This window comes from Protopterus annectens, chromosome 7.part0 (genome assembly GCF_019279795.1).
Source record: "Protopterus annectens isolate FY-2018-M chromosome 7.part0, PAN1.0, whole genome shotgun sequence".
Lineage (NCBI taxonomy): Eukaryota > Metazoa > Chordata > Ceratodontiformes > Protopteridae > Protopterus > Protopterus annectens.
In genome coordinates, this window is record NC_056739.1 from 938,255,518 (window position 1) to 938,327,606 (window position 72,089).

Here is a 72,089-nt window from a genome sequence, read left to right on the forward strand (position 1 = left end):
ATGCATAAACATAATAGCAAAGCCCTCAACCACCAACAACCACAGCACCAATCCTCACCTCATACTGTCTCAAACAAAGCATAAAGTATTATGGAGACCATCTAAGCAGGCAAATCTCATAACTGCTTTTATGCATTACCGTCTGTTCCCTCTTCCAGTGTTCTCAGTATCTAGTTGCAAAATCAGTCGGACTGTTACCAAGACACAACTATAATCACAGTCAGTACACAGGGTATTCAAATGAATCATCAGACACCCAAACACAGTAAACAATGGTACAGGGTTGCATCTCTAAGCCACAATAAACGTATGCCTACCAGGAAGCTATTGAAACATAACGTGAGGTAAAGCGGTAACGGCAAAGTAATGTATTGCAATTTTAACTATACAAGTCAGCTGGAATAAGCAAAACAAGCCAGTCAGAACTAACACATTTCAATATCATAAGGGATGCAGTAACTAAGGCCAGATAAAATGAAGAACATTTTTCTTTTTATCAGACCAGATTATTTAACTGCAGTGGTGGTGCTGCAGTAGCATTGTCACCTCACAGTAAGATGTTGTCCTGTTTGATTCTCAGCTAAAGTGTCTTCTGTGTGGTGCCATGCATGAATGGGTGTACCTTCATTGAAGGTTGTGCGTCAGGGCTGGCAACTCGGTACGTAAAAATTTACTGCCAGTCATTAGCTGATCAGAGTTCCACTGTGGCGACCCCTAACTGGGAAAAGCTGAAAGATACAACATCAGACCAGATTATTTAAGTGAATTTCATAAGCAGAAACAAAAAGCAATCTAGAAGTAAAGATAAACACATATCAAAGTAAAAATATTTTTTATATTTGTGTTCTATAAAGTTTATGGTAAGTAGAACACAAGAATTTATTCACTAATAAAGTGAATTAGGTTATGCTGAATATACCTGTACCTTTGTAGTAACAATTAGAATCCACAATTATCCAAAGTTTAAATATCAAATCTTGTAGTTTGATTACTTAACTTTTTGTTTTAAGCATAAATGAGAGATTAGATTTTCATTTTAATTAGTTCTGATGACAGTTCAAGTCATAGTTATTTATTTATTTTTTTTGGAAGTTAAAGTAAACAAGCAATTATTTTTTTACAACAGATGTTTTGGGCTCAGTCTTTTTTTTTCCTGACATCAGTCAAAGCACTTGTTTCTTTTATTATTTTGAGAGATGGGGATATCCATTCCATATCTTGTGGTATAGAGATCACATTATTATTATTTTTGATAAATGGTGAAGCTTCTTCTAGATCATTAAAAGTTTTCATCTCATTGGCATATATAATTATCTTAGCTGGAAAGGCAAGTTGAGCTTTGATATTGTTTTGCTTTAGTAGTTTTATCACTGGCCTTACTCTTTTTCTTTATTCAGTTACTCTGGTGGAGTGATCATTATCAAATCTTATCAAGTTTTGGTTATGCTTTAAAGGTGCTTTCCTCCAGGCAGATCTTAAAATTAATTCTTTGTCAAAATATGAGAGAAATTTTATAAAAATTGATCTGGGAGGGGCATTTGCTAATGAGGAAGCTGGTTTCCCCACAGCTCTGTGGGCTCTCTCAATACCAAAGGAAAAACCTTCTTTTAAGTCTAGGAAATCCGGAAGCCAAGTAGTTAAAATGAAATGATATCCTCTTCTTCTGTGTTTTCTGGTAACCTGAAAATTCTAATATTGTTTCTCCTCTCTCTATTTTCTAAGTCGTCTATTTTGTTTAGCAGCCAAGTATTTTGTTTCAGAAGATATTCTTTTTGTGTTTCTTCTTCTTTGAGTCTCATTTCAATGTCATTTAGAGAGGTTTCAATATTTACTATTTTTTATTGATGCTGTTGTAACAGTTCCTTAAAAGTATCAGTCTGTTTCTGGAAGTTTGTTTTAAGATTCTGTAAGTTTTCTTTAAAGTCATCCATCTTCAAGGATAGCTCCTGCAGAGTGGTTGTCATCATTTGAGTTTCCTTTCTTAAGGCTGCATCAGGATGTAAGTTCCTTGCGTTGCTCATTTTCAGAGACTGAGATTTTCTCCAAGTTCTTCTGACAGGAAAATTTTAATGAAATTCACCACAATTACTATTTATTTAGTTAAACTGTTTATAAGTTTTTGTTAGTTTATCTCTAAAAAACAAATTTTCCTTGTTTAATTTAACTGATTTATGGAGCTCTAAAGTTCTGCTGCTTTCAGTGTGCCATTTCGGCTCCTCCCCTATATATTCAATCTCAAAAATTCTTGACTGCAAATTGCATACTCCTCCTTGCACTTGTTCTCAAATCATATGGATTTCTATATATTTGTATGACATCTCTGTATATGTCAACAATTATGCTGTATTTTTTCTACACTTAGTTATATAATTAATACTCGAATATGTGTTATTCTGTAAAGAATTGCTGTTGGAGCTTTTCTCCTTGGGTCTCCACTGAAAATGGGCTTGTGCTCAGTTGGGCCAACCTGGTTAATAAATGTGAAATAAATAAATAAATAAGTTCATGAAATTAGTATTGTTTCAGTCTTTAATGTTAGGCAGAAGTGCTCTTTGCAGCAATTGCTGGTTTGCTATATGTCCTTACCTATGCCTACATAGTCTTCTAGTCATTTAACCAGTAGAACCACAATGCTGTGTTGCATATGAACTTCCAGCTTGAATCATCTGAAAGATCTGTGAGCCCCTATATAGACAGTCAGCAGAGTGATGGTGAATACTTAGATGATGAATGCAGGAGCAGAATAATTGGAATGCTAAAGTCAACCATCAGAGCTTAACAGTACCTTCTTTCTTATGCTGCAGTCACTGAAGAGAGTATGATCTTAACTCGCATCAAATGTTCTGCTTGTCATATAGTACCTTAATGATCCTATGACCCAATCTGTAATCATTCAAACTCTCTTAGTTGTGAAATATCTGGCCTCAGTTTTATTCATCATTCTGCTGAGATAGCAGACTTGGATGTCCCTCACATTTTAACTTTAGGATGAGCACTGTCCACAAACTAAACAATGAGGTATCTGTGTATAATGTGAATGGTTCAGAAAAGTAAGGGAACACTGGGAACATTAGGTCTGGTCCAGCACAAAGCCTTTGTTTGGACCTTTTAAATAATTCATTGGTCTCTGGTCTCGTCCAGCACAAAGCCTTTGTTTGAACCTTTTAAATAATTCATTGGTCTCTGGTGTCTAACTAACTCATGCTAATATTCCAACAAATGGATAAAAAGTGCCAAAACTGACTTCAACAAAACAAATATGAACAACACTAGGAGGAAGAAAACAGGATGTGCAAAACCAAGTAACTACAAACCAGTTTATTCAAACAAAAATAATAAAGCCATTCTAATATCTTTCCATTTTGTCAGTTTCATCAAGAGACATGCTGTGAAGCAAATAGGAGAACAGATTTTCTTTAGTACATCGTGCATGACCTAAGAATGCCCTTATCTGAATTTCTATTTGATGAACTATCCTTTACTTCAAATCCTTTTTTCTCTCACTCTGGGTTAATTTACCTTCTCCCAGTTACATATACAAGATACTTTTTCTCAATAATTTGGAACACAGATATTAAGCCTGGTATGCCTTTTTGAAGTCAATACAGCTTGAATATAAGAAAGGTTAGAACCATATTGTTCCGAGTGGATGACCACATCGTCCAATTAAGCCTCAGTGTAAGACTGATGGGGCCACATTCCTCATTCCCTGGAATTTGAACAGGGTAGCATGGAGACTGAAGGGGAAAACAGGATACTGAATAGAATACTGTAGTAGAAGAGAGTCACTTACAATGTCTGTATTGGGTTAAGGGACTCTGGAAGTAAGATTTCTATCCTTACATAGCCACTCCACCAGTTCGCTCAACCAAAGGATAGGCTAGCTGTAGAGATGCCGCTGAGTTTTCCAAAGTTCATACAAAACTGGATTATACTATCTGGTCTTGAAATTAGTATAAAATGACTACTTCATGCAGCAGTTGACTCCTTGATTATTCCTAATTTTAATATATATTTTTTAAATCCTCTTAGTATAGCTACTTTTGGGGTATCTGATATTCTATAGAGTTTTATGTGACACTCTTTCCAATTAATTACTTCAGTGTGGTGTCTAGTATGGGGAGTATGCTACCCAGTAATTTTGATAAAATATATAAATATATATATATATATATATATATATATATATATATATATATATATATATATAAAATACTAGCTTACTGAGAGTCCCTGACTGTGCCTATCCATAATGGCTCTGTAAAACAACAAATTAGCAGTAGAAAAAGAGTGTAAATAAATTACATTATGAAATATCTTAATTTATTCTACATATTTAGTGATAATTGATATATCATTAAATATAATTGTATGATTGTCATTTTAGTATTCAGAGTTTGAATGTAGGTTTTACCTTCATTAATATTTCAATTTGCTGAATATTAAAAGACTAGAATACCTAGTATATAACAGACAAGAGATAGAAACATGTAAGAGAGTAAAAATGTAACTAGGTTTTCACATACTATCAATCCCTTTATATTCTATTTAATTTCACAAATTCCTTAATAAATAACAAGAGACTAGAGATATAGCTGTGGTGGCATGTGTGCATGAAGGTCTTTCATTAAGAGGCATAGCAAACAAATTTAGTTATAATTCTCCTTACTTGATAAGGGCTGGGTATATAACGGAATGCATAAAATGTGTGCATGTGAATGGAAGATTAATATAAAACATACACATTTAGCATATAAGCATGCATAACTGTATCAAACTCAAGAAAGGTGCATATTTTATAGATGCAGAAATAAGTATTTAAAATAGAAAGAGTTGAGAGTATAGGAATGCACTGTAGACTTTAAGAGAAAACGTTTTTAATTACATTTAAAATTCTTAATATAAATTAAGTATGTCAAAACAAAGGAAGCATAATAACCCTATCTCCGTCCAAAAAAAGAAAATCTGAGTTTATTATCACTTGATTCCAAACAGACAAAATTATTTTTTCTTAATAATCTTTAATTAAACACACACACACACACACACACACACACACACACACACACACACACACACACACACACTAATAAGTATGTTTTAGGAAAGGAATATCATTATATTTTTAATATCCATCTTAAATAGCAACAATGAATAGAGTAGGGCATAATCAAATAAAATATGTTCTTCCCACCATTCCTTAATAAATGGACATGACCATGATGTATGTTTCCAGGTTACCACAATACCGCTGCTTTGGCAGCATAATTTGTGAGAATCAACCCAGACCATCCATGCAGGGAAAAATAAGCCCTTGAGAGGATCTTCTTCTGGAAAATTTGTGTTGCATCTTATTGCAACTTTCTGTTGCTTCCAAAGTGCTTGAAAATTATCTTAGTTCATAAAATCATTTATTTCATTATTTCACTTTTTTAATCATTTTTTAATAGCAGCAGAAGTAAAAGACAACCTTGATGAACCCAATTATTTTGTTCAAGTATTTTGGAAAATAAAATATGTACATTTATATTTTAGTATGAGAAAAAATAATTTCAATAAAGTGGAAGGAATAACTAATTTTATCAGAATGAGAAATAAATTAAACCTTTTTATAGCTTCATTGTTAAGAAATATGCTAGCTGCTCTTGTGGGGGATTTTAAGCCTATGCAATTTCCCTTTTTGTGCTCAAAATAACCTGTCCTATCTGGTTATAGATTGACATTACCCATCCCATTGTTGGTAATTATACATTAGCTGGGATTACACCATAAATAATTTGAGGGGACAAATGCACTGAATAAAGCATTCAGGATCTGCTTTTATGCCAAGACTGCCCTCACACTTCTAGTAAACAAATTTTCTACATCCCATCCATAGATCTAAGTTGTGCTTGAATATGGACAGTGATGAATTTTTGTGTTGATGGGGAGTCTGTTACACAGCAGTGATATCTTTGGTTTGATATACCCATCCTTTCTGTGAGATATACTCATCCATCCAAACAGTTCTGTTGATGTTGCAGAAAAGGGGTTTACAACTAAGACAAGTATTTCTGAAGCCATTTGACTTGCTAACATGCAGTATATCCATAAGTAATTGGTTGCAGAATGCTTTGTATGCCAGACACAAGTCACATATTAGCAGTCTGTAGGCTACAGACTATAGTGCTAGGGCTTTGAGTCCAATTGTGACTGGACAGATACATGCCAAAGAGGACAGTGAATTCAATGATTTGCCTAATGAGGACTGAGTAAAGGGGGGCAATGATATCCCTAGATATGGACACAATCCCTTTGTTTAGAAGCTGTGAAATATGGAAGGACTTTCTTACTACAGTAGACACATGCTGTTCAAAAGTTAAATTAGTTCCCAAATCCCAAAAAAACTAGGTCAACTCATGGGGCATATTGTCAATGTGGTAGTCCCCTATGGAAGGTGACTTCCTGTAGGATACAATAATGCATTTGTTTGTATTTAGTTTCAGTCCATAATTTTGGCACCAGTTATTTACTTGGGACAAGCATACCTGCGGTATGGCTAAGTCATTTGGAGATTCATTGACTGCTCCTAACTTGCAGTTATCTGCAAACCACGTCAGACAGAGCCCTTTGATGATGTCTTTTTCTTCACAAAAGTATATTCCAAACAGGAGAGGTCCCATCACAGAACTCTGGGGGACTTCATTGGTGACTGGTCTATTTGTGGAGGTAACTTCCCCTATTTTTATTATCTCTGTCCTATCTGTGAGTCAATTGGCAATCCAACATTTGACATAGGTCTTTATTCACAATTTATTTAGACATCCTATTTTGAAATAATAGAAGTAGACCAAGTAGGAATTTAATTTTCATTCTTAGTATGTATATTTCTTGGTCTACTTCTATTATTTCAAACTAGGATGACTTAAACACTGATGTTCACTTCTGGTTTAGATTAAAAGACATTTCCATAATTAAAAATCATTAAAATCAACAAAAAGAAGAAACTGCTACATTTGTAGCAATCAGATACATCTTGAATCAGAACTGTTTATCCTTTCTAGCAGATATTACCTTTTGATATCTGAAAATAAAAATGTTTTAAATGCTATGGGTGCTTCTAAACAGAAAATACTGGATTTGGAAATGCAAGCCCAATGTCATAGCTTGCATTTTATTGGAATGCAGGAGCATTTAGATAAAACACAATCATGAATTGAGTTAATTCAGATGAGTCTATCTACTTTGTCAAAAACCTCAAAACAAGACACTATCTGCTTCATTAAATCTGACTTGGCCAATTTAGTGAGTTTGCCAAAATTCAGAATTAACAAAATAATGATAGATTTACTTCTCAAGCTGAATGGAATTGAGATTGTTTTTTCAGTGGCCGAAGCTTATATTTTAAGTAATTTCAGTTCATATCTCCTAAGTTTTCCCTCTAAATCTTGCATAAAAGAGGAACATTTTTGCAAGAATTAGAAAACAACTGTGGCAGGAAGTAATACCTACTAAATTCTAATTCCCAGCTGCCCTGCTACTTATTTACAAGGACATTCTTTGTTTTCTTGCATCTGTAGAAGAAGCTCAGATAGACATTTCTGCTATTAATCTTTTGCCTTGAACTATTTTGAAGGGTGATGCTCTGGAAGAATCATTTAGCATCTTGCTGTCTGGGATATTATTGTCAAACTACACTACATGGATATATATATATATATATATATATATATATATATATATATATATATATATATATATATATTAAATATTATATATTAAAACGGGGGTTATTGAGGAAGATGAAATAAAAAAATCTCAAAATTCACTAGAGAATTTGAATTGAAAAGTAGTTTGAAGTAAGAATGGCAAAAAGGCTTGAAACTGCTCACAAAGCAGAAAGAGCCACTTGGGTGTCAAAAGTGTTACCTGTTAATGGGTAGACTGCAGAATTTCCATTAAGCCTTTGGGTTAAAACTGAGTTATTTAATTCTTTGGACTATTCAGGGGCCAAGTTTAAGTTGCTGTATGATTCAGATGCCTATTCTCCAGTTTCCAAAAATGAGATTAATATTGCTTATCATAGAATAGATTCTATGCTGGAAGAATATCTTGCTGAGCAGAGAAAACATTGAAAGTCGAAAATCCAGTGGTCTCTACATTTTTCAGATTCCTAAAGTGCATAAAAATATCAGAGACCCCCCTCCCACCTTAGAACTATTGTGACAGCTAATGGCTCCAAAACCTATGCATTTTCAGTATTTATTGATAGGTGGCTCAAACTGGTTTATAGACAGGTATCCCATCTCCTGGTTCATTCTTGGGATTTTTAGGGAGATTAAAGTAGAATATTTGGTCTAAAGATTTAATCTTCCTCACTATTGATATAAAGGATCTTTTTATGTCCATACCCAATGGAATATTTTAGGAACAGTTTATACAAATACACACATTTTACAGGGGAGGAGATCAGACTTTTGGAGGAAATGATGGCCTTAGCACTGGATAATAATTTTATTTTTTAAAGGGGAAGTATTTAAGCAGAGGAGAGGGGGTGGCAATGGTAGCTTCTTGTGTCCCTATATATGCTAATTTGGACTGGGAAAATCAAGTGATATTTAGTTCTACATTTGTTTGCCAAGTAGCCCTCTGTGTTCAGTTTTTGGATAATATTTTATTTTATGAAAGGGTTCAGAAGAGAAAATCCACAAATTCATAGAATTCTTAAATAATTCATCAGAATTTTTAGAATTTACATATAATTTTGATAGAATGTGGGTTAATTATTTGGACACTTTTATAGAACACACTACTAAAGGGTTTAAATCTAACATTTATAGGAAAAGGACATTTAGCAATCTGTATATGAATTTTAACAGTTTTCGTCCATTAAGTCATAAGAAGAGCCTTGTCAAAGGCCAGTGTATTAGAATAGCAAGAATGACCTTCAAGAAAATAAACCTAGATAGGGAATTAGACATGGCTGCTCAAATGTTTTTGGATAGAAGATACCCCCTTGTTAATTATTTATATTAAGGAATATGTTATATCTGAATGGGGGGAAGAAATTCATGCCTCTATTAGTGATTGGTCTTGGAGGAACTGTAAATAGAAGAGATGGGGTTAAGAATAATAACAAGAACTTTGAGAGAGCTATGGTTTTGTAATATAGTAAACAAGTGGATTTGGTTAGAAATATATTTAAAATCAATTGGAGTATTTCTGAAACCAATCCACATATTTTACAAATGGTGGGGAATAAGCTAATGTTTAAATATAAAACTAGAAGGAATTTTATAGATTTTTTGATAAAAGTAATTCTACAAATTCAAGAGGGTTTTATGGAGCACAACATACCACAAAAAGTCTCCTAAATATGTGAAAACCAATTTGTACTTTTAAATAATAGTGCAAGGTCTAAGGTGTTCTTTACTAAAGGGAATTGTTCTTGTAAATGGGTGATTTATATGGCAGTATGTGTAGCGTATTCTTGGTTTTATACCGATAAAACCAAGATGGCTCTATGGAGCTGCATTTATGAGCATGTATATGATATTAAAAATCAAAAAGAAAATAATGCTCTGCTTAAACACTCCAGGGTAATTCCTGCATTCCCCAAGTTTATTTTTGGCAGTATTGATTATGTTGTTCACCATCTAGGGGTGGTGATATTCAGGTTTTGATGGGAAATAAGGAACTAAAATGCCAGTTAAAACTGTAAGCCACTTCTTACCCTGGTTTGAATGAATACACGTCTATCCAGTCTGAGCTAATTTTAGGGGTGCAAGATTTTAAGATTCTGTTTTTAATAATGTATTTATTTAATTAATCATGTGGCATTTAAGTGGCAGTTGTAGGCTTGTAATTGGATGGATAAATAATAAAAATATTCTTTTTATTGTACTTTCAATCCCACTGTTCTTAATATGTTTGACTAACTGAATGACTGTTTAATTAGAGTGGCTTGATTATAAAAAGGGTTTTTAGGTAGTTTATGGTGATTCTGATGAGGTCCTGTTTTGAGTAAGGATGAAAGAGATTAATCGGTTTCATTACTTGATGCCTGTCTGCAATAATAAACATCGTTATATTTTTTAGAATTTCAAGTGATTTTTTTGGATTTTGGCTTCTGGGTTTCTATTTAATTATTTTAAAACTGAGTCAGAAGTAATTGACAAAGCTGCTGTCATAGTCCAATGAAAGTGCTTTGCCATGGTTGATGACTAAGCATCCAAAGTAGTAGTATTTGATAAGTAGTTTATTGTTGATTTCCTTTGTTGTTAATTTAGTACTTTCATCTGATACAGCATCAAGCTTTGAACTTCATCAAAACTAATATAAAAAAGGGAAACTATGAAGAAATACTCACTCCCATTTAACACACAATATGAAACCTATAATTACGATTCAATTAAAGATAATAAAGAAATACTTGGGATTCCATGTTTTTGACTTTGGTTACCCTGCAGTGTTTTGGGAATTCTGCATCACTAGTGTGGATCTAAATTAGTTGTTATGTTGAACACTTGTTTCACTGTTTTTTTTTTTAAGTATTATTCAGATATAAAATAAAAAAATCTCTAATGAAGGAAGGAAAAATAACTAGAAAAACAAATTTGTGATATGAGCACTTTCTGTTTTTATTTATCGAACTTCATCAGAAATCTTTCAGTATTCAAATATGAGTGAGTGAAAATTCAAAAGTTAACAGCCTAAAATACAAAAGAGAAAGCTATGCCCACAATGTGGATGTCATGACCTATCTATTCCATTTGAGTAAACATTTTATGTTTAAATTACCATTCAGTCCAGGGGCATGTCATCATGCAGTTTGACATGTCGCTGTAGTTCCTTAACCTCAAGCAAGTTATTACTGTCACCAAAAGGCATAACATCTTTCTCAAGAAAAGAAAATTTAAAACATGAAAACTGGGAACAAACAGAGCTATGCCTGGCTAAAGCATTTTTAAAGTCAGAGATTCTAATAGCTCTGCAATATTTCTATATTCACTAAGCTTATGAATAGTCTTAGACCAATGTAGAATGATTCACAGTGTGAGCAAATCACAATGTAAACAATACAAGCAGAAGCACAATTGAATACTTCTTTAAACTTTAGGGTATAACTCCATGCGGACATAAAGAGCTGATATCCCACTAAAATGTATTTACAGCAAATAAAATTACCACATGAACACATACCTGCATTATTAGGAATTGACAGATTGTCACATTTTTTTTTCTCAGATTCAAATAAAGATTTAAAGACATACCCCAGGATTTCATCAAATCTGTGGTGGCACTGTGTAGAGCCTACACAGAATATATCCATGTAGATGGCCACAGTTCCCCATCGGCAGCACCATGATGGTGAGCTGCTAAGGGAGAGCATAGGAACAGGGTTATTGAATCCATGTAGGGAGAAGCCTGGTCAGATGTTATGTACAGAGTGAGGCTCCCTGTTATGCTCCCCACTACTGTTGAAATGTTGTGACTTGTTTTAAATGTGAAATATTTTCTTTTTATGAATTTCTTTTTTTCCTCTCTTTATGTTTGCGCAGTGCAGAGCACAGCAGTGCCAAGCTATGCTCACGTATAGACAACTGACACCTGTTACACATCTAAAAATAGAAACCAGATGTAATTAATTATGCCTAGGTTTGTTTAAGCCTGTTTCCATGGGACAGCACAGTGCCCAGCAATGCTCACAGGTACGTTAGTAGTGTATGTGAAGGGTTACTAGTTATCATGGTATCCAAGTAGCTAAATAGATAGAGTTATAGCCTAAAATGTCATAGATCTTGTGTTCGAGTCCATATCCATAGCAGTTATAACATGCCTGTAATGTAATTTACTTTTTTTTAAATTTGATAAAACATTTGTGAAATATGGCAGTGCTGTATTGTGTGAAGTACTGCTTAAACATGCTAACAGCTACTTTAGTTTACGGAGTGTTAATCTTTGGAAAAACCTTGGCTGCGGAAGTTTTCACATTGCTTACCTCTGCTTAACTCATTTGTGCACAGCTAAGCAACATGGCACTTTTTGAATGTAGCTCAATGACATGTAAGAGTGGGAAAACAGCCAATATTAAGTGCAACAGGTGAGAATTATGCACCATTTCTTGGAGTATAATTGACTGTGGATATGGCAGGTGGTGCTGGTGAAGGTGCATGCTTTCAGGCACAGGGATGGGGTGTTCAGGAGTCTGGGATCTTTGTTGGGTTCCTGGTAAAAAATCATAAAACCAGGCTGCTGCAAAGCAGTTTCCTGGGCTTGGAGTGTAAGGTGGAGGTCTGTGACCAGTTGGTCAGGGAACTCACAAGTGTCATTGTCATTGAGAAGTGTCACCACCATTTTAATGACCTGAAGAGGAGAAAGAGGGGAATCTTGGACACCTGGGTCCAGAAAGCCAGAGCTGGGAATGCCCCACAAATATATAAGTATGTTTTCCAGTGTTTTACCAACATGTAAGCTGAGTGTCTGCAATAATGATATGCTTCTCTTCCAACAGCTGCAGCTGAGAGTGTCTGCAATAATGATATGCTTCTCTTCCAACAGCTGCAGCTGAGAGGGCTCGCAATGTTGAGTCCTATGCCAGGTGCTTGGCCAGGTTGTGCCGTAGGGTCTATTTTAGAACATCGAAGTTTCAGAACTTCGAATGTTCTAATATCAACCCCTATTCAGCGAAAGCTGAAAATAGCAAAGTGACAGAAAACCAAATTCTTTCCTAGGGAAAGAATTTGGTTGACCGTTCCTGTCGCTTTGCTATTTTCAGCACTGTGGTGGAAAGTTATGGGTCAGGTTCAGGTAAGTGTGCAATTTTGTGGACATGAGGGTTAGGGTGGGTTAGGTGAGTTAGGGTTAGGACTCGGGTCAGGTAAGTGTGTGAATGTGTGGACGTGAGGGTTAGGCGAGGTAGGTGAGTTAGGGTTAGGGTGCGGGTGAGGTGTGTGTGCGATAGTGACGGACCTTAGGGTTAGGATTTGGGTTAAGGTAAGTGGGTAGATAGTGGTGTATGTACAGTTTAGTGTAGGGTCTGATGTAAGATTTTAGGTGTATGTGTGTGGATTGCTGTTTGTTTGGTGTGCTTGTGTTGTGTGTATTTGTTTTGGAACAGCAAATTTTTTCCCTATGAAAAAAATTCGCTGTGCTGTATGTTCGATGTTTTCAGCATTCACTGAATAGGGGTCGATATTAGAACATTCGATGTTCTGAAACTTTGATGTTCTAATATAGACCCTGTGCCGTGAATGTGGTATGTATGGATTTATTATGCTAACTTTAGTGCAATAAGCAAGAAAATGTAAATTACTGCAATAAAGTATATACAATAAAAACTGCAGTACAATAAATGGGCAAGTAAAGCTGTAGTGCAACAAATGACTAATAAAAACTGTATAACAATAAACAAACAATACCAATAACAGTAAGCAAAATGGTGTACATCAGAACTGTGTTGTCATAGCCATTGCAGTAGAGCTGTATGCATTGCATGTATATGGTAAGCTTACTGCATTAAGTGTAACACTGTAATAGCTGTAGAATGCAAAACTAATGGTCTGCAAACTGTATTGTTTAACTCTGTCCAAGGCTGTCTCCAGGCCAATATCGGTCACATAATGCTCTCTGTTCCTCCTACTTCAGGTAATAAAGGTATATAGGTGAGGTAGCCCACTCTAAGGGCAGATATTGTGTGAACTTCACAGACATTTATCAGCAATGCCAATAAAGTGTTAACCAGCATTTTTAATTCCTAAATAAATCTGATGTAATATATTCAGTGCAGTTGTATTCAGTGTATGTGTTCTGCTGTCACTGCAGTCAATTATAACACTGTAATAGTTCTAGAATGCAAAACGAATGTCCTGTAACATATATTGTTTAACTAATACTATGGTACAAGGTTGTCTCCAGGCCATTATTAGTCACATAGTAATGTCTTTCGGCTTTTCCCGGTTAGGGGTCACCACAGTGGAACTCCAGTCTGCTAATGATTGGCAGTGGATTTTTATGGTGCCAAGTTGCCAGCCCAATGCCCAACATTCAAAGTAGGCACACCCATTCATGCACACACTTACCTGCATGTCTTTAAATGTCACTTGACCGTGGGGAGGACATAATGCTCTCAATTTCCCCCACCCCAGGAATGTAAGGTATATGGGTGCGGTTGCCCATGTTATGAGCAGATTAGATTTCACAGACACTTATCAGCAATACCAATAAAGTGTTAATCAGCATTGTTGATTCCTAAATACATCTGTGTTACAATTTCCAGCACAGCTGTGTTCGTTGCATGTCTGTACTAAGTCAATTATTACAGTAGTTGCAGATGTCCCCTACAGTCACAGCTACTGGGTTCTATTCCCATTCCTACCAGCTGAGGCATGATGGCTGTCCAGTTTATATACTGTACACAAACATGTCTCTCAAGAGTCACGATTTCTCGCAATGTCATTAAAACTGTCTAATTCATCTGTCACAGGATTACCAGAAAAATGATTACCTGGAAAGCAATGTATTTCCAAATCTGCTTACAGAACACCTTGGTAGTTATATAAGTCCACTTTATGTGAAACTGTTCTGTGTAGTTGTGCACCTGCATTTGTTATTGCTTAGCCCATACTAACCCATGCTAACAACTTGAGAGGTATGTATGTGCTACATCAGCTATAGGAGAAATGAAGTTTGGCAACAAACCAAGTTTTCTTGGGACATCTTCATGAGGGGTTAGACTGATACTGGTGGGTGTTAAGTGGGTTGGGGAGATGAAAGGGTTAAGTGGAGGCAGGGAGGAATGGTAGGAAATGAGATAAGGGTAGGGAGGGGCTTAAGAGGTTTAGACAAGTGTAGCAGGGTAAGCAATCACATTATGGGGTGAACTTGCTACAGCAGGCTTTTGTCCGTGATGACCTGAAGGTATTGGTGGCCAGGCAGGCCTTGGAAATGTGGGGTATGGAGGAGGTGAGTGAGGCTTGATTGCAGGGGTTGGTAGTGATTGTGTTCAGTCCAGTCATAGGAGGGTGGGGTTTTCTGTGTCTCTGATTTTTCACTGCTTGGTGCTTCTCCGTGAGGCTTAATACAGGGGTCCCTAGAGGTGATGGTTTATTCGGGAAGGTGGTGATTATATTCAGTCCGGTCATGGGAGGGTTTGCATTTGCATGTTTGTGGGCTTTGAGTTGTCCATGAGTGAGGACTGCTGACATTGAGCACGTTGAGCTGCTTTTTGTCTGCCTCATTGTGGTGGCTCTCTTGGTTGTTTTGAGGTGCAGAGAGGAGTCGCTGGTGTGATTGCAGCTGAATATTAAAAAAAAAGGATAAATAAATAGGTGGGTGCGCCTTCTGCTTCTTCAGTCATGGTTTGGGAGCAGGAGGAAGCTGCGATGGCTGTTTTCATGAAGGAAGAAGGTTGCATGCATGGTATAATGTTTTTTTTTTTAAAAAAAAGATTGCATGTATGAATGTAGTACTTGCAAGTTGTAACATAAAACAGCTTAGCGTTTTCAAGGCTAGGATGACAGAAGACTCTTTTTCCTTGCCCCTTTATGCTAGAAGTCTCCGTCATTGAATTGGGCCCACTCACAAGCCTCTAAGTGATGTGTGTTTGTTTGGGGGGTCCCGGGACAGCTTGGGAGGCACTTGCTTTTTCTCCCTGTTTGGCACTGTCTGGATGAAACTTCTGATGGGAACAGTGGAGCAGCAGCTCTTTGGCTTTTGCACTGAGAGACTACATTGTATGCTGGAGAGGGATCCTTGTGACTGCATCCTCATTGGTGTGGCTGCTGTTGCATTTGCGCATTTGGTTGGCCTGTTGCTGTTGGACTTGCAGGTGGAGTGTGGGCTGCTACAGTGGTTTTTAAGGAAAAATGCAGATGGTAATGTGGATTCGTGCTCGAGCATGCCATCAGCAATTTCGGTGGACCTTAGGCATGACATTTTGGTGACTGAGAGGATGGACACATTTTCCAAGGCTTCTGGCAGGAGAGCTTGGCTTGTAATATGCTTTTTTTTTTTTTGGTTCGGTCACTGTAGCAGGGCTGTGATGGCATTTCTGGAATGAGCCGAGATATAATTTTGGAATGTTGATGGCAAGCGGTGCTTATTTGGGTTCGGTTTGGGAATATCTAGATTGTGATTGGAAAGACCTAGGGATTCTTATGTGCAGTTGATGCTGTAATGCAGGATGGGGTATATTTCCACCGTTGTTCTTTGCTTTTCTGGCTGGTTTCAGAGAGTGGTGTGCTTCATTGCATCCCTATCTATGCGTGATCCTCAATGGCATGTTGTGGCACTGCTTGATCTTTGTTTGGGTGTTCTGTGCTTGGAGTTTGGTGGCTTGTTTGAAGGATGTGGTTCACATCGGCGGGTTTGGTTGTGGTCTTGCTGGTGGTGAGGATTGGTGCCGGTTTGTTGGGATGCACAGTACTCTTTTGACTCATAATGAAGAGGGAAGAAAGAAGATATGTTTGTTTTCTCCTTCTCATTCAGTGGTGGCGGTGTGTGGGGGAGTGGAGGAGTTTTCCCGGAGCTATGGTTGCTTGAAGAGATTGAGTGGCCATTTCACGGGTTGCAAGTTTCCCACGAAGAAGGGTTATCACCCCCCTTTTCAGTTGTACTAACACAGCAGGTGGCATATTTGTCTGTCGATACTACAGTGCATCAGGAGAGGTGCCAGCATCTACTGCAGGTTACAGAGGCAGGCCTTTTCTTTAACTTTGGCTTCACAGTTAATAAAAAAAAAAAAACTACTAACAATGCAATGCCACTAGTAATGGGATGGGCAGGCTGTACTCTTTATGTATGTGCAGGATGGATTTAACCATGATGGGGGGAGTCCTTTGTTGACCTGCATTTGTGCTCAAGTTTCTATCCTGTGAAAATGTAGAGGGTTGCATGCCATTTCACAGCTTGATGTTTCATTTAAATTATCAAGAGCAGATCACTTTGGCCACATCAAGGATTATGCAACTGAGCTGGTAGATCGAAAGGGAATGCCCCTTTGATTGTTATGTTAAGTGTAGTTTAAGCTAATCTACATTAAGCAATATTCGATTCTGTCCTATCTTTTCAGCCTTTATCCACTCCGGGTTGGCAGGATACACCTTTTTTCAGGTTGGCAGGCTGTTGGGTTGTCTTTTATCTGGATTCTTGTCCAAGATTTGTTCCACATTATGTTAGTTAGTGTGTCTCATTTGGAGATGGAAGGTTAAGAGCTAGGCAGATGGTTTTTCAGTATAAATTAGCTTGGCTTATACAGTGCACTAACTGATGTGGTATGGAATCACAAGGATACCCGGGTTGTGGATATTGATAGGTCCCTTCATGTGCGGGGTTTAGTTTTAACATACTCCAGTGGTAGTTAAATTTATATATGGTATTTGATAGGGTCATTGGAAGCATAGCTTCAGTTATGGCTGCTTTGTTATAGATGGGTGTGGTGGTGCTACATTCCTTCCCAGGTTGGCAAGATAGGTTGTCTTTGAAGATGTCTTGGAATGTACATTATGTATTTTAGATGATTTACATGTCTTTTTCTTTCTTGCAGATGGAGGTTTTGGAGCACTGCTGCTATAATTTGGAATAGGTGGGTATAAGGTGGAGCCTTCTCTTTATATATTAGAGGATTTACTTTTGTCCTTTTCTTTGTAGATGATGGTGTGCTGAGTACCAGTTGTGGCAATACAGAGTGAATTCGCAGATGATGGAAGTAGTGGCGAGCGAGGAGATTACACATGGGGCGCACAAGTGGGCAACAGTTACTGACTAAAGTAAGTGGATTTCAGAGTTGTTCAGTTTTGGTAGAGGATTTATACTGCTAGGCAGAGAAGGACAGGCATTTTGAATTTGTGATCTCAGGGTTAATTAGTTGTACAATCTGTTCTATTAACCATGCAGTATGTTAGATCAATGTTTGAAAGTTGTCCCTGCTTTTGGGCGTTTGCATTCAATAGTAAAAAGGAGCAGCAGCCATTGGCCATAGTTAAGAGTTTGGGTTCCTGCAGTGGGCTTGATGAGGTTACAGGTAATGCATTTTATTTAGTGCTCATTAAGGCACGTCAATGTGGATGGGGTTCAAGTAGGTAGAGTGGAGTCACAGCACTCTTATTATCATAGGAAGTTATTAGGCTACTGGCTCAGGGGTGATTACATGCTAGTCAGGTTCGGCTCTTATTTCGGTGGGTAGCTTATCACTCTTGTCAAAGGGGATATGAGTCATAGCATTAAAAAGAGGGGGCTGGTTCCATACTTTGGTGCAGAGTTTGGCAAACACTTGATGGGGATGGCAGGGGTCCTTGTCAGTTCCTCCAAGGTAAGTAATTATTGAATGTGTGCTCATAGAATTTATTGTTTTTTCTTTTCTTTGCAAATTGGTGAAGTGCAGAAGGCATCATGCGGTGGCTTGGAAAGGGGATTTGAAAGATGATGTTTGTGATAGGATGGATGTACTTGCCACTGGAATGGGACACAATGAGAGTCTGAGTAATCACCTTATTAAGACATGTTAGAGCTCTGTGTTCAATTAGTGGGAGCTGTTTATTGCATTGGTATAGGGGGCAAGTAAGGAAGAGGTAGGCAGTGGGGCCAGGGAAAATCTATTGGGACAATTTATGGGGGAGTGTGGGGATCCCATGGGATGAGTAGGGTCATGATATTCATAGGAGCACAGGAATTTATTAGGTTAAAGCCCTATGGTTCTTGCAAGCCAGTAAGTTCAACCCTTGCTTTCAGGAGCTTGGAACCTTGGGGTGGTTGTATTTACTCATCCAGTTGTTTGAACAGTATTTGTGGGAAGGGCTAATGAGGTGTTTGACAGGATGCTGGACTTTGTTCCTAATGAGTAGCATTTTTGGGGTGGCAAATTTGTCCCTTGAGTAGGTAGTGTTAATGTTACATACCAGGTTAAGGTTTTACAGAGTAGCACAAGGATAATTTTACTTGTGGTTTGGGTGAATTTTGTAGGTAGGGTTTTAGAAGCAGGGTAGGTAGGTAGCTGTGTTGTGGTAATTTTAGAAACTGGGTGCGTTGTTACAGGGGAGTTAGGAGGTTTAAAGGAAGCTTGGTTGCACGATATGGCAGCTGTAGGCCAGGTCTTAATTACTTACTAGTGGTATAGGTTACATAAGGGAAGAGAGCCTTTGAGGGGAAAGGCCAGGGACAAACAGGGGTTAAGGATGGTTAGTAGTTTGAGTGTTCTAGTTAGGATGGTTGCTAGGAGGTTCTGAGTGGGGAGGCCTGGGTTCTACTCCAGATTGTCATTTGGTAATGAGTGAATTTCTGGGCACGTAGAGTACTTCATTGCTGAGCATAGGGACTAGGTCAAGGGGTGCTGGTTTTCTGCCACTTTAGGTTAGGGCATTAAAGTTTTGGAGTTTGACTATTACCTACAGCAATTGGGTTACTGCATACTCAGAACTGGGTAGTTTGGTGGCTAAGGTGATATGCTACATTTGACAGGCTTGTGGCTGTAGGTTGTCATTCCATTCAGATTAAGCCATGACTAGCAGCTGGAAGGAAGCTGGCTAAAAATGAATTTATTCTCTTGGTATGGATGTTCCAGTGGTACAGTGGAGTCATGGGTAATCCTACTTTAGTTTCATTAGGGTGCATTTCATGGATGGTATGCAGGATTCTAAGGGCTTTACAGATGATGGGTGTGCCGAATGATGTTTGGCTTAACCCTTCCCATTATGGGATGTAGTAGCTGAACAATTTTGGGTAGAAGGGAGGGGGTACAGCCCAGTCAGGCTGGTTGGCAGAGAAGAGGGACAGACTTGCTCTCTTCTGTTCCTCCTCTGGTGTATGGATGTTCATTTCAAGGAGCTTGGGAAAGGAAAATGAGCAGCTGGAGGAAGCTTGCTGAATAGATAAGTAAGTTGAGGTAAGGATGCTGCTTATTTGGTGGAAGGTAATTCAATGAATGGTGTATGAAGTAAGATGGGACACTGCTTCATAAATAAAGTAAGTGAGCAGAGGTATGGACCCTCCTTACTGGGCAGGGTGAGTAGGTACGCTGCCCTGATTAGCATTACAAGAATGCCACTTCATAAGTAAGGTAAGCGAGTGGCGGTATGGATGCTGCTTATTGGGGCAGTGTGAGTAGGTATGCTGCCCTGTTTAACATTACAAGGATGTTATGTTGTTTTTAGAATCAACTATATTATGGTCAGTTGTGACTAATAAAGTTGTTGAACAAAACTATGTTATAGAAGTTTCAATAAAGGTTGTCAAATATCATTCAGTGTGATGTGTTTATTGAAAGGACCGGGACAATTGTAGCCACTGTACCCAAAACTGACACTACACACCTGTAGAGTATTTATTATCAGTGTTTTCAGGGATATAACCTGCAATGTCAGTAATGGAATGTTTTTCACTCTCTCCCCCCATCTTATCTTCATTTATTTATTATAGTTATTTATTATTATGATTTAATATTAACATATTTTGTTAAACTAACTATATTTTGGAAAAATGTGGTTTATTATTGTTTTATTATGGTTCGATATTAACATATTTTGTTAAACTAACTGTTTTGTTGGCCTTATGCTTTAATTCTTACTGGCATGTTGTTATAGTGATTGTTATGTTATTTACTGTTGTGTTATACGTAATATACATTAATACCTATTTGGATTAATTAAAATGATGTTCCTTTCTGTTAATACTGACAATGGTGTGGTTATTAATTACCTTCCTTTATTGCTATACCTCATTTACCACAGCACATCAAGGTAGGCCGGTTCCGGCTGATCCTCCTACCTTGCCTCAACCAGCTGTGGAAGCAGGTCCCAGTGCATCTGGATCCCAGACCAGAGGTGCCACATCTGCTGCCCCTGCACTACCTGTGGTGTCAAGTGATACCTCCCCACAGGATGGGGATGGGCCCCTTCTTGGAACAGTGGTGGAGGGTAGTCATCCATGCTGAGTTTCCAGTCTTGGTGGGCAGGATAGTCTACTGTGGGTTTCACCACCACCTACACCGGATTGCGGGCATGCTGGCTGACCAGTTGATACAGCCTCAACCTGGTGCCCAGCCTCCGGCACTGCCACCCCCGGGCAGTGAAGAAGCAGTGCTGACAGTCTCATGAGTGGAGATGTGAGTCATGCTGCTGCCTTGTGGAGGCTCATGGGACTTGGATTCCACAACATCCTCTCTATCCAAGGTGTTCACCCCCCTCATGTGTCACACACTGCCCTTGTCTACTGTCTTGTCCATCTTGTCTGTCTGCAAATGCATCCTCACTTACTCAGCTTACCTCCCCCATGTGTACTTACATCTCTTCCCCAACATTCCACTCTCACCTTAAAAACAAAATGGGCACCTGTCTCAAACAGAAAAAAAAAAAGTCATTCCATACATAGCTCTTCATTTCACACACGTGTCCACTGGACACATGTAATTTGGTCCAATTGGCTTGACAACACAGTTATGTTGTCCTCACCCCTCTCTCTCTCTTTCTGGGCTGAGAGATCAAAGTCATGTACAAATTCTGTCAAAGTGCACAGTTGTTGCTGTACAAGAAATGGATAGCTATGGTTCTTTACTACACCATTCTTGCACATCTCTACCTGCCTTTCACTATGTTTTTCCCCCTGCTTGCACCCCATTTCATCACTTTCCTATCTCCCTATTTTGCTTTTCTTTACATTTTTTTGCACATTGCTGCAAGATGTGCCATATCACACAGCTATGCTAAGCTCAGCTAAATAGAGCTATATTGACTATATGTATTTTTAAACTTGTAATACACGCTTATAAAATAAGCACCTGTCCCATGTTTCGAACCCAAGACCATTGCACCTGCAGAACACTATATTATCCTGCCATGCCACAAACAAATCATGGTAATTGCCAGTTACAAACATTAAGCATGTTTCAGCAGAGCTGTGTGCCACACCGCTCAAACTTGATTAAAAAGAAATGAAAAAAAAATGGGAGAGTACCTGGGACATTAGTGCAATAGTACACTACTAGAAATCCAAAGACATAATAATTGATGTAAGTGAGGCCTATGATAGCAGGTAAATGTGCCCTTTATCAGCAAAATGTAAAAAAAAAAAAAAAAAAAACAACTGCTAAGGCATTGATGGCAAAATACATGTTCAACTGGGAGCCTGGTTCAGACATACATCCATATAAAGCCAAGCACATAATGATGGATGTAGAAAATGTATGTCACAGCCTGTATGTTTGTGCAGGTATATCTTGCAAATACACCTGCTGTAGCAGTGATTTAGTAGCTCAGTCTGTTAATCTCCTTGAAAACAGTAAAGTTTGTCACAGACAGTCCTGGGCCCAAATCCAGTGATGTGTAGAAGTGAATTTACAGTATTTTGAAGGCAGCAATTAATGACTGAGTCATGTACTCTTTATCCTCACAATGCATTTCAAATGACATGCCTGCTTTTCCCTGACAGAAGTCTCAGGCCTACAGGTAGGAACACACTTCATATATCCATGTAGCAAAACTATATGTGCATAAGGTGTCACATCATGCATTAATATGCATTCACAATGTCAATGCAGGTACTGCAAATGAGGGCCACTAATATCAGAGTGCACCACACAATCCTTCTAAAGTCACTGTGTAGATCATCACAGCTGCACAGCTAACATACACTTTGGAAGACCCTGCTTGTAACAAGGCCTACCCTCATACACTCTGCAAATTACTACTAGACTGTAACACATGGACTGGCATTTGCTCAAATGGTGGACATATTCTTATATTCATACCCCATCTTACTCAAGGACACATCAAACATGTTACCTAGTACTCTGTTAGTGATACCACTGCCTAACAAACTTACCTTAAACACATGCCTTAATTGGACTGGAAAGGGTAGCCTCACTCTGGCTCTGCCTCTACAAAAAGGCTGAAGCAGCTCCCACAATTACTCCTACAGCTTGTTGTCCTCCAAAGTGTTCACACTCTCTGTCTATATCTATTACCTGCAGCAGCAATTGCAGCATGTAGTACACACATCTCTATGTGAAGGTTTCTACTACAGACCTACCATCTGCGATGATGTAGTCTCCTCACCCCAGTCCAGCACAATATATCAAAATGGGGCCCTAATCTACATGAAGGCCTTATATATTGTACAGTGGTTGCATGCCATTGGCTGATGATAGTACATATCAGGTGTATTGGCTGCAATTAGCATTTCAGACCCACAGACTGATTTAGAGGCAATCACCTGCTGATGAGAAGCATGTTTAAAAGGCAAGCAGTTGGCTATGGGGAACCATTCTTTATGAGAATTTCCTCACACAGAGCACGCCGTTGTGAAAACTTTACTATCACCACATATCAACAGAGGAGTACTGCACACCATCAGGTATATAACTGATTTTGTATACAACAGGATGCAGATGGGTGAATAGACTTGCAGGGAATATGGATTACAGCATTAAGCTGTCTTAGACCTGTGATAATAACATGTCATTGATCTCCTGCTGTCTTACACCTGCACAGGACGTACAGTACATAATGGGTGCATTGTCTTTTGCCATTGTAGCACACTAGTCTTGTTGGACTGTCCCTTTATAGTGGATGTAATAGCACACTGCTATTTGTGTGGCACTGTTCTTATGACATATTATCTGGGGGGGGGTTGCCCATAGGGGACACACCACAATAGACTTGAGTGTTGGGTGTATAATCATACAGCAGTATCTGTAATGGCACACACAGAGTACCTGACTATTGCTACTATCTCAGTTGCATCCACACACTTCGTATGTTTGCACACTGTGGAGTATGACATGTGTGAGCAAGCAGTGGATAGTGCTAGCCAGTTTGTCCTTGCTGTACCTCTACATAGTATACTTCCACGTATGTGATCCTGGAATGTGTTCCCCTTTTGTTGTCTTTAAGGAATCATGTAACCTAGATGCCATGCACCCTTTTTGGATGCGGAAAATGAAATTATACTGGAAGGACTAAGGAAACATCATCACATCCTACTGTCCAGGGAGTGGCAAAGCAGGGAACAGTGGGATGCATTGTGGGCAGACCTTGCCGTGATGTGAATGGCATTGGCCATCAGGACAGGACATATTATCAGGTTCGACAGCATGCAATGGACACGATCAATGCTGCACAACAAAGGGCAGATGATGTAGTCAGAGATTGTGCCACCACCAGTGGAGGGCCTAAAGTGGAACATCCACTTTCAGCCACTGAGGATTCTTGGTGAGCCTCGGCACACACAACAGCTATCAGGCATCCACCACCCCATACATCGTGGAGGTGGGTACCACAGTTTCCACAGCAGAGGAATGTGCAGGTAAGGTTACTGATATCACCATTGTAATACTGTAGCAGTCAGTGTGTCAGGCTGTACATACTTTTATGTGGGTGTCAGGTCTTTGTTCTTTGGGAGGGTTTAACCTCAGTTGTACTCTCATACTCGGAATATGATCAATACAACAAGTAACACAGTAGCTACTGTAAATGTGAGCTATATGGACATATTACCTTGTTGTGCTGCAAAATGTTTTGGTACTGACATTACTTCACCCTCAACTTTTCACAGGTCGGTCAGGTATTTGCCAAGGCCATGGTCCTGCTCCTGGTAAGTATGACACTATTTTGTTAAGGAACATTTATATTCTATTAAAGTTAACGGCTAGAATAATGCCCTACTTAAACATAATTTTGTGTATAAACAGAGTGGAATGTTTTTTATTTTCCATTCTGGAACAGGTACCTTATGATCTTAGAGAGGTAATCACAGGAGTGTAGTTGAAAAAAATAAACACTTTGGCAGTGACCGTTAAGATCAAATAAGTCTCTTAGTTTAAATGAGGCAATTATTCTAAAATGCCTTTTAAAAAACAAAAGGTTGAAAGGAAAATAAATTAGGTAATGAAACGTATATTTCAATATATTTGTTAAGGTGGGTGTACTGGGTTTTTATGTGTTGTTTTATCAAGTATAGTTTCATATTTATTAATTAAAAGGTCAATTTTACTGGTCAAGTTTAACTTGATTTACTTGCAGTGATTGTTATAAAGGTCTTGAGTTGAATGTGTATTTTGTTCTGAGGAAGTTATTTAGATGAAAGTGGAGAAAAACAAATGTTTGACTGGTAATCCAGTTGTGGGTCTTCATTCTTATGAGTATTGGTGGATTTTTCATACAAAATAGTGCAGGTATTAAACTAATACTTTTTTATTTCTTATCACAGGTGACTGGGGGGTGTTGGTATCTGTCCTCTACCACCCTAATGTCAGTGTCTCTTCAGACCCTGATGATGATGTTGCCTACAGTGAGGCACAGATGGGGTGTCTCAGAGGTAGACATCCTTCTGCCTCCAATGTCACTGCCCACAGTCAGTATGCCCACACATACCCAGTCCCTGGAGGCCAAAGATATTGGACAGTCAGAGGGTGGGGACATTGAATAGGAAAGTGCGGCAACTATGGCTGCAGTGAGTGTCAACACTGGCCATAGCCAGGGAGCTGGAGAGGTCCAACACAGGCAGATTGACAGAAGTGCTTGAAGGAGGCCTTGATCTCCATCCACCACCTGTTGCAGGTGTCACATCATGGGTTACTCGGTGCATGTTTTGGGGTGTCATGGAGGCACAAGCATGTTCTGAATGGAACACCAGACATATGCTTAAGGTTATGGATGCAGGATAGTCTGACATCTGTAACTGCTTCCACTGCACTGGGGAAACCCTGGATTGGATCAGGAATGCAGTGAACAGAAGGTGGGCTGAGATGGTGTCTGTCTTAGACCGGACAATGTCTGTGCTGGAACTTCTGGTTGGAGTTGATCGTCAGACCCGTGGATGTAGGTCAGCAATCCCATCTGCTGGCTGTGTGCAATCACGCTCCTGTAGTGGCAGTACATCCAGTACTACAGAAGGGAGCATGCTGTCCACACCACAATATGGCAGGCCATGGGCTCATTTCTCTGGGCAGTCCCATGGAGAACACGGTCCCAGAAGACAGAAGTCACCATCAGTACTAGCACCGCATCTGACCTTGGCCATAGAGGTGCAAGTGCAACTCCTGGCAGGGCAAGTTCCTGTGTTTGGGGCCAGAGACAGCAAACTGTCAACTTTATGATGTATGGTCCACAGCTGTCCGGCATACACACATGTAGGGATAGCACTGAGCTTGACTGTGTACACTCATACATTCACATACCACTGTCAAATAAAGGTCACCTATAGGCACACACAACACCGCTCCATGGTCCATCTTACATGCTTCCCATCCTGACTCACACATGTGCTGTCATCCACTTGGGCCAGCCTAGGACCCTGCACCCCCACACAACATCTTGTGCAAGTGATGATACCTGTGCCACATCCCTGTCATCCTCACCATTGATCCAGGGAAATGAAGCTATATGTCTGATGCACAGGGCGATTATATTAGTTAACATGTACTTGTGTAATGCAGTGTTGTTTTGCCATGCCACTTGTAGTGATTACTGACTGATACTGCATGGTGGCATTTGTCATGAGTACGCCACATACCGTTGTATACCTTATGTTGTATGATGTTGTACTGACTGTATAGTTACAGAATGACAGGCGTGTCATAGACCAGTTTCTGTTTCAGGAGTCTGTTTGGATAACCTATGGATACACAGTGGCAATAAAGCAGCACAGGATGACATGCCAGCACAGCAGAAATATGTCTTCAGCAAGGTATAAAACTATAAGTGCATGGCTCTATAGGTTCATATGTGTATAACAGGCTAACAAGGAAATGGTGGCTTTCAGCCTACTCATGCATCCCTAATCTATGAAAAGGTCTGATACCCTTGATAGGTGCCACCAGGGTTTTGAAAACTAACACGTCTACAAGCTGTGGTGATGGAGATGACCCATCTACAAATATCCTTTGTCCAGTACAGACAGTTGCCCGACACCAGTTATGATTGTCGTGTTCTGCATCCTATTGTGTAACCTGCACATGATGTGTGTCCCAGCAGATGTGTGCTTTACATGCATGGGGGGCCTGTTTCATGTAGGATGTACTGTCTGTGTTACATACCTGTCTCTCAAGAATGTACTATGTAAACCATGGTGATGTAGGTGTGTAGAACAGGTGACACATGTGTTAATCCTGTCATGGATATGCAGGAGGTAGACAGTGGATCCTAGCACCTCCCTGTAAAGAACCATACACATCACCTTCAAAGTTTTTAGGTGACAAACTACACATGTATGGTATTAACACAGACTATATAGGACATGTTATCTACACCATGTTTTGGTGTACCATGGAACCTGTGTGGCTGCTACAGTTATACAATATGCCTGTGTAGTGACATGGCAAGGATACCATTGCACAAAATGATAGGTGTGATAACTGCCACATTCAGCATAGCAGTAACAGTCTGAGATTTACATCTCAAACTTGTCGGTGTATGTTGTACGACAGTGAAAGCATACCCACATCTTATCGACCAGTAAAAGTTAAAGGTTACATTACTTTCTATGTCCATACCTTCATGTGTAATGGCTCAACTGTGTACGATGTGTGGACACTACAATAATTTGCAGGGGTGGATGATTTTACACAGGATAGTATTGTGCAGTCATTGGCATTTAGTCTTTTTCAATAGCTCAGACAATAACTGATTGTGTCTTAGGACATCTTGGATAACTGTTGTTCTGTGTGGGATTTCGTGATGGCTCCTAATATGCAATAACCTGCTAATGTAATCAGTCGAGGTCACTGACAGTGGTTGTGACTGTAGAGAGGGAATAGCTGGAAGAGGTATGCCAATAATGGAGAATGGTGAACTCCACTGGTGACTGGCATCATTGCAGTGTAGCTCTCCCAATTCTATGTTCCCAGAATATGACTCACAGACACTTGCTTATCTGCCAGCTGACATAACACTCTGTACATGATGTACACAGTTTCTAGCATGGCCTGCTGGCCTAATATTGTCATACACCCTGTCAGGCCATGTTTGGTGGAGTGAGTCTGATGTCCGACATCCATTGCATAGTGTAACAGTCAATGGGCTCCACTGGTCACAGGCGGTAGGCATGATCTGGCCTTATGCAAAAGTAACAGTGTTTGGTCCAGTGTCAATAGGTGTATGACAATGTTAGTGCTCATATCCATGCTAACCCCTATCATGGCATTTCAGGTGACATGACTCAGAGATCTGGGGGTATCACTTGGCACTACATGCTAGTTGTCCTCTGTGCAAGTAAGTATTGTAGTTACATCCAGCGTGTTACAACAAGAGAGTCATACAAGGTGCCTGTACAGAGCACAGACATACACATCAGGGAAGTGTAATATGTACATGCTGTGTTGCTTAGTCATGCTGTGCCTTACTTTACCAAAGGATGGTCAAGGTACTTACCTACCATGCTTTGCAGCAGTGCTGTGACATCCCCACAAGGGGAACCAAGCATTGCATCATGTGTCTACCAATATGTGTGACTTCTAAGGCCCCCCAGTGTGAGGTCCTCCCAAGTGGGATCTGGCCACAGGTCAGTCTTCTTAGAACAATCAGCACATACCCCCCTGCAGACAATACAGACATATATATGAAGAAAGCCATTTATCACCTCCTGTGAGATGGTTGACATAGAGTGACTGCCTCTCCCCTTCAAATGGGACAGGCAAGTATGCAGAGCTGTACACCCATGCATTATGTCAGCAGCATTACAACTGCATGAACTCGACTGTATGGGACAGTTGGGACACAGGCTCATCATGGCTCAGCAAACCTGACTGGTGGACAACTGCCATTAGCAGGCTGTACAATAACAGGTGGACAGTGCTTTGTGATAGTTGGGGTGAGGGTGCCTCCCCCAACATGGAGGCACCACCTCCTTATCTAACATAAGTACATAGTGTTGTTATGATGTTGTGTAGACACAGTAAGTGACAACATTAGCCACTCACACAAAGCAAAACCACAAGGCACAGTATAGTTACATGTGTGGCCTCAAAGGACAGTCCCAGATTGTTGCTGACATCATACATCATGATGCCACATATGGTGGGTCTGTAGTCCTACCTAACCTGTACTCCCACACTGTTTGTGTCAATTACACTCCCTTGTCTCCAACACATGATACATGACATTCCTACAACCTGTCTCATAATGTCCATATTTATAGAGTAATTTGTAACTAGCCTCTCAATGGAAGATACATATCATCTATTGTACAAAGTAACATACCAGGCTGTATCCTACATGTGATCTGACAAGGATTGCTCACACTATTGGGCATCCCTTGCAATCATGCTGACACCACTGGCTGCACACCAGCTGGATGAACAACGGCAACTGTTACACCCTTGCACAGAGGTGGTGCATACATGGAGCAACAAAGCTATACACCTATTTGTCTATGTATCCATATCTGTATGCCCATAGGGGCAATCATCATAGAGCTGATCATCACACATATATTTGATCTACATGCAGTTGTCTGTACACAGTTTGGATGTGTAACAGGGGGAGCATGACTGTTACACGTGGTGGACATGTCTGATGTCCGAAGCAGTCACCAATGATCTGTGTGAGGGTACATCAGGCTGTACAACCCCCAGACTGAGGCAAGCCATCTGACTATATTCCCCACTCAGGCAGCATTTACAAAGCACCCACTCAGGCATCCATGATACTGTCATTGTAGGGGTCACTAAGTGGCCTCATTGACGGCAACCATGCACAACATAGAGACATCCACCTCCAATAGCTGATCTATGAGCAGCAGTGCTCATCAGGGTGCAGTCCTGGGTCCTCTATTGCTTGGAATCCATTTAACCACAATACACACAACTACTGATTGACTGTGGCCAACAATCTTGGCCGATGCCTGCAAATTGTGAACACTTATAGAGTCTCTGTGATATGCCACTGTGCTGCAAAAGGGTATTGCGAACAAATACCTGTTGACATAGTAATGGCCATAATCTGCATGAAAATATATATGTAGTATAATTTTCATAAGTTAGATGTATATACCTGGAAGTAGCACATCAGTCACAACATGTGATATACATTCTCAGGGGTGAAGAGCTGAGAACACAGACCTGGCCACGTAGGTTTACCCCTAATGTTCCTGAGATCAACATGTCTCTACAGTGGTATGACAGGAATTATATGGCATAGCTGAGGCCACAGTCACCAGTATGTGACATACTCTTAACCTCCACATACTCTATCCTCAGCATGCCAATATCTGAGTGCAATGGTCATTTGTTGCCATACCTTTCCAAGTAGTGCTGGCAATTGCATACAACAGTATGGTCCCTCACAAGGACAATTCACGTCTTCATTATGTGTTCATTGGGGATCATCTGCAATGAGTGCCATTGTTGTCTGTGGCATATAGACTACACAGAGGTGATCTGTGCCTTGCATAAAGGGCAATGTGTGACCCTGCTTGATTGCATATGCTGCCTAACTGCAGGTGGCATAGTAGATGGATAACACGCTATAAGGACATTAACCTAGTATGTGATGTTAGTACTACATGCTTATGGGTGACATTTGTCTAGCAGACATAAACCCTTGACACAGAACCCTGCCTAATGGCACACAGAGCACCTCAGTGCACCTCAACACATGCCATCTGTATGACTGGCTGGGCGACCATCATCTCAACACAAGGCATCTGTCTCCCTCTATCAGTCTACAACATATTATGCTTGATGACATCAGGAGGCCTTGTTGTGGTCAGTCATTTTGGGGGACCACAACACCCACTATAAATAAAACACTGCAAAGCCTACCCATTCCTAAGTTACTTAGGGGTTCAGATTTATGTCATATAGATATACAAACACACACACCAACTAGCTGGGATTGATGTTAGAACCCCTACCTATTTAGGTCATATTCACTATAGATAACATTACTTATCACACCCAACACAGTCTAAGTCTGCTACTACACTCTCAGCTGGTAGTCTTAAGGTGGATGACATCATCAGGCCTTGTAGAAGAGGGCAGTTTGGAGGCCAATAGTAAGTTACAGGGCCAAAACATTCATAACCATTGCAGGTGGATAGCCCATGATGATGGATAACATCAGGCCTTGGAGAGGGGAACAGTTTGGAGGCCAGCAGCAAGTCACAGGGCCAGAAATGTCATAACCATTGCAGGTGGATAGCCCATGAGGGCATGTGAGTTGTTCTGCAGGGGATACACATGAACACATATAAAGTAGCCTGAAGTGAGATTAGAACCCTTACCTATGTAGTCATACTCACTACAGATCACAGTACTTACCGTACATGCCACAGCTTAAGTTTAACCTTACATTGTCAGCTGGTAGTCTCAAGGTGGATGACATCATCAGGCCTCATATAATAGGGTAGTTTGGAGGCCAGCAGCAAGTTACAGGGCCAAAAGGTTCATAGCCATTGCAGATAGAAAAGCCCCTGAGGGTATATCAGTTGTTCTGCAAGGCAATGCACACATACACATTCACACACCAAGTAGCCTGGAGTGAGATTAGAACCCCTACCTATCTAGTCTTATTCATTCTAGATCATAGTACTTATTGCACACACCAGGGTTTAAGTCTGATACTACACTATCAGCTGGCAGTCTTAAGGTGGATGACATTATCAGGCCTTGTAGAAGAGTCCAGGTTGGAGGTAAGCAAGTTACAGGGACAAAACATTCATAACCAATGCAGGTGGATAGCCCATGAAGGTATATCAGCTGTTCTACAGGGGATGCACGCACACAGACGTGCACCAAGTAGCCTAGAGTGAGATTAGAACCCCCTACCTATCTAGTTTAATTCACTATATATCACAGTACTTATTGCACACCCACAGCTTTAGTCAAATACTACAATGTCAGCTGGTAGTCTTAAAGTGGATGACATCATCATGCCTTGTAGAAGACGGCAGTTTGGAGGCCAGCAGCAAGTTACAGTGCCAAAAAGTTCATAACCATTGTAGGTGAATAGCCCATGAGGGCATGTCAGTTGTTCTGTAGGGAGGTACACACACAGACATGCACCAGGTCACCAGGAGTGAGATTAGACCCCCTACATATCTAAACTTATTCACTAAAGGGCACAGTACGTATTCCATGTGCCACAGGTTGAGTGTGTTGTATAGGTGATTGCAGCACAGTACTTGTGCATTACACAAACTAGGCTTGTGTTGAACAGTATCTGTGGCCTGCAGAGTGATATTGCTTCATACTGTTATCTGGATCTAGTATCCTAGTAGTGGGATAACTGTTATTATCCTAGCTATGTGTGTACAGTTACCAGTATGACCTATATGGCTGCTTGCAGTTAGATAGGCAAACCTGTAGGCAGGAACAATGTGCCCTGTCCATGCGTGCATTGACAACATTATATATTACCCAACCTGCTCACCTGTGTCTCTCTATGTTGTGACATCCAGCAGGCACAGAGGTCTGTATGTAAGCAGATTATGTACTGTTGCTGCCTTAATTTGGATCCTTTGAGCGACAGTATGGATATATGATACTGTAGATTTACTCACCATTATTACAGTATGTAAGACAATACAGACATCCACACACATATTTATGTAATTAACATGGATGTATATATAAATGTAGCTGTGTGTGTCTGTATGATATGTGTTATGTAAATATATGGGGAGAGTCAATGTATCATTGTGATACATATATATCTATATATCAGTATATATCTATTTGACACTACATAACGATAGGTATATTATGTATGTGAGAGAGAGAGAGAGAGAGAGAGAGAGATACCAACAGATGGATATGTATATGTTTATATCTATATGTATAGATATATCTATACATAACAGGTCATTCTGATGACCAGGCAGCAGAATTGCACTCATTTTATCTAAGTGTTTGGGCATGCCCAGTAGGACCATCAGTACTTATAAATTTACTCCAGGTCACACCTACCTGTACTCCAGTCCGGGAGTTTGTGTGTTACAGACCATACCTCTCAACTGTCCAGAGTTTGGCTCATAATTTTGGTCTGTTCCTCATAAAATTTGTGGTTTTCTGCCAAATCACTTGGATGAACCAAGGATTGAAGTCACTAAATAATGACATGCATTTAAGTTTCTGACTTCAAATCCTTCAGAAAAATGACTTTGAAACAAACCCAGTTGTTCTAGCAACTTTTTAAGTTTATGAGAGCAGTATTTAAAATACATCCCTATTTGTGGACCTTTGTCCCTCCATTTTGTCCAGATTTCTTGCTCTAAGAGGTTGAGAGGTATGTTACAGACATTGACATCTGTCCCTGTTTCTGCAGTACTGCACTTCACTCAAAATGTCAATGGCATTCCCCAGCTGTCTGCTGTACTTAATATTTGACTAAGGTTCATAATGTTACATCACGCACAGAATGAGAGTAGGTGAAAACACCAACATAATAATACCTCACCTGCAAAAGATGCGAACATTTCCAGATTAGAGCCATCAACACCATCACCCATGCTAACTTCCCTAATCCACTGAGCCACACAAGCTGCCAGAGAGAGAGAGGAGTCATTCATCATACATTCAACAGCATAAATATGTATGTTGTTATTTCTGCTTTACATAGAACACAATAATGTGTGTAAGAGTACTATGCTACAGCCCTGAGATTGCCTTGTCTGATGATATACCATTTCTGACTTACTGTTAAAGCAGTTATATGGGTACACTGCTGTGTTGGGGGTGGGGGAACAACAGCACATGATCTGCTGGGATATGCAGTAGTCCAAATATCATGTGAACCCACTGTTTAACATCTCCCTTGACTGATGTAATTAATATTCCAACCATGAGCTGTTGTACCTTCCCTACCCATCTGTTCATTGTGCCTGCGTGGCAGTTTGCATGGGTTTCTTTCCTGCGTGACCCCCCACCTGGGATTAACTGCATAAAGCAATTTCTACATTCTCCACTGAAGCTGACTATCTTAACTAAGTAAAACCTCTGGGAATCAAGAACTTGACTCCATCCAGCTTTTCAATTGTAATAGTCTGCAAGGGTTTCTTTCCTGCTTGACCCCCCACACCCACCTGGGATTAACTGCTTAAAGCAATTTCTACCTTCTCCACTGAAGCTGGCTATCTTAACTAAGTAAAACCTCTGGGAAGCAAGAACCTGACTCCCTCCAGCTTTTCAATTGTAATAGTTTGCACGGGTTTCTTTCCTGAGTGACCCCCCGCCCCCCACCCTCACCTGGGATTAACTGCATAATGCAATTTCTACCTTTTCCACTGAAGCTGGCTATCTTAACTAAGTAAAACCTCTAGGAAGCAAGAACCTGACTCCCACCAGCTTTTCAATTGTAATAGCTTGCACGGGTTTCTTTTCTGTGTAACCCCCCACCCCGAGCTGGGATTAACTGCATAATGCATTTTCTACCTTTTCCACTGAAGCTGGCTATCTTAACTAAGTAAAACCTCTAGGAAGCAAGAACCTGACTCCCACCAGCTTTTCAATTGTAATAGCTTGCACAGGTTTCTTTCCTGTGTAACCCCCCACCCCGAACTGGGATTAACTGCATAATGCATTTTCTACCATCTCCACTGAAGCTGGCTATCTTAACTAAGTAAACCTCTGGGAAGCAAGAACCTGACTCCCTTCAGCTTTTCAATTGTAATAGTTTGCACAGGTTTCATTCCTGCATGACCCCCCACCCTCACCTGGGATTAACTGCATAAAGCATTTTCTACCTTCTCCACTGAAGCTGGCTATCTTAACTAAGTAAAACCTCTGGGAAGCAAGAACCTGACTCCCTCCAGCTTTTCAATTGTAATGGGTGAATTACAATTTAGTTTTTGTAAACTGTTGAGGCTTAATGGTGTATGCACAACAACAGTGAAGGGATCCAGCCAATTGCCACTAGATTGGGCTATAATACTTTGAATCTGCCTTACACTCACACAGTGTTTTAGTCCCAAGCGTTTACTTTTTAATTTGGTAAAGTTTTGCTTCTAGGCTGTCTCCACAGTAATTTGGCTCCCTCCATATTGACTACATTTGCTATTTTACCCCTAGTATTCTATTAAAATTTACCTGAAAATTGGTGTAAAAATAAAAAATAATAAAACAAATTAAAGTACAGCCCAAAACATTGCTTACATGCAATCATACAAACCAAACCAAAAACCCAAGGTAACTCTCAGAGTCAGTCCCCACCTTACACTGATAGTTTTTCATCCCTTCTCCCTGTGGGGGAGGGATCCATAAGATCCTGGTTAATCCTGTCCTGACAGCTCTCTACTCCATTCTCCCTATCTGCCATGCCCACCCTCACGATTATCTTCATTAGTCAGCCCCCTCCTAGGGTGCCATCTTTAATCAAACTCTCTACTACCTAACTCACATTCATTTCATCCTGTAGCTGTTGTACCTTCCGTACCCCTCTGTTCGTTGTGCCTGCATAGCAAGTAAGTTGAGCAGTATCACATATATACTACAGCTGCTTTGCATTACTGTTAGCTGCTGGTTTATTTGGTTATTACTGTTAACTGCTGAGGTACTTGATGGTGCTAAGCTGTAACTACTGTTCAGATCTCCTATATGTTTTGAGAGCTAGCTAATGTTCTAACTTACAAACTGCTTGTTTTTTATCTTGTTTTATGAAGGTAGAGCTTTAATTGTTGAATATCTGACAGACATCCTGCTAACTGTTTTGCAGAGGTCATTCATGTTCTGATTACATTTGTAAGCATTCCTATGGCATGCTACTTTACTTAGAAGACTTACAGGCTGGACTTTTACAATTTATTTTATAGAAGGCTAAGTGAACGCAGTTAATGTTACTGTTAGTTCATACTGAATAACATAACTGTAGAATTATTGCCCTAAAACAGACACACTTTGCTTTGTGCATTATATCCTGTGTGTAGTCACTGCTGAAGTATACAGCTGTTATCACTGGACTTAGAGGCTGCATGTTACTGCTGTTAGTCTGTGGTTTTACAGAGCTGATACTGTATGCAATATAATCAATTTTAATTATAATGTATGCAATATAATTCATTTTATTCTCCATCTCTATTCCTTGCATGCTCTCCACTTCACATTCTTGTAACTGTTCTAATTCTGCTTTATTTACCTTTATTTTTCAGTTTGCATGGGTTTCTTTCCTGTGTGACCCCCCACCCCCACCTGGGATTAACTGCATAAAGCAATTTCTACCTTCTCCACTGAAGCTGGCTATCTTAACTAAGTAAAACCTCTGGGAAGCAAGAACCTGACTCCCTCCAGCTTTTCAATTGTAATAGGTGAACTATAATTTAGTTTTTGTAAACTGTTGAGGCTTAATGGTGTATGCACAACAGTGAAGGGATCTAGCCAATTGCCACTAGATTGGGCTATAATACTTTGAATCAGCCTTACACTCACACAGTGTTCTAGTCCCAAGCATTTACTTTTTAATTTGGTAAAGTTTTGCTTCTAGGCTGTCTCCACAGTAATTTGGCTCCCTCCATATTGACTACATTTGCTAGTTTACCCGTAGGATCCTATTAAAATTAGCCTGAAGACTGGTGTAAAAATAACAAAGAATAAAACAAATTAAAGTACAGCCCAAAACATTGCTTACATACAATCATACAAACCAAACCAAAAGCCCAAGGTAACTCTCAGTGTTAGCCCTTCTCCACTCACCCTCACTGCACCCCCCCACTAGTGCTAAATGTAAACCAAACTTTGCCACTTCCTTGCCACTCCCCTCCTGCTAAGTACCAATCAGCACCTCACACATCATTGAGCAACCCTGCCCCCTTAACCCATTTCCTTCTCTCTCATTCTTCCACACCCTGTTAGCACAGTCAGCCATCAAAATTTAGCCAGCCCCCCCTAACAAAAAGCAAACAAGCAAAAAAACACTAATTACCCAAATGCCTATGCTGTTTCTATTTTACCATCTCACTGCCTATGAACAAACACTTGGCCATGGTACTCACTACCCAAATGGTCAAACAGACACCCACGACTTCACACATAACACCAAACACTTTACCATCCCCAGCACACCGAATATACCACCCTCTATAAAATACCACCCCTGTACAGCCACAAAACATAATCCTAAAGACAAAGACTGTATAAAACTTATAAACAAACTCTTAAAGCTCAGAATATCCTGTCACTATAACCTTATAACACATGGAGAGATTCATCCCAACCCTGGCTCACCCACACCCAATAACCTCCACTTCCCTACCACAACCTCCACAGTCAAGCTACCCATGAATACTCCCACTAGTTCCCTCCTAGCATTTCACCTAAATATTAGAAGTATTAACAATAAGATTCCCAACCTACATGCACTCCTAGCAACCCACTCCCCAGACATTATGTGCCTTACGGAAACCTGGTTAAAACCTAGAACTACTGAAAGTGAGATACTACCTCCAGGATACAATATTCACCAGTTAGACAGTGCTACAAGGAAAGGAGGTGGGATAGCAGTCCTTTACAAAAATACTCTAACCGTTAATAGAGACACCATTCAACCTCCCCAATTCAATAACACGGAACTCCTCATAAGAAAGCAACAGATTAACCAAAACAAGCAATTGAACATCATATGTGCATACATTCCACCAGGCAACAACCTAAATACCCTAGAAAATCTGCTTTACTGGTTATCCACTACCTATCCCCAAGAAACCATAGTTCTTGGTGATTTTAACACTGACTGGCACCCCTGTTCCTCTGACCCCCCCACCCATATAAACGTATCTGGGTTTAAACAGACCATAACCTCTCCCACTAGGATAAACAAACCAACCAACAGGGAAAGTATCCAAGACTGGATCCTAGTTAATAACCAACCCCAACTGTACACAGCTGGTACTTTCCCTGATGACCTCTGCAACCACTGTCTAACCTATATCATAAAATATAAGGCAGGAAACCCTCACCAGCCCAAATATAAAACAGTTAGAAACAGGAAAATCTTTGATGCTGCTATATTCCAAAATGAATTAAAAGCAGTTGACTGGTCAAAACTAAAAAAATCTAACATTAGAGGAGGCCATAGATCACTTTAACACTAAATTCCTAAGTATCCTATATAATAAATGCTAGATCAAATACAGCACCATGGCTCACAAATGATACCAAAGCTAAAATCAAAACTAGAAACAGGGCCTGGGCCAGCTGGAGAATAACTAAAGCCCCATTTGACCATCTAAAATATTGTCAGCTCAGGAATGATATAAAAAATCTATTTTACTGGATCAAAAAAGCTTCTACCAAAATCTCCTACAAAAACACCAAAACAACCCTCAAAAGTTCTGGGCAGGCTTAAATCACCTACTTTGTCCAGGTCATTCCACCACTCCAACCTCGGCTAACTACACCCATAGTTTCCCAGAGACCATAGTTAGCGCATTTTATAACTTTTTCACTGAAACAATCTAATCCCTAGCAAATCAACTAATCCCCTCTAACTTAAACCACACACCTAATCTACCCAATAATCACCCTGAATTTAGCTTCCAACCAATATTCACTAGTTTTATCAAAACACTTCTAAAAAAATTAAAACCTACCACCCTCACTGCTGGCCTCCACTCTGCAGAGTGCCTACAAATAGCTGCAGATGCTATTGCATATCCCATATCTAGCCTCATCAACAGAACCTTATCCGAAAACGCTATCCCCTCCCTCTGGAAAATATCTCACGTCATCCCACTCCATAAAGGTGTAGCTCCTCAGACATATCCAACTATAGACCCATTGCCATTCTTTCCCCACTAGCCAAAATAATGGAGAAATGTGTACACAAGCAACTAATGCAATACCTTACACAGAATAACTTATTATCCAGCTCCCAGCATGGTTTCAGGCCATACCACAGCACTACCTCAGCCCTCCTTTCCTTTACTACTGCCATAAGCCAAAACAGGAATGACAATAGGCTAACCTTCACCCTCTTTCTTGACCTATAAAAAGCCTTTGACATGGTCAACCATGAACTTCTCATTCTTTCACTAAAATCTATTTCCCTCAACAAGCCTGCTATCCAGTGGTTCCAGTCCTACCTGACTGGTAGACAACAGGTGGTACTATGGCAGGGCAAACTCTCCAGCCAGCAACCTCTCAAACGTGGTGCCCCTCAAGGGTCCATACTAGGTCCACTACTCTTCTCTATTTTTATCAACAACCTTCACACTGCTATCCCTAAAGCTACCTGCATTCAATATGCAGATGATTCCACTCTGATCTGCTCAGCCACCTCCCCATCTGAACTGCAAACCTTAACCCAAAATACATGTAACACTATCGGGAACTGGCTCACCAACCAACGCCTACTTCTGAACCCCAATAAAACTAAACTTCTACTCTTCTCCCCCACTAATAGATCCACCACACTTTCATTCTCTGTTACATCTTACAATGGTACCACTATTTCCCCAGATAATCACAACAAACTACTAGGGGTTATCATAGACAATAATCTCAAATTTGACCTACAGGTCAACAAAACCACACAGACCATCAATAAGAAGCTTGGATCACTGTATTGAAACAAGACATTTTTAACCCCACTGACTAGGACTGCAATCACCCAATCACACCTACTCTCTACTCTTTTATATGCCTCGCCTGTACTCTCAAACCTCAACAAATCCAAACTAGGTAAACTGTCCAATAGCTACAATCATATTGCCAGATTTGCCACTGGCTCCACCTATAGAACCCACCACTGCCAGAACATTAAACAACTAAAGTGGCTAGAACTGCCCATCTTAGTTCAAGTCAATCAACTCTTAATAGCACACAAAATTTTGTACCACCCTGAGGATGCCCCCTCACTTAAAAATATTATTAAGCCATATAGTAACCTAAGATCCCTATGGTCAGCTGATAAACTACTGGTCCAAACCCACAAAGCTAATAACTCTGCTGGTGAATCCCTGTTTGCCAACTTTGATGGCAAAACCTGGAATTCATTGCCAAACTATATAACCCTACAATCCTCCAAAAGTCTCTTAAAAAAAAAAAAAAATACCTCAAACAGTATCTCAAAGTGAATTCGCTATGCCCATGTATCAACCCTGATTAAGTTATAAACTAAAAGCATATTCTGTAAGTGTCATAACTTGTAACTACGTCACCAAGCTCTGCTTCCAATCTGATGTATCTTACTTTTAATTGTCTGTCCATGAGAATTGTGAGTCCCTACTAGGGAACACTACTAAGTCATTGAATATAATCACTTTGTTTTTATAATTGTTTGCTAACTTCTGTGTAATCTATGTAAGTTTGCCTATGTGGAGCTTTTCTCCCCGGGCCTCCACTGAAAATGGACATGTATCCGGTCGGACTATCCCGGTAAACAAATGTAAAATAAATAAATAAAATGAGGCCTAGTGACTATTAATGAACACATACTATTGGACTGGGCATCTGTAATCCCATGTGGATGTTACATCTGTCCAATTAGCCAAGTATATTTCCTTGCATAAATGCAGTAGATCCATACATACGATACCATATTATAATAATCCTGACAAGTAGTGCGTAGGTTAGAGACTTACCTTGTCAGTGCAGCAGTTGACAGAACTGTAGTTCAGGGCTGAATCTGTGTGATTCAAGCAGTACCCAGCCAATACATGGATAGATACAGGTTGTGTGGGTTGCCTCACATCAGCAATTTTACTATATGTATGAATAGGAGTAAGGTGTCAGTCCCTAGGGCTGTAAGTTGTCAGTGAATGTGCTATGCTTTGTCTCTTAGCCAAAGCCAGGGCATACTGGGCATGCCTATGTCTGCCTACAGGGACATCATCAGGGGGTTCCTCCTCTGAGTCATCCTGTGAGTGTGGCTGTGGTGACCTAGGCACTGGTCAGGGGCTGTGTATCCCTTGCCTTTGTTGATCCTGCTGCAGCTGTTTCCACAAGATCATATTGTGTACCATGGCACATACTGTGAATATCTTGCACATACAGCTGGAGTGTACTGCAGGGCTCCACCACATATATCGTGGCACTGGAATCATGACTTCAGAAGCCCAAACACATGCTCTATGATGTTCCTAGTTTGTGTGTATATGTCTCATTATGGCATCCTTCTGTGGGTGGGTGTGCATTTCTGATGGGTGTTATCATCCACAGTTCCAGTGCATAGCCAGTATCCCCCAGTAAATGGCCATGTGTACTGTCCCCCCTTGCAAACATCTGGTACAGCTGTGACGCATACCAGATATGGGAGTCATGATAACTGCCAGGGCTGCTAGCACACGCATTCATGATAATGCCCTGGGCATTGCACATGACCTGGCAGTTGCTGTGGTACCCCTTGCGGTTGAAGCAGATTCTACCCTCTTCACCGGGTGGTGCCTTGATGTGTACATGAGTGTACTCTATGGCACCTAGCACCTCAGGGTAATGTTTTACATGGTAGAAGTGTTGCATATTGCTGACCCTTGCCTCAGGGGTGAGGGGAAAAGAAATATGCTCACTGGCATGTGGTTGCATGGCATCCAGAAACTGGTGGAGTACCCCGGATGCTAATGCCTGTGAGACCCCCATCATGTCCCCAGCTGGTCTTTGGAAGGTGTCTGTATCTAGTATCCTAAGGGGCTACACATACTTTTGTTTCCACTGGGATGGGTTCCCCTCTCTTGGCTCTGGGTCTGAGTTGAGGGTGGCAGAGCTCAGTGAGTTCTTGCAGTATGTCCCTGTCCACCCTGTAGTGCTCTATAATCTCCATCTCGTGTAGCTCCAGGAAGGTTACCCTGGGCCTGAACATTCTTCTCCTTCTCTGTCTAGGTCTATTTTCAGCAGCAGAACCAGCAGCAGCATTAACTTCAGCATCTAGCACATACAGATGTAACAGGCCTGCAGCAGCCCCTAGCATTCTGTCAGTTAAAATTCCCAAATCTGTATTCCAATGGTGCAGAGTATGGGGTAAAAATGAGATTGTGGGGTGTATGCATACTTATAGTGCTCTGCTGTAGGTGCCGACAGTGTGATTGGCTACCTATGATGCATTCTGCCTGTCTAGTATATCATTAACATCATTTAATGGCCCTAGTTTAAGTTAAATTTGGGTCAAAACTAATTAATATGTCATTGGCTTTCAGATACACTCAGCATTGTGGCGTATCTTGCAAACATACGCCCCATAGGTAAACAAAGCTTAGCAGTCAGTGTACACCCCCTTGAAAAGGACACACTCAGCATGGTAGCACATCATGCAAACACAGTGAAACAAGCACCCCTTAACTAAACAAAGCTTAGAAGTTAGTGCACACAGCCCTCTGAAAGCACATGCTCAACATGGTGGCGTGCCACGCAAACAGGCACAGCTAAGTTGAAATAAGCTTAGAAGTTATTGGACACACCCTTCCCCTGATGTCAGCTACCTTCTCTGTAAACAACAACATAGTTTTCTGTCTACATGGAGGGGATATGCAGACAAGATTACCCCTTCATGCTTTTCAGTAACTCCACCTAATTTGTATAGGGATCTGTGCTCACAGGTTGGAAACTACACACTTAAAAGCCCTACCACATTAGAAACAGTACCAATGCACCATTACAGATACTCCACACAGGGTCCTGTAATACATTCCTGTCACATAATATTAATTTTGTTTTTTCCAATTTTTTTTTTATAAAGCTTGTTTGCATACTGATGGACAAACATGCCCAGATTATTAAAAAAATACATTTAGTTTAACTTATTTCTATTAATTTTTCAGACACACGGAGGATAGTTTTGCTCATATCTGTAAATAGTATGCCATTTCTGTCCGTCTATCTATATTTTTACAGCCTCTTTTATCTGTCTATGTTCCTATACATGCAATTTTCCCATGTACACTACACGGGGTCTGCAGAGCTGCCTATCTGCTTTCTGGATCACTCTACTTGCCTCATTTGCATGAGATTCACCTGCTTATGGGGTGATTTGCATACCACGAAACTTCCCATGTTGGTGCGTGCATGCTCGCTGATCAGCAATGTTTACTGACTCTAAAACCTGCTTGCTTTCCTGTTAGCAGCACAGCACTATACCTACATAGTAAAGCACCATGTAGGCTTTATTAAATTCCTTCCATAGTTTTTTTTTTAAACAGAATGAGGGGCTGGGACCCAAGGCTCTGTAAAGTTCTTGGTTAGCATTAATAATGCTTCAGTTTGTGATGATACATTGTCTAATGATGTTGGAATCCAAAGAGATTGGTAGTGGAAAATGAGACCTGTCATTGCCCTGATTTTTGCAGATGTTAGTAAACCCATACTTTAAAATGGGTTGGTGGCAAGAATGCCTGCAACTGGAAACTTGTTCAAAGCAAGAGTAGATGAAATCTGCAGGGTAGTTTCTTTCTAAAAAAAGCCCTTTGAGAATTTCACATTCTCTAAAAAAACATGCTGTCTTCACTGACAAGTCTGCTGATGCATACAAATCGGACTTTTACAATATTCTTTTTCATAATGATGGGATGTTGACTGTTGAAATCCAGGTAATTGTTTCTGAAGGTGTCTTTATGATAAATTGTGGAGCAAAAACAGTCATGTAAGACATCAATAGACAAAGTAACATCTAAAAATTGTACATCTTGACCAATGCCTGAAATAGTAAAATCAAGGAGAGAGATGCTTTATCCCTGATACTATTAATGAAAACATCAAGATATGAGTGGGACCCTAATCACAGAAAAAATATATCATCAGTAAAATGCTTATAAAGCTGGATTTGTTTGAAACAAATTTCTTATGAAACAAGTTAATAAGAGTGCCCGCTTTGCAAGTGCACAGCACTAAGTTGGTATATGCTGGAGCCATTTTAGCTCCCATGGCAACACCTTTTTTCTGATTATAGATTTTCTCATTGAAAATAAAAAAGTTGTTGTCTAAAACAATCTGTAAAATTCCACACACGGTTCTAACTTTCTTTGATTCCATCTTAACATATACAGTGAGGTATCTTTCCACCAAGCCAATACCTTCTTTGTGTGGAATACGAGGATACAAAGCTACAGTGTCAAGGGTAACAAGTAAACAACGACTTCAAGGAATAGGATTAGGAAGATTTGTGGTTTTCATTGACAAAACTAAAGACTTGGTTTAAAAATTCCCAAGAGTCCCTTAAGTCAAACAGGGAAGACTGAACAATGGGGTTAATGAAAATCAAGACGATCAGCAATAAATTCACTCTGGGGTTTCTTGCATGAAACAATGTGCCTAAGAGGTGGGTCAGACACATTTTTATGCATCTCAGGAATCCCAGACATTCTCTCCAGACATGGATTAGTTACTTACACAAACTCCAAATCATGATTTGAAAGAAGGTCGGCACTAAAAAGCTCCAAAAGAATACGATCAGTTTCCTGGAATCTAAGCAAGACTTTGTTTGGCTGAACGATGCTGTAGTTTTTGTTGTTACTCAAAGTAACTTCCATCATATGGGTAAAAACAATGCTGTTCTTAACTATGATACCAGCACTTTTATCAGCTTTCATGACTCTGACTGAAGGATCTTTACAAATCTGTTGAAAAGCTTTTCTTTCTAATGGCTTAAAGTTAAACCATTTAATGCTTGGTTTACTGGTTAAAACCTTCTGATTTCAGCCTTACATACTTTAGAGAAAACATTAAGTGAGGAATGAAGTGTTGTGTTAAAAAGTGCTTCTCCTTCTAAGAATGTTGTCATTAATATTTTCATTAGAGTTACTAATAAGACTGTCACTGAGCGTCAAACACTGGAATGAAGAGTTATTGGGAGACATATTAGTGATACTACTGCCTGTGTTTGAAAGGTTAACCAAGCTGCTGTAAGAATTTTGTTCTGTACTGTTGACTATAAAATTTAAATTACTGAAAAAACCTTGTTTCAAACTGAGCTTTCTAACGTACAATTTTAAGTCAAGTACTACATCTGTAATACTGGCATGTTGTGCTGGAATGAAATGGAATCCTTTTTCTAAGACTGAAATAACATTTGCATCTAACAGTTTGCTGTACAAATTATATATAGCAGTGGTGTTTCGAATAGCTGTCTGTACATAATCTAAACTCTCCTCCTTCCTCTTGCATGACTGCTGTTCCTCTCTCTTCCTCTTCCTTTCACTCTCCCTTTCCCTGAAGTGTGTGCACTACTGGATAACAAATTGTTGTTGCCAATAGCATTTGCTAAACACAAGTCAGCAGAAAAACTATCTGCTTGTGGAGGTGGGGGGAGGAGAGTGAGATAGCATGAACAGGAGGAACTGACATTATTTCAGATGGTGGAATTTTTACTAACCTTGGATAGACCAGAAGAATCCTTTTCCTTGAAAATGGTAGAAACATGAGTGATGGCATCTGTAGAGTGAGGAGATCTAACTTGGGCTGATGTCACTTTAGAATTATTAACCAGTGTGTTGTGATTGCAAGGCCCTAATGTAGTTTTAGTGGTAGGATGCGCTGTATTTTGATTGTGATGCCCAGATGAGATATTTTTATTGAGCTACCCAGATGATACATTTTTATTATAATGGTTATTAAAGTTAGGTGGTAAGTAGGCAGTATTATTTTGATATTGATGCCAATCTCTCAGCATTTTCTCCTTTTCTAGGACAATGGTGGCAACATAGCATGAAATTTTAGAATCAAGTGTTATCCAGTCATTTTTCCTTGTTTGAAGTGAGGATGAGAAATGATGCTATCATTTAAATGTTTAATCACCAAGTAACTGTAACCTGGAATGATTATTATAGCAATAACCCATGCCTAGGTGTGGGTAATGCTGGATTTACCCACGGTTGGTGTGGTTTGGTCACGAGGGCGAAGCCTGAGTGACCAAACAAAGCCAACCATGGGTAAATCCAGCATTACCCACACCCAGAAGTGGGTTATTGCTATTATACAATGACATTATTTAAGAAAATAAATAATTACTTTTCTTAAATAATGGCATTGTATAATGCCTCCTTGCTGCCCTTCCACAGATGTCTGGTATTCTGCGGCAGTTCTGATGTACTGCACATGCATATGCTTATGCAGTACATCAGAGCTGTGAGCAAAAGCAATGGAGAAAGCAAGATCTCCGTTGCTTTTTACAAACTGTTTCACTATGTTAAATGTGTTTAATGGAGCCATTGCTTTTTTAAAAGCTGTCTCGCTATGTTAAACCCATTTAACATAGCGAAACAGTTTGTAAAAAGAAACTGTTTCGCTATATTAAATGGGTTTAACATAGCGAGACAGCTTTTAAAAAAGCAACGGAGACGTTGCTTTTTTTAAAACTGTCTCGCTATGTTAAACCCATTTAACATAGCGAAACAGTTTGTAAAAAACAACGGAGAAAGCAAGATCTCCATTGCTTTTTATACTGTCTCGCTATGTTAAACGAGTTTAACATAGCGAGACAGCATTAAAAAAAGCAACGGAGAATCTCCGTTGCTTTTTTTAATGCTGTCTCGCTATGCTAAACTCATTTAACATAGTGAAACAGTGTGAAGCAACGGAGATCTTGCGTTCTCCGTTGCTGTAAAAAACAAAAAAAAAAAGAGTTATAGTAATGGAAAAAGTCAGGACTTTTTCCATTACTATAACTCTGATTTACAACGTGCACGCTGACCAATCGGCATGCACGTTTTCTGACTATTAATGGAGGGTCGTTGTATAATGTCAATTAACACCTTAAGAACATTTAAACCTGCATCATTAAAGATTTGTCAAATAGTCTTAAACACCTCACTGTTAGAATCAATTCCATTAGGAATTTTATAACAGTATAATCCTTGGGGGACAATCTCACAAGTAATGCATTTGGACAAGTAAAAGTTTTTATATTCTGTGTTCTTGTATGAACTCAGCAGTTTGTCTAACTTACAGATCATATATGTGAAGTTTCCTGGTGATGAACCTTCAGAGTTTGTCCCATTAAACAAATCACTGTTTCCATATTCAGATAGGCAGTCCCCAAATGGATTTTTGTGTTTAGGCACCAAACCACCATCACAGTAGTTGCTGAGGACCATTGCAAAGGGCTTCCAGATTCAGAAACACGAATTGTAGATAAACGAGAGCTCACAAAACCATTCAGTAAAGCTTGAGTTTTAACTACTGACTCATTCAAAGATTGAATTAAAGTAGAGAGATCAGTAGAGATATTATAAACCAATAGATCCAGTAAATCTTGGGCGTCATCACTAAAATCAGTTATGTTCTTCTCTTTACTGGCAAAGATAGACTACACTACACAGTATGATAAAACTATTCAAGAGGTACTACTAAATACTACATAAAATAAAAAATCTCTAATGAAGGAAAGAAAAAGAACTAGAAAACAAATTTCTGATTTGAGCACTTTATTTATCAAACTTCATCAGAAATCTTTCAGTATTCAAATGAGTGAGAGAAAATTCAAAAGTAAACTGCCTAAAATAGAAGAGAGAAAGCTCCTTCCACAATGTGGATGTCATGATCTATCTATTCCATTTGAGTAAGCATTTTTTTATTTAAATTACCATTCAGTCTAGGGGATGTGTCAGCATGCAGCCTGACATGCCACTGCAGTTTCTTAACCTCAAACAAGTTATTACTGCCACCAAAAGGCACAATAACTTTTTCAAGAACAGAAAAAATAAAACATGAAAATTGGGTACAAACAGAGCTATGCTTGGCTAAAGTGTTTTTAAAGTCTGAGATTCTAATAGCTCTGCAAAGTTCATTTATTCTGTCACTAAGCTTACAAATAGTCTTACCAATGTAGAACAATCCACAGTATAAGCAAATTGCAATAAAAACAATGCAAGTGGAAGCACAATTGAATGCTTCTTTAAACATTAGGGTAAAATTCTGTGCTGACAGAAAGAACTGATCTCTCCGACTAAAATGTTTTTACAGCAAATACAATGACCACATGAGAACATGCCTGGATTGTTAGGAATTGACAAATTGTACCATTTTCTCAGATTAAAATAATGATTTAAAAGACATGCCCCAGGATTTAATAAAAACGGTGTAGGCACCATGTAGAGCCTACACAGAATGTTACCATGTCCATGTATATGGTTCATCCTCAGCAGCTCGCCATGCATATTAATGATGGTGTGTTGCCAAAGGACAGCCAAGGAACATGGTTTTTGAATCAGTGCAGGGAGTGGCATAGTGATAACTGTGCCGACAGAAGAGTAACAGACCCCCTGAACTGCCCTACTGTTTCATTTTTATGTATTTTATTATATAAAAAAGCATGTTTGTGCTGCACGGTGTGGAGTGCAGCAATGCTAAATGGTGCCCACAGATATGACAGCAGACGTCTGCAGACATCTAAAAATGGAAACCAGATGTAATTAATTATTTATTTAAATGTGATGTTTAAGCGTATCTAAGAGTGTTTGTGAGGCGCAGAGCGGAGCTCAGCACTGCTTATAAGTAGTTCACTGGTATATGTGAAGGTATACCAGATTTCTTAATGTCCATTGAGCTAAATGGGTAGAGTGACAGCTTCATGTGCAGTAGGTCCAGGGTTTGAATATAGGGAAGGGAATTAAGTATTACATTTTAATATACAAATTTCCAGACTACTTTAAAATATGGCTCCTCTGGGATCTGTTAAGCTCTGCTGAGATCAGCTAAGACCTGTTAAGTGCTGCATAAACATAACGGCTGCCAATGTTTATGAGATGCTGGGGTCTGCTTGGCTGGTTTGGGTGCTGCTACGCTCTGCTAAGACACCTGTTCTGCAAGTTTTTGTGCTTCTCAACACAGCTGAGCTAGTTTATGAGGTGCTACGTGATGTGGCACTTTTTTGGTTGTTGTCCAATGATGTGTAAGGATGGAAAAACAGTCTATATTAAACCCAAAAGGCAGGAATACAGCAGAATCCATTTTGTGTTCTTTCTCTGATGGGTGCTATAGTTGGTGTTGGTGAAGGCACTTGCTTTTGGGTGCAGCATTGCGGCATTCTGGATTCCAGGGTCATGGTTGGACTCTTAGTTAAAAACCATGATGACCAGCTGCTGCAAGGAGGTTTCTAGGGCTCAGAGTGTAAGGCAGAGGTCTTGGACCAGCTGGCCAAAGAACTCACCAGTGTTACTGGTATCCCCTGCAGAGGTGAGCAGTGTCATCACCACCATGACAACCTGAAAAGATGAATGGCGGAGCTCTTGACCACCTGAGTCCAAGAAGCTCAAGCATGGAATGCCCAACAAGCATGAAAGTAATTTTACCTCTGTTTCACCAATATTGAATCTGAATGTCTTTAAAACAGGTATGCATAACGGTTCATAGGTTCATAGGTTCATTGGTTCATAGGTTGGTACTAGGCTATCAGCCCTAGGGCCTATACAAGCCTAGCCATAACAATTCCCTGGCTATTTCTTCCCACATTATTTACTTTCCTGGACCCCTGTCTAGCAGGGCGACTGACGTGATCCCTGGGGTGAATTTCCTTTCTCCCATCCAATCGTCAAGGTTACTCTTGAAGAGGTCCAAAGAGGCACTCTGCTTGACATGTATGGGCAATCTATTCCAGAGTCTGGGGAGTCCCTGGGTCAGGAACCTATCCCTCCAGCATGTTTTGTTTATTGTGATGACAAGGTTTAGATCCCTGGAGCGTGTAGCTCTGAGGGATTGGGATTTCTTTAAGTGTAGCATGTCCAACAGCTCTGGGTTTGACATGGCCTTGTATGTTAAGCAGAGATCACCTCTGTGTAGGCGATATGTGACAGAGTATAGCTGGAGTTTTTTAAGGCGGTCAGCGTAGGGCATCTGCTTTAGGCCTGTGATTCTTTTAGTCAGGTATTTCTGAGGCCTTTCCAGTTGTTGCAGATGTCTTGAGAGGTACATACCAAATGGGGCGTTGTATTCTATAATGGGTCTAATGAGGGATGAGTACAGTGGGACAATGACCTCCTTTTTTCTGGATGAAAAGCCCTTCGTGATGAGGTGTGCCACATAGAAGGATTTCCTGACTGTTATGGCGATGTGGTTATCGAAGGTGAGACCACTGTCCACCTGTGTCCCTAAGTCTCTTATCACACTTTCTGTGTTTAGTGTACTGCCACCTATATGGTAATTCATGGATACATGTTTTTCCCAAAGGGGATAACAATACATTTCTTGGCATTGAGCTTGAGCCCATGGCTCTGGCACCAAGCATCTGTTTCTGTAAGGCCCTTTTGTAGAGTATCCACATCATTTGGGGATTCAATAATGGCTCCCAGTTTTCAGTCATCTGCAAACTTTGTTAGCCAGAGTCCCTTAGTGTTGACCTGTACTTCAGAGAAGTAGATGCCAAACAAGAGCGCCCCAGGACTGAACCCTGAGGTACTCCACTTGTCACTTGTCTGGAGCTGGATTTGGAGTCTGCTACTTTTACAGTGTGGGTTCTATCAGTAAGCCATTTAGCAACCCATTGGGTGACATAGGGATTAATGCCCAACTTAGTAAGTTTATCTATGAATCCAGAGTGGGGGATGGTGTCAAAGGCCTTGGCAAGGTCTAAATAGGCTGTGTGGACCACCTTACCCTTGTCCATGGCTCTGGAGACTGATTCAAAGAAGTCAATCAGGTTCAGGAGACAAGATCGGCCCTTCACAAACCCAAACTGGGTGGGGTCCAGTGTTTGAAGGTTGCCAATGTCTTTGTTTATAAGTTCCATGATAATACGCTCCATGGCCTTGCAGATAAGGCTTGTCAGACTGATGGGACGGTAGTTTCCGGGATCCAAGGTGGATCCCCCCTTGTGGATTGAGATAACTGTAGCTCTGCGCCACTCAGTGGGCACGAAACCTGAGGTGAGGCTATGATTAAACATGACACTTAGGTGAGGTGCCAGTTCATATTGTAGTTCATGTAGTACACAGCCCGGGATGTCATCTGGTCCCATGGATGCTGTATTCTTGGCTTTAGAGAGTGCGCTTTGTACCTGTGTGGCCGTTATTACTGGAATTTGGCAATCTTCTGGTATTGATATGGGCCATTTAGGGGGTGAGAGGGGGGTGAAGTTGGCACTGAATCGATCTGCCAGGATATTGGCAATATCCTTCGGATCAGTATATTTAATGCCATTCTGTTTTAGCTCAGAGCAGATATGAGCATTGCCATTTAGATTCTTGACATAGTTATAGAATGCTTTGTGGTTGTCTTTGGAATCTTTGGCAATTTTATTTTCGTAACTAGCTTTGGAGGATTTTATGAGGCATCTCAGTTTCTTATTGAGGCTAGTAAGGGAGTTTTTTGCATCCTGGGATTTTCCTCTTTTCTGCAAAAGTTTTTTCCTTTTGTTTAAAGTTTGTTAATGGCAGGGGACCACCAGATTGGCTTCCTTTTTTTGGATGAGTGCATTTTGGTTCTATTTGGGATGGCACGATTCATGCATGAGTGGATGTGCTCGTACAGTGCCTTAGTGTAGGATTCAGCAGTTGAACTTTCAGTTCCCGTCTGCATGGGTGTCATGAAGTTTGTCACTTCTGACTTGTGTAGCATGAAGTTGGCTTTGGAGAAGTTTTTTATGGTGGTTTCTTTACTGGGGGGTGGGGGTGGGATGTGGATGTTAAGGGTGATTAGCTTATGGTCAGACCTGACTAACGAGGGGGTGACCATATGTATGGAGCATTGATTTCCCATGTTGGTAATGACCAGGTCTAGGATATTGGAGCCCCTGGTGGGACTATGGATTAGTTGATCCAGGGCGTTGGAATTTATGAATTCCAAGAACCATTGCGCAGTTTTTCCAGTTAATGGCAGGGTAGTTAAAATCACCCAGTATTAGGGTGTTTGGTTCTATCTTAATATTTTCCAGTATGTTTAGAAAGGTGTAGTGAGAATCTTGGGGTATGGTGGGGGATCTGTAGCAAGCTACAATTTGGATTGCAGTCTTACCTAGTGTTAGTAGCACTTGGTGTGTTTCTCTCTCAACAGCTGCAGGAGAGAGGGCTCGCAATGTCAAGTTGCATGCTGGGAGCCTAGCCAGGTTGCACTGTGAATGTGGTGAGTACCGATGTATTATGCTAACTATAGTGAAAAAAGCAAGAAAAGGTAAAGCATTACCAGCATGTATATACAATAAAGTCTGTAGTGCAATAAATGTGGAATTAGAGCTGTATTGCAAGAAGTGAATAATGCCAACTGTAGTGCAATAAAGACATGAAACAATATCAGTACCTGCATTAAAGTATATACAATAAAGTCTGTAGTGCAATAAGTGTGGAATTGGATCTGTACTGCAAGAAATAAGTAATGACAGCTGTTGTGCAATAAAACATGAAACAATATCAGTAACTACATTAAAGTATATAAAATAAAGTATGCAGTGCAATAAATGTGGAATTAGAGCTGTATTGCAAGAAATAAGTAATGCCAACTGTTGTGCAATAAAACATGAAACAATACCAATAACACCAAGGAAAATAGTGTACATCAGGATTGTCTAGTTTTAACCATTGCAGTAGAGCTGTATACATTCAGGCTGTAAGGTAAGGTGCTGCAGTCAAATATAACACTGTAATAGCTGTAGAATGCAAATCTGATGACTGCCACTTGTATTGTTTAACTCCTGCAGTACAGTTCAAGGTTGTCTCTAGGCCAATACTGTTCACATAATGTTCACTCACAAACATCAGGTAATCAAAGTATATGGGTGAGGTAGCCCACTCTATGAACTGATATTATTTGTTGACTTTACAGATATTTCAACCCACTTACAATAAATTGTGTACACTGTTTATACTGATATATAGCACACCTACTATCTGTGTTATGCTTGTATTTCATGCACGTATGTTCTAATGTCACTGTAGTCTAGTATAGCACTGTAGTAGTACTGCAAGGTCATATTTTGGCTCCAGATAAGCTCTAGGCAAATATCAATCAATCAGTTATCACCAGTGACTCAGTAGCTCAGTTTTTAAATCATCTGTATATAGTACATTTTGCCACACAGACAAAAGGCTGAACAAGGTTCAAATCCAGAACTATGTAGCACTAAATATTACAGTAGCAGTCACGTAATGCTCACAAATTCTCTCTCCACAGGAACTACAGGTAAATGGGTGAGGTAGCCCATATTATGAGAATATAATTGTGCATTTAGATTTCACAGACTGTTAAAATCAATAGTAAGAGTGTGAAAAATCAACAATGTGTAGTCCGACATAATATTTGTAATCCTGGTATGGCTATATGCCTGGAGTGCCTGTTAAAAGTCGCTGCAGTCAGTTAATGCATTTCATGCAGATCTCCCCCTGCAGTCACTGCTATTTGGTTCTAATCCCATGCCTGCCTACCAAGACATGACTGCTGTTTAGTGTCTGTACTGTGCACATAGATATCTCTCAAATGTCATGGTTTCATGTTATGCAATTAATAGTGCGTAGTCCACCAGTTACAGGAATACCATGGCAATGAGTTCCTAGATTGTAAAGTATCATCATTTCAGCCCACAGAACACCTTGGTAGTTCTATAGGTCCACTTGATATGTAAGTGTTCTGTGTAGGTGTGTACCCACAGTTGTTACTGTTTGGCCCATAATGTCCCATGCAAATATCTTGAGAAGTATGTATGTACTATATCAGCTACAGGAGACATGTACTCACTTTACACATAAAGGAAATACAGACCTGTAGACTAGATAGTAGTACTGTTGTCAAGGACATAACTGCAATGTTACTAACAGACTGATTTTCTCTCTCTCTCCTTACCCTTTATCTTCATTTATTTATTACTGTTATTCATTGATTATGGTTTACTATTAACATATGCTGTTACATTAACTGTTTTTTGGGGCATGTGTTTTATTATTGTTATGTATTATAATGGATGCATATTAACATATCTTGTTAAATTACCTATTTTGTTAGCCTCATGCTGAAACTGTTACTGGCATGCTATTATACTGATTGCTCTGTTATTTATTGTCGTGTTTCATGTAATATGCATTGATATTTAATTGTGTTATTTCCAATGTTCTGCCATGCTGTTATTACTAACAATGTTTTATTAATAATTAACCTATACTTATTGCTATACATCCATTACCACAGCATGTCAGGGTAGGCCAGTTCATGGTAATCCGCCTACCTTGCCTCAACTGGCTGTGGCACTGGGTCCTAGCCCATTTGGGACTCAGGCCATTGATGCATCCTCTGCTACCCCTGCACTACATGCAGTGTTGGGTGGAACTGCTTCAGGGGACATGGCCTGGCCTCCCCCAGGACCTGTGGTGGAGGGGCTGCAGTCACCCAGGATCAACTGCCAGTTATGGTGTACAGGATTGTTCACCAGACTTATGAACGTCACCTCTACCAGATTGAGAGACCACTGGTGGGGCATGTACTCCCTAGCTCTGAGACTTCAGCACAGCCACCCTTGGGGCAGGGAAAGAACAGTGTTGACTGTCCCATGGGTGGGGATGTGAGTCACACTGCTGTCATCTGGAGGCATGTACGAGTTTGATTCCACAGTACCCTCCCCATCCAAGGTGTTTACCCCCTTGTGTGTCACCTACCATCCCTTTCTGCTGTCTTGTCTGTCTGACAATGCATCCTCTCCTACCCAGCTTACCTCCCCACATGTACCTATGTCCCTTCCCTTACATTCCACTCTCACCTTAAAAAAAAAATCGGCACCTCTCCCTAAAAAAAAAAAATATCGCCCCATACATAGCTCTCCGTGGGGGTGGCCATGGTGGTGCAGCGGTTAGAGTTGCCGCCTTACAGCAAGAGGTTCTTTGGTTTGATTCTCAGCTAGGGTGCCTTCTGTGTGGAGTCTGCATGTCCTCCCTGTGGTCGCGTGGGTTTCCTCCGGGTGCTCCGGTTTCCTCCCACATCCCAAAGACATGCTGTAGGTGGATTGGACACTCTAAATTGGCCCTAGGTGTGAGTGTGTGCATGTGTGTGTCTTCTGTGGAAGGTTGGGCGCTGGGCTGGCAACCCAACACTGTAAAACTCCACTGCTAATCATGAGCGGACAGGTGATCCGCTGTGGCGACCCCTAACCGGGAAAAAGCCGAAAGAAGAAGAAGACATAGCTCTCCGTGTCTCACAAGCATCTACTGGACACTACTAATAGTCTAATTGGCTTGACAACACAATTATGTTGTCCTCACCCCTCTCTCTGGGGTTTGAGAGCTCAAATTCATTTACAAAATCTGTCAAAATGCTCAGTTGTTGCTGTACAAGATATGGATAGCTATGGTTCTTTCCTACATCCTTCCTGCACATCCCTAACTGCCTTTCACTATGTTTTTCCCCCTGCTTACCCACATTTTACCACTTTTCTATCACCTCCTTTTTGTTTTCTTTATATTTTTTAGTGCAGATTTGCACGAATCTAAGAAAAGCGGCACAGAGTGGCACGCCACTCCACTTTGCTTAGCTAAGCTTAAATGAGCTTTAATGATTAAACGTGTTTATTACATTGTTAGACACATGTACAAAACAAACACCTTTGCCAAGTTTCAAACCTGGGCCCCGGTCAGCTACAACCCACTACATTAACCCACCACACCACACAGATGTGAATTAAAATAGCTATTTCCAGCAAAACATATTGATTGCCACTTAGTCATTAGGCATGTCACTGAAACAAAAACTAATGGGAAATTCAGGAGTGTACCTTGGACTCTGGTGCAATAATACACCAGTAGACAGCCAAAGATATAATAATGGATGTAAGTTAGGCTTGTGATAGCAGATATATGTGCACTTTAAGCAGCAACTTGTGAAAGACACCTGCTAAGGCAGCAATGGCAAAGTACATGTACAACTAGGTCCCTGGTACAGAAATACAGCCATATAAAGCCATGCACATACTGATGGATGCAGAAATGTTTGTCACAGCCTGTATATGTGCACATATATCTTGCAAATATACATGCTTTTGCAGTGCCATAGTAGGGCAGTCTGTTAAATGCCTTGGATGCAGTATGTTTTGCCACACAAGTCATGGGTTCAAATCCAGTTTTGTGTTGCAGTTCAATTACATTATTGTGAAGATGGTAAGTAATAACTGAGGCATGCAATACTAATCTGCACAGGTTACTGCTAGTTAATGAACTCCTGCCCAATTTTGCAAGTCAGAGGCCTGCAGGTAGGGACACACTGCACATATCTGTATAGCCTAACTATATTTTGCATGTTACTCTGTTATTGGCACAGTTGCATAACAGATGTACCTTAATCACATGCTTCGATTGGGCTGTACAGGGTACCCTTATCCTGGTCCTGCAATAATGACAGGGCTGCTGCAGCTGCCACAGTTACACATACAGTTTGCTATCCTCAAAAGTGTCCACACTCCCACCTTTGTACACTAGGCTGCAGCATACACTGATGTATGTAAAGGTAGCTGCTACAGACCTACCATACCTCCCAACCCCCCCTAGAACAAGGGATCCAGACACAGCCAGATGTAACGGGGAGGGGCTAAGGCCCACAGATAGGGGCATGTGTAACAGTTTGCCCCTACAAAGATAGTAGGTTGATAAAATAACAGCTATTGCATTAGCATGTATATTCTAATGGGTATGAAATCTGACAATCAAGTGTGTCTCTTTCCTGACTTGACCTCAGCCCACAATGTTTGCCAGTGAACTTCCAGATAACCACAATGTCATGGGACACTAACCACACATATGAGGCAAAACTGTAGACATACTACATACATCTCTACAATTGACAGTTATGGTACCTACTCTCTGTGATGCTATACTCTCCACACCTCAGTAATGCCCATCTTAACAACTAATAAAGGGGCCCAGGTCTACATGAAGGCCTTATATATTACACTGCGGTGGCATGGCATTGAGCAATGATAGAGCAACTCAGCTGATTTGTCTGCAATTAACAATTCTAAACCACAGAGTGGTGGAGAGGTAATTACCTGCTACTGAGCAGTACCTTGAAAAGGCAAGCAGCTGCTTATGGGGAACAGGTCTATATGAGACTTAACTCACATGGAGACCATATTTCTAAAAGATTACCAGAAGCAAAGTTCAAAAAAGAAGTATTGCCCTCCACCAGGTATGTAATAGAGTGCTCCATCTAACAGGATGCAGATGAGAGGATGGAAGTATGGGGAATAGAGATTACAACAGTAAGCCTGTCTTAGATCTTTGGTAATGACATGTCATTCTTACTCTGGCTGTCCTATCTACAGCCATGCCTCTCAACTGCCCCTAATTTTCAATCACATCTTATCTCTGTCTTTGCCAATCCCTCCTGCAATGGTTGGCTGTTGTAGGAAAGCTAGTGGATTACACATAGTGCATTGTGACAATGAGTAAGGCTGTACACTCCTGTAACATCAAACGATGTATTGTAATTCACCTCCCTCATTCAGTCAAGGTCTCAAATACATAGTTCTAAAATTTTAAAAGTGTCCCTGAATGTCCCTGATATACTCTGGCTAAGTCCCTGGTTCTGTTAACATATGTCCCTGTTTTGTTGACAGCTATGCCTAACATACCTGTCAAACTCTTACAGCATGAAAGCAAGATGAAGCCATAATTTATGGGGGGAACCAAGGCCCAAACTCAGCAACAGTGTTTAAATATTTGTCAGAGATCCACAAGCTTGTGTGAAAATGACCAAAATTATGAGGCAAACATCCTGACATTCTGCAAACATCTGTATAGTTGAGAGATACATTATTTTATGTCATTGTGGCACACTGGTATTGCTGGACTGTCCACATGTAGTTGTTTTAATAACACTGTTAATTGTCTGGCAATGGCCATACGACATATCAGTGGAAGTTTGCCCATAGGGGGCACACCACAGTAGACTGCAGTGCTGGATGTTGGAACATACAGCAGAATCTGTCACAGCACACAGTGACATACCCCAGTATTTCTGCTATCTTGGTGGTATCCACACATGTAGAGTGTTGCCAGACTGTGGGGTATAATGTGTGAGGGAGCAGTGGATAGTGCAGACCATTATGTGTGTGCTGGATCTGTACATAGTGGATGTTCATGTATCTGGTCCTGTAATGTGTTCCCCTTTTGTTGTCTTTCAGGAACCATGTACCACAGAAGACATGTCCCCTTTTCAGAGGTGGAGAATGACAATAGTGGATGGACTGAGACAGCACCTTAAGATCTTGTTGTCTAGGGGGAGGCATGATTGGGAGCAGCAGGCAGCATTGTGGGCAGACCTTGTGTGGGATGTCAATCAGATTGGCCAACAGGACAGGGCCTATGAGCAGGTCTGACACCGGGGCCACAGGCATGCTGACTGCTGCATGCCAAAGGGCAGCTGCTGTTGCCAGCAATCATGCAGCCACCAGTGGAGGGCCTGTGGCAGAACAACCAGTCTCAGCCACTGAGGAATTCCTGGCAAACATAGGAACACGTGACAGATCCCAGGCATCCATCACACCATACATTGTGGAAGTGGGTGCCACATTGTCCACAGTAGGGGAGCACCCAGGTAAGCCTACTGTGTTCACCAGTGTAATACTGTAGTAGTCATTGTGACAAGCTGTACATAGGTGTTAGTTTTAGCTGCTTTGTGGGAAGAGTTAGGGTTTATGCTCAGTTGCGCACACATACTCAGTATGTTAGCAACACAGCCAGTATCACAGTAGCTACTGTACATGTGGATATATGCACATATTACCTTGCAGTGCTGCAACCTTTAATTGTGCTGACAATACCTCTCCCTCACCTCTTCATAGGTCTATCAGGTGTGGCCCAAGTCTATGGTCCTGTATCTGGTAAGTGTGATACCGCTTTTTACGAATCATATATACCTTATGAAAGTTATGGGCTGCCATACTGCCTTATGTGCAAGTGCTGTGTTTAGCCAGAGTTAATATTTCTATGTTCCATTCTGGAACAGTTAACTATGGTTCATAGACTGGTTAGTCACAGGTGTGTATTTGAACAACCATCAACACATCTGCACTTATAGGTATGAGTGGCTACATAGCCTGGTATATATGAGGCAATTACTCCAAGATGCCTGTTCAAACACAAACGGGAGATGCTACATACCTGAGGCAGTGACACTTGTACTGGCATATCATTCTCAAGACAGGTGTGCTGGGTTGTAAGTGTAAGTTATAGCACATATAGTGTCATATTGCATATCTTACAGGCAGATTGAACTGACAACTTTGCCTAGATATGTCTGAAGTGCATGTTATAAAGGGCTTGACTTGTCTTTGCATGTTAGTGTGAGGTTGTCTGTTGTGCATCGGAGCAGAGATGAAAAGATGTGAGACTTCATCTAGTTGTGGATCCTCATTTCTATGAGTCTGTGTGGATTACCATACATAAAAGTGCAGGTAGTAATGTACTGCTTTTGTCTTGGTTTTCACAGGTGACCAGGGGGGTTGGAGTCTGTCCCCCTCACAACCTGATGTCAGTGTTTCATCGGACACTGATGATGATGGTGGCCATAGTGAGGCACAGGTTGGGTTGTTGGGGGTTGAATCTGTCTCAGAGGTTAATATCCCTCTTCTGCCCCCATTGTCACCCCACACAGTCAGTATGCCCACACATACCCCAGTCCCCATAGGCCACAGATATTGGACAGTCAGAGGGTGGCAATATTGAACAGGACAGTGTGGCAACTATGGCATCAGTGAGTGTAGATACTGGCCATATCCAGAGAACTGGCAAGGTCTCACACAGGCAGATTGACAGGGGTGCTCATAGGAGGACTGCTGTCCTTCCACCACCTGTTGCAGGTCTCACATCATGAGTCACTTGACACATGTTTCCGGCTGTCATGGAGGTACAGGCATGTTCTGAAAAGCAACACCAGACAGATGCTTAGGGTTATGGACACAGCTCAGTCTGGCATCCGTGACCATCTCCACTGCATTGGGGACACCCTGGATTGGTTCACTGATGCAGTGGACAGATGATGGGCTGAGACAGTGCCTATCTTGGACCGCACATTTTCTGTACTGGAACATCTGGTTGAAGTTGGAGCATCAGACATGTGGATGTAGGTCAGCAACACCATCTGCTGAGAGTCCATGTGGCCATGCAAAGTCAAACTCCCATAGTGGCAGTACCTCCAGTGCTACAGAGGGAAGTGTGCTGTCCACACCACACCACAATGTGGAAGGCCATGTGCACATGGTCCTGGGTGGTGCTGTGGAGGACACAGTCCATCCCAGCATTTTGCAGTCAATGTCAGGTACTAGCATTGCATCTGACCTTGGGCATGGTGGTGCCAGTAGTGGCCGGAGACAGTGAACTATCCACTCTACCATATACGGTCCACAGCTGTCCATCATACACGTGTAGAGCTAGCACTGGACTTGACTGTGTACATGCACACACTCAAACACCACAGTCACATGCAGGTTACCTATAGGCACACATGGCACTTCTCCATGGCCCTGAAACCCGCACCCCTTCCTGACTCACACACATGCTGTCAACTGTTTGGCACAGCCTAGGCCTCCAGCACACCCACACAACAACCTGTGCATGTGATGATACCTGTGCCACATCCCTGCCATCTATGCAGGGAAATGCTACTGTGTGTCTGATGCACGGGATGTCTATATCACTTGACATGTACTTGTGTAGTGCAGTATTGCTTTGCCATGCCACTTGTGGGCCACAACAGATACTGTATGCTGGCATGTGTCATGCCTACACATCACCCTTTGTGTATCTTTGTTGCATGATGTTGGACTAGCAGTAGTATTGCAGAATGACAGTTGTCATGGGCCTGTTTATGTACTGTTCCAGGAGTCTGAGGGGATACACTATGGAAAGATGGTGGCAATACAGTGTCACAGTTTGGCATGGCAGCACAGCAGAAATATGACATCAGCAATGTATGGTGGTATATGTGTATGGCTCCCTAGATGCATATGTGTAGAACAGTCTATCAGGGACAGTGGGGCAGTCAGCATATTCATGCATTTATACTTTGGGATAAGAACTGCTACCCTTGCTATGTGTCACCTGGGTTATCTGCACTTACAAGTCTAGAAGGTGTGGTGAAGTTGTTGACATGTCTACAAATATCCTGTGTCCATGTCAGACAGGTGGCAGACATCAGTTATGATTATGTATTAGAGGATAATTAAGGGCCAATAGCTAGTCACAGGGTCAAAAAGTGCAAACCATTGCATGGGGATAGCCTATAAGACCATGTCTGTAGCACTGCTCAGGGATATATTTATACACACACAGAAACAGAATTGGCTGACATGAGATATGGAGTATATCTGATATTCGACTATCACCCAGTGCTCTTAAGGCAGATGACATCAGCAAACCTTGTAGAGGAGGGCAATGTAGAGGCCAACAGCTAGTCACAGGGCCATAAAATGCATACCCGTTGCACAGAGAGAGCCCATACGGGCTTGTCTGTAGTGCTGCATGGGGATATATTTATACAGACACACAGTTTGTTGATGGGAGATTAGAACCCCTATCTAGCTACTATTACACACTACAGCTCACAGTGCTTATCACATGTACCATAGGTTACATCGGTTGTATATGTGATTGCAGGCAAAGTACTTGTGGAGTATGCAAAGTAGTCTTGTGTTGGAGAACATGTGTGGCCTGCAGAATGATATTGCTTGGTACTGTTACTGTATCTAGTGTCCTAGGAGTGGGATACCTGTTATTATCCCTGCTATGTGTATACAGTTACCAGTATGGCCATATGTGGCTGGTTCCAGTTAGATAGGCAAATGTGGCCATGGACAATATGGCATCTCCAAGGCATGCATTGAAACCATTGTATATTACAACACCTGCTCACTTGTGTCTGTCTACAAGGAGATATTCTGCAGGCACAGAGGTCAGTGGGTGCATGGATTATATACTGTTGCAGCCTTGGTCTGGTTCCTTTGGATATCTTCTGTGATGTGTACGTGCAAATAACCTCAGCATTCTGAGGGTATGTGGGGGGATTCTTACACCCCCCCACACACATGCATATATATAAACATATATTAAACATGTATAACAGGGATGTCTCTTTAAATGCTGCTGTGTGTGTACATTATGTAACTGTGTTAGGCAGATATAGGTGGAGAGTGTATGCATCATTGTAATTTATATAGTGATAAATATATCAGTGTCATATGTATACGTGATACAAACTGATAGATACACTAATCATGTGTGAGGGGAAGAAGGACAGACAAATATGTATACATAGCTGTCTGTATGTACAGACATATTTCCACATAGCAGGCCTTTGTGAGTAAGAGGCAACAGATGTGCACTCAAGTTAGCTAGGTGTAGGAACATGCCCTGTGGGACTGTCAGTACTTACAAGGTGACTCCGGGCCACAGCTACCTGTACTCCAGTCCATGATTTTGTGTTCTGCAGACATTGGTTGATGCACCTGTTTCCACAGCACAGCACTTCACATAAATTTCCAAGGTTTTCCCTGGCTGTGTGCTTTACTTAATATGGGACTGGGGTACATAATGTAACACCACAGACAGTGTGAAAGTCTGTGTATCTCTGACTGTACATATTTTTGCAGAATGTCCAGGATTTTGCCCCATATGTCTGGTCTGTTCCTCATACATTTGTGGTGTTCAGATATAATATTGTATAATGCAATCAATGAATTGTATTAACTATTGACATATTTAAGTTATGATCTTTAAAATCTGCAGCTATTCTGTTCTGTTGTAACCTGCTTTTATACTAGTCACCTTCTAGGTTAATCAGAGCATGTGTAATGTCTGTCTGTAGTTTCAGCCCTTTGCCCCCCATTCTCTCTTACTTTGTCCAGCTGTCTTGCAGTAACAGATTAAAGGGTATGACAGTCTCTGGGAATACCACTATACTCACATGCAAAAGATGTGGATGCTACCAGATTCAAACCATCAACAGCATCTCTCATGCTAATGTCCCTAACTCAGTAAGCCACACCATACATCACCCAAAGAGGTGTCATTCCTCACATAATCAACAGCATACAGGCATACATTATAATCCCTGTGTTATGTGTCACATACAATGTGTGACCAGGTAATTGGCTAGTCTGCTGATATATCAATTCAGACTTACTGTTACAGCAGTTGTATGGGTACACTGGTGTGTTGGGGTGGGGAAGAACAGCACATCATCTGCTGGCATAGACAGTAGTGCAAATATCATGTGACCTCACTGTTTAACATCTGCCTTGACTGCTGTAGTGAATATTCCAACCATGGAGCCTAGTGAATATTACTGGACACACTATTGGTCTGGGTATCTGTAGTCCCATGTGGATGTTATATCTCTCCAAATAGCCTACTATATTCCCTTGCATACATGCAGCGGGTCCATACATATGATAGCATATTATAGTACTCCTTACAAGTGGTGTGTAGGGGTCTATATTATAACCTTGAATGATTAAAAGAGCGAACTCTGTTTAATTGACCCCTGAAAATCAAAAGCAGTAAATCCCAAACACACAGAACAGCGATTTTTTCCCAAGGGAAAAAAATGTCTGCTCCGCACAAAAAAAAAAAAAAAATACAAATACAAAATAAAGTAGGGGACTTCACCCACCACCCCCCCTACTTAAATATACCAACTCTGCTACCGAGATTGCACCACAGTGTAGGAAATGGCAAAGTCCCAAAAATGGCCCAGTGATTTTTTTTCCCTGGCAAAAAAAAATTGCTGTTCTGTGTGTTCAGGATTTAGTGCTTTCGATTTTAATGGGTCGATTAAAGAGAGTTCACTCTTCTAATTGTTCGAGTTTATAATATAGCTCCATTTGTAGGTGAGTGACTTACCTTGCAAATGCCGCAGTTGACAGAACTGTGGTTCAGGATGGCTGACTCTGTCTGATGCATGCAGTACACAGCCAATATATGGTTAGGTACAGGTTGTGTGGGTTTCCTGGCATCATTTTTACTATATATATATATATATATATATATATATATATATATATATATATATATATATGAGTGAGAATAAGGTGTCAGTCCCTAGGGCCCTAGGTTGTTAGTGCATGTGCTATGCATTGTCTCTTGGCCAAGGCCAGGGCATACTGGGCACACCTACATTGGCCTACAGGGATATCCTCAGGGAGTTCTCATCCAAGTCCCCCTGTGGATGTGGCTGTGGGACCTAGCCACTGGTGGGGGGCTGTGTATACCTCCCCTTTGCTGATCCTGCTGCAGCTGCTTCTGCAAGATAATGTTGCGTAGCACGACACAAACTGTGAACATCTGTGCACATGTGGCTGGAGAGTACTGCGGGGCTCCACAAGATATATCAAGGCACCCGAACTGTGACTTCAGCAGCCCAAACACACATTCTATGATGTTCCTTATTTGTGCATGTACCTCATAATGGAGTTCTTCCATGGGTGTGCATGCATTTCTGATGGGTGTCAGCATGCATGGTTCCATTGTGTAGCCAGCATCCCCCAGTAAATGGCCATGTGGGATGTCCCCTCTAGTAAACTTTTGGTACAGCTGTGATGCATGCCAGATATGGGAGTTGTGATAACTGTTAGAGCTGTCAGTACACACATTCATGATAATGCCCTGGGCATAGCATATGACCTGTCAGTTGATGTAATGGCTCCCCTTGTGGTTGATGTACATTCTGCCCTCCTCACTGGTTGGTGCCTTGATGTGTACATGAGTGAAAGCTATGGCACCCAGTACCTCAGGGTAGTGTGCTACATGGTTGAAGTGTTGCATACTGCTGGCTCTCTCCTCAGGGGTGAGAGGAAAATAAATGTGCTCACTGGCATGTGGTAGCATGGCATCCAGGAACTGGTGGAGTACCCTTGATGCTGATGCCTGCGAAACCCCATCATGTCCCCAGTCGGTCTTTATAATGTACCTGTAGTGAGTACCCTACAAGCTACACATACCTTTGCTTCCACTGGGATGGGTTCCCCTCTGTTGTCTCTGGGTCTGAGTTGAGGTCATCAGAGCTCATTGGTGTTCTTGTAGTATGTCATTGTCCACCGCTATAATCTCCAGCTCATGTAGCTCTTAGGAGGTTACCCTGGGCCTAAACACTCTTCCCCTTCTCAGTCTAGGCCTATTTTCAGCAGCAGCAGCAATAACCTCAGAATCTAGCACACACATATGTAGCAGACCTGCAGCAGCCCTTAGTACTCCTTCAGTTAAAAATCCCAAGTCTGTACTCTTCTGGTGCTGAGTATGGGGGTGAAATTAGATTGTAGGGTGTATGCAACCTTTATAGTGCTTTGATATAGGTACAGCATGTGTGATTGGCTACCTATGATGCATTCCACCTGCCAAGTATATCATTAAGGACTGTTAATGGCACTAGTTTAAGTGAAACAAGGGTTATCAGTAATTAAGATATCATTGCCTTTCTCATCAAATTTTTTTTTGACAGCCTTTCTCACCCAGCACTGTGGTGCGCCACACAAAACATGGGCTGGAAGGTAAACATACTCAGCATTCAGTGCACATGCCCCCACAAAAGGTCATGGTGGCACACTGTGCAAACACACTCAAATACGATGAAACATGTGCCCAAAGGTAAACAAAGCTTAGCAAACACTGTACACACCCCACTGCTCAGCAGAGCACCACACCACACAAACAGCTCCAATGAGCTTTCAAGTCCTCAGACACCCCCTTGATGTCATCTACCTGTTCTCTGGACCTACACAGTTCTACACCTACACAGATATGATCTGTGGACATGGATACCCATTTGTGCTATTCAGTAACCCCAGCTTATTTGCACAGAGATCTATGCACACAATCTGGAAACTACATGGTTCCAGGCTCTTCCATGTTAGCAACAGCTCCATTCCACCATTGTAGATACTCCACACAGGGTCCTACAATACTTTACTGTCACATACTAATAAAGTTTGTTTTTACATTTTTAATTTTTTTAAACATAATGGCATTTTGCACATCGCAGCGTGCCACACAAGCATACCTAAAATATTAAAAAAATAAAATTATTTTAAATTTGTTTCCATATGGTTTTGGACACACGGTGGATAGTTTTGCGCATATATGTGTCTTCCATGCTATTTCTGCCCATCTAGCTGCACTGTTACAGCCCCTGTTGTCTGTTTTACATACTGTATGTGGAATTTTTCCGTGTACACTACGGACACCAACACGGGGTCTGCAGGACTACCTATCTGCTTGCTGGATCTCGCTACCTTCCTCATTTGCATGCAATTCACCTGCTTATTAGGTGATTTGCATGCCACAAATACTTCTGTGTTGGCTCGCCCGTGAGCGCCCCTAAGCTCTGTTTACTGGATTGCACACTAGCTTACTTGAATGTAAGCAGTGTGCCACAATGCCTACACAGAAATAAAGACTGTGTAGGCTTTTTTAAATTCCCCACCATAGTTTTTTTAAAACAAAATGAGGTGGCAGGACCCAAAGTTCTGCAAAGTTCTTGGTTAACATTAATAATTCTCCAGTTATTACTATATTATTCTGATATATTAACTCTAGATATTTATATGCATGCAGTATCTCATGTGTTGCATTAGTAAAACAAAATATGGAGATAATTTGTTTTGTATTATAGATCACGATTTTCACTTTGTAGAATAAAATTTTAAATAATTTCTTAGAAGGATTTTTCCTGCTTGTATAGTTGGACCCCCAGTACCTTTTGACTTAAGACTATGTTCACTCAATCAGCTAGATATGCTAAGGGACATGCATTCCAAATTTTTTTTGTGTTTCTTTTTACTCTAAAGATTTTTTGAATTGCTTCATCTAAACACATTATAAAAACAAGGAGTTAAATGTGCCCATGCCTGACTGTGGGGAAAGGCTTTATATAAAATCCTTTTCCAGAGACTTTTACTGCTACTTAAGTGTTTTCTTGCACAGCTGAAATTATTTTCTAAGTCTTACTGATAATCCTTTTTCTTCATAGTATTCCAAAGATTTGGATGCACAGAATATTGAGGGCTGCCTATGTGTGCACAAAAACCGTTTATACAGTATGACAGATTTTTCTTTTAAAGGTTGAAATAAAGAAATGCATTTGCTTCATTAGTCTCTCTCTCTGTTGTTGTTGTTTGTCTTTCGGATTTTCCCAGTAAGGAGTCGCCACAGCGGAATACCGGTCCGCTAATGATTGGCAGTAGATTTTTTTTACGAAATGCCGAGGTGCCAGCACGACGCCCAACCTTCAATGAAGGCACACCCATTTACTCATGCATGTCTTTCGAACACTACCCAACTGCGGGGAAGACATGCAGACTCCACACAGAAGGCACTCCCAAGCCAAGCTGAGAATCGAACGGGAGAACCTCTTGCTGTGATCTCTCTCTTAAATAATTACGTTATAATCTTGTTATCTTGCTATGAGTATGCTGTTGATTTCTTCCTACATCTTGCTTGATATTAATATCTGAAATACATTTATTGAATGATCTTCAAATGTTACAGGTTGGTATAATGACTAAGTTGTTTACTTCACAGACATAAGGCGCAGGATTTGATTCTCACCTTTGAAAGAGAAATTGGATAGGCTGGTCCACAAGGCCAGCTATCTTACTGGAGCAAGGATTGGCATAATGATTAAGATCTTAACCTCACAGATACAAGGTACATGGTTTTATTCTGACCTCTGGTTATTGACTAGACTTGTAAAAGTCTGCAGAATGATAGTCTAGTATTTAGCTATTAACCTACTAAGACCACAATTGGGCAAGACAGTGTCTGATTCCTTTTTGTCTCCCTTTTTATGTATTGGGTCTATTGATCCACTTTTCTGAGAAGCGAGGAACTTCAGAGTATTTATGAAATATTAAAAGCATTTATGAAAGAAACCTGCACATATTTCTGGAGCTAAATAAAAGATTTTATTCACAAGCTAGTCTGTACTAGAACTTTTGAATATTTTAATTTCTTGATAGACATTCTAATTCTTCTTAGAGAAAAAAATTCCATCACCAATGTATTATCATTTTACCATGATATAGTCCCATCTCTGTATTCCATTGTCCTTGCTTTATGATGTGATACAGTAGTACTGATGCCAGTTACTAGAATATTATACCATCCTCAACACCTTATTGGTTGTTGCCCCTTCTTCAGGAAAACTTCTAAAACATGTAAATTTTCTCTGTTTCAGTGATTCTTTGCACTGAATTCCATTTCTGTTTGAGTTCTGCTAACTTTCAATATTTTATACAGGTCTGTAAAAACTGCAATTAATATGTCTTTGTTAAGAATGACCTCCTTACTAACTATATAGATATTTTTCTTAAATTCTAGTTCACAGGTTTCTACTTATATCTGACTTCTGCTTTTGTCCTGTAGTTAAGCAAAACAGAAAATCATCACTTTCTGTTTTAGTTTCTGCTTTTGAAATGCATTCCATGTTGTTATTATTACTAAAAATTACATGGTCAACAATTGATCTTCCTGTGTTCATAGGCTCATAGGTGTTTACTAGACTAATACTACAAGGGGCTTTTTAAGCCCAGCCATGCATCCCAAATCTCTGACAAGTTCTGATACCCTTGACAAGTCAAAGCAGAGGCTTGGGGAGATGAAACATTTTCAAGCAGGGGCCTGGGAGAGGGACCATTTACAGGTTGCCTGTTTCCATTAGAGACATAGGTGCCAAATTATGGATTAATTTCCTGTTCCCCACCCACTTGTCCAAGTTACACTTGTATTGGGTTAGGGGGAACTCTGCTTCACATGGATGGGGAGCCTGTTCCAGAGATGGGTAGTCTCTGGGATACATAAGTGTATCTCCATCAGGTCCTATTTATATCATAGGCAAGTTTTCCATCTTTAAAATGGGCAATTCTGGTGCTGTTTGTTTCGCGGATATGCAGGAGGTCCATCAGTGTGGGGTCTGACAATGCCTTGTATGCCATGCATAGCTCTCCCCTCAACAGCCTGTAGAAGACAGAATACAGAACAGAGATAGGAACTTGAGGTGGTCTGCATAGGATATGTTACTTACACACATATTCCTTTAGTGAGGAACCTCTGTGGATGTTCCAATTGTTGGACATGCCTGGTTAGATACATACCAAAAGGGGCACTATATTAAAAGATAGGTCAGATGAATGCCAAATACAGTGGAAGAATGACTTATTTGGACCTAGATACCATACGTTTTGTTTGTTAGCTGTGGAACATAGAATGATTTCCTTATTACTGTAGACATGTGATGGTCAAAGACTAGCTTACTGTGTGTGTCCCCAAGTCCCTGACTACTGGGTCAACTCTTAGAGGTGTGTTTCCATACGATAGTTACCAGGGGTGGATGAATTCTGAAGGATACTGTTATACATTTCTTGGCATTTAGTTTTCATCCATAGTTCTGACACCAGTTGTTTGTTTGTCTGTCTGTGTCAGCCCTTCCTGGAGAACATTTGTGTCAGTGTGTGATTTAATGATAGCTCCTAATTTGTGATCATCTGCAAATTAGGTCAGCCAGGGGCCATTGACATTGGCCTTGACTTTAGAGAAGTAAACAAAAAGGAGTGGTCCCAGGATTGATTCCTGAGGGACTCCACTTATGACTAACCTCTATGTAGAGATGGCCTGCCCAATTCTAATTACCTAGGTACTGTCTCTGAGCCAGTTGGCTATCCATGGGGTGACAAAAGGGTTTGTACCTAACCTCTTCAGTTTGTCAAGAATGCCTGAATGAGGTATTGTGCCAACTGGCTTGGCCATGTCACTGTAGACAGATTGAACCATTTTGCTATCATCCATTGTTTTAGTGACCTTCTTAAAGAAGTCCACCAGACTGAGTAGGTATGATCTGCCCTTGGTGAAACCAAACTAGGTTGTGTCCAGTGTCTGGAGGTTTACTATGTCATTATTGATCATTTTCATGATAATTCTTTCCATGGCTTTGCATATGAGACTAGTGGGACTTATAGATCTGTAATTTCTAGGGTCTGTAGATGGTCCACCTTTGTGCAGAGGAATAACTGTTCTCCATTCATGAGGCTCAAAGCCTGTTTGGTGGCTAAAGTTAATTCCAGAAGGCCTTATAGGTCATGTTTCATGCAATTTAGAAGTCATCTTGGGATATTGTTTGGGGTCATTGATGCAATGTTCTTGGGCTTAGAGATAGCATTAATGACCTGTTCCCTAGTGATAGAAGGGGGAGATATATTTGATGGTATTTCCTGAGGGAAGGTTGAGGGGAAGAGAGGGGTAAAGTTGTAGATGAATTGTTGGCCAGTAGGTTTTCTGTATCTTTTGGCTTCACTCTAGTTTTAATTTACCCAAGTCTTTTGGGTTTCTAATACCATGATGGGAATGGACCCCATTTCTAAGTCAAAGTATGATTAAAGTTCATAAAATTAGTATTGTTTCAATCTTTGATGTCAGCCAGAAGTGCTCTTCGCAGCACCCGCAATGTGCCCAGTAATGACTCCTGCAATTTGTATGGAGTTACATGTATTGGTAACATAGCTAAATATGATTGTAGTTTCTTTTTTATAAGATCCATTGCTCCTACTACTATTGGAACTGTCTGATATCTTTCTTCCACATAGCTCCCATTTCTGCCTGCAAATCCTGATATTTTATGACTTTGTGTCTCTTTGTACTCAAGACACTGAAGTCACTTGGTGTAGTAATTTCAATGATCAATGCTACTTTTTATCTTCTTTTCATGGACCACTGAATCTGGTTTTCTCACATCTATCTTTTGAACTGTTGGTAATGGGTGATCCCTTGTGATGTAGACTTCATAGTTTTCTATGATGCTTTGTGGGTCATGTTTCCAATGTTTTTCAGCCACTTCAATACCATAATGTTTGCACAATCTCCAGTTCAACAGTTTTGCCACATTAATATGCCTTTCAGTATACAGTCTTCTGACATTAGTATGTCACAAACAGTAACAAGGTGTGCAACTGTTTCCAATTCTGTTTTACAAAACCTACATTTGTCTGTTTCTCCCACATGTTCAATGGACTTTGTAAACCAACATGCATGAAGCCCACTATCTTGGGCAGCCAATATTAACCTTTCATCTCATGGTTTGAATTTTCCTCTCCTTAACCATTCCTGTGTTCAGTTCTTATCAACATGAGGTTCTTCCAGGAGTTTTCTATACTAGCAACTATATTTATGCATTTCCACATTTCTTGCCTTCTCATCTTATCCTTCACCTTTTGTATTTTGGCAAATTAAGTTGCTGCCTGGTTTTTATCTACTTCTGGTTTAATTTCCATTCCTACTTGATGCCAATATGCTTCTGCTAGACTAAGCAGGGAAGTCATCTTAGATTTATTCTCTGCATGATTCTGAATGTTCACTACATGTTGATCAATGTGTATGTACCTTTAAGAAGCTATCCAATGGCTTGCACAAGTGTATAAATAGTGAGCACGTGCAAGCTGGACTGCCATTTTGTAGTAAGCCATTGAGATGTAAGTGTGTGTGTGTGTGTGTGTGTGTGTGTGTGTGTGTGTGTGTGTGTGTGTGTGTGTGTATATATATATATATATATATATATATATATATATATATATATAGTCTGTCTGTTAATCAGTTTATTTATATTTTGTGATGCTGCTATCCATCTTGATGTGTTTATATGTATTAAAGCATCTAAACAAAATACCATGCCTGCTTGTCATCTATGGCAGAAAGGGCCGATTGACATGATGTCAGAAGCAGCATGTCTAAGACAACTTAAAGCCAGGATGGAATCCAAATTCTTCAGTTTGTGATTGTTGGGCACCCAACTGGAACCGGACAAATATAAAGGAGTGAATCATCCCTACAGTGTACATACTTCGCAAAACAGGTCAAAAATGAATTTCAGATATTAAAACTTGCTCAGCACTATTTCTTATTCACAAAATATGAAACGAGGCATACGGAATGTTCTAACTGATATTTGCATAATCCGATGTTTCTGATATTGATAAAAATATTTGAATTACTATGGAAAATGTTTGAAATAATGTCCGAATTGCATAAAACAAATAAAATAAGTGGAAACAACTACATTTTCACTAAGCACATATTTTTATATTAATCAAAAATACCCAAGTTATCAGAAGTGAAAAAAGTATTCGCATGTTTGTGCAGTGTTACAGCAAAGCTATTTCACAGAATGCAGCCATTACAGAGCATATTTTGCAAAGTACAGTATTTTAAAGAGTTTACTGTGCATTTGAATGTTGTTACAAATTCACAGAACTGTTTGTTCATACATAACTACAACTGCCATATTTTTCAGTGTGATTGTGTATACTTTGTGGGCATGGCAGACGGATTTTGAAAAC